Source organism: Melopsittacus undulatus, chromosome 2 (assembly GCF_012275295.1).
Source record: "Melopsittacus undulatus isolate bMelUnd1 chromosome 2, bMelUnd1.mat.Z, whole genome shotgun sequence".
Lineage (NCBI taxonomy): Eukaryota > Metazoa > Chordata > Aves > Psittaciformes > Psittaculidae > Melopsittacus > Melopsittacus undulatus.
The window spans coordinates 89,748,433-89,819,881 of NC_047528.1; the positions used below are offsets into that span (position 1 = coordinate 89,748,433).

Here is a 71,449-nt window from a genome sequence, read left to right on the forward strand (position 1 = left end):
CAAGTCTTTCAAGTAGTCTTGTGGCAGAGAGTTTTATGCAATACTCCATTAAAAGTTTGTCAGATGAGGGTTGTTTCTATATCCCGTTCTTTTCCTGAGGTCGGTGCAGTCCTAGTGTGAAAAGCCTGTTCCAACTGTCGGCCCCCTTGAGGCTGTAGAGGCAGATTGTCTCCCCAGGAGGATATCTGTCCATCAGTCAGTCTCTGGAGAACGTGGAAGATTTTCTGTGGTGAACTCTTTATATTCCATCTTTCAAACCATCCTGCAGAAGCCCTCTCTCTAACTTCATCCTTGTATGCTTTCAGTTCAGATGGTCTGGGACAAAGCCAAACAGAGGACTTGATGCAGGCAGTGTCATAGAGTCAGCAGGGCTCTTCCCTGAAATTTATGTTTTTTTTTTTATCCAGCAGCCCAGAACAAAGTAATTTGTCCTGTCCTGAGCAGGTCCTAATGGAGCAGTTCAAAGAGACTGCCAGAATAGATGAACAGCCCCAAGCTCTGAAGGTCTGAGTAAGACATGAGTCATTTGGCAGAGCTTTATGAGAGCTTTATGCTCACAGATGACATAAGCCTGCATGGACCACATGTTACAAGAAGGATGACAGGCTACCTGCCTTTCACTTTGTGGTTTTAGCTTTGTGTATACATCTAGGAGCACAATAGCATCTATAAAAATGGACACTCAGTTTCAGTGGTGTTTCACAGAACTGCTCACCTTCTGCACTGGGACACTAGATGCTGCTCAGGACAACAGGATACAAAAATTTCCTAGCTGAAAACAGTACTGTTGCTTCAGGGAGGGAGATCCTGTTTTGGAGGTATAGGTCTGACCTTTGCAGAGCTTTGTAAGGTTGCTTTCCTCTTTGGATTAACAGATCTTCCTGGATCACCGTGTGCTTGCATACGATGTCCAAGAGCAAGAGACACTATACTCTTAATAAGTACTTGCACTGTTAACCTATCCCTATTTTAGCTTATACTACATTTCACAGCAGCATAGTCCATACAGAGCCTCCTCTGCCTCAAGAGAAGCAGACTAAGCCCTCCATCCTCAGCCTGCTGGGCAGGGGTTACATGTTCCACTTACCTCTGGACAGCCTATGGCTGGGTTTATCAGGACAGTCTGCTGATGCAGATGGACAGATACAAAATCCTAACTTACTGGGCTTGCACCACAGGTCCTTCCTGGCTGTAAAGGCTAATTTGTGTGTTTATGTCCTCCAGGGACTTGGCATTGCAAATCTTTCACGAGACAAGCAGTCTAATCTCAGCCAACTGAAATAATTTTTGCTAGCCTGCTTTATTCCTTCGGAAGGGAGCATCTGAAGAAACTGTTAAAGAATTATTGCTGGTCTTTCTGGGAGCTATTTGAGTATGATGGTGAAGTGCCTCCATGCAGAAACAGTGGCACTAGCCTTCCCTGTTCACATGCAAATCTTAGAATCTCACCACAGCCAAAACCTGTTGGTTTTGCCTCGTTTGAAGCTTGACAGATAGCATGGGTGTCCCATCTAGCTAACAGTCTAGGCAAAGAGCCCTATTGCCTATAAGACCATTAGAACAGGATTGTCTCTCTCTCATGGGACAGGAGGTATGTCTTTATACTGTTTCCTGCTTCTTTTTTTTTAATTTTTAATTTATTTTTTTTTATAATTAGTGGACTTGTTCCATTTAAAATACACATGGTTGATTGAGCTAATCTGAGTGCACAGGATGCAGGATACCTTGTGGCCTCCTTGAAGTCTTTTTATAAGCGACTAACTCTGAATGTCTGAAAGTCAGTCAATGTGCTGAATGAAATGACTAAAGGGCATCTGGGCTAATTGGTCATCTTTAGCATACCTAAGGCAAAAATTCCTAGTCTTCTCAGATTGGGCTCAAACAAGTGTTGTCTTGCTAAAGTACAGGGCACTCTCCTGAATGGCTAGCTTCTGGTGCATGTAATGGTGCATGTAATTACATGCCCTTCTGATGCATGTAATGGGCTGTTAAAGGTCTGTCTCTTTTGTGGATTCTTTGCCTTAAGGTTATCTGACAGTTCCCAACACTCACGAGGTAACATCCTCTCAGAGTTCCAGCTCTAATCCCTGCAAAGATACCAGGTTAAGCATGTTTTCTGCATGGATTCCCACCATTCTTGTTTTAAATTCAGTCCAGTGTTGAAAGATCATGTATTGACCAGGCTTTTCTAACAAATCTGGCTGGTATCAAGATATATGAACAAGAACAGAATAATTTTAACAGGGTTATTTTGTACTTATAAGCCATAGGGAAAATATGTTAAAACTCTCTATATGTTATCTAACCCACCCAAGTGTTTCCATTTACCTTAGCTGTTCCAGCCGCTCTTTGAGAGATTATTGGGCTACCCAACCCACCACCTTTTGAATTTATTTCCAAGATCTGAACCTTCACATGTTTATCAATTGACCCTCACAGCTTCTGCATTGGCAGTCTTTTGATAAGCCACTATCCCCAGGAATAAGCCTGGAGAGGTCAGGAAGCAGCAGGACACAAAAGCACCAAGCTCTTGCATTAATTCTGAAGACCTTGCTCATTCCTGAGTAGCAATCTGAAAGCAGAACGCTCTCTCTCCCACTTCAGCACAGCCAGTTTAAGAAGAGGTTAACTCCTTGTTTTCATACAATAGGCACCTTGCAGCATTCCTGCTGTGTTCCAAGATATGAAAATCCTCTTTATCAGGCTGGAGTAGTTTAGTAGAACCAAGTTCACTAGAAACAGGGCAGGGGATTGTTTTGTCTTGAAGATCCAACAGGATAGAAGATAAAACAAGATAATGTTTTCACTTATTGTATAGTTGGTAACATTTGCCACATGGACATAAGCACAAACAGAAATTAAACAAAAACAGAATCATTAATAAAGCAGCAAAATAAATGAAAATTACACACTCCCCCTCATCATTAGATATTTACAATGTGTCCCCCTCCAAATCTGAATAAGGGAGGATGGTTTTGAAATAGACTTTAAAAATAAAACAAGAAATGGAAGTACAACTCCCCCAGAACAATTACACTCCAGTTGCTTCAGATTCTTGTTATCTGTGGGATTACATAGCAATGTAACAGCAAAAGAAAAAAAAGTGGCAATATTAATCCAATCCAGATACAGGAGCATGTTATCTCACAGACAATCTTTCTACACCTCAAGCAAATGTTCTTGCAATATTCCATGTGTTCCTGGGTACTTCAGTACCTGTACCTTTGCATAGACAGCTATGCAGTCAGTAGCAATACAAGCTTTATGAAGGCTGGAGCAATACATTAATGCTACTAGAGAGGGGATGCTTTGCAGTAGGACTAATTGAACAGAATCATGTGAAAAGAGGCCTATGGATATAGAAAACACTTTGAAAAAGCTTGAATAATAGAAAGAGGGAAATCTAGTCTAGCATAACAGACACATAAGCAAAATAGTAGAAAAACTCTGGGAAGATGGAAGATTGTTCCAGACAGACTTTTTTTTTAATGGGAAATGGACCAAGTAACCTAATTTTTCATGCCTATTTCTTATGTGAATAATAAGAACATGCGATCTGTAGTCTTGTTTAGTAAAACTACATAAAGAGTTCAAATAAAGCAAAACAACTGCTTACTTTTAAAATCTTCAATACAAAAATAGTACATGAAAATACTGATTGATGGGAAGCAACTAAACTTTCAAATAGCTATAGGTGCATGCAAACAACTGCAAAATAACCTGAATTTTGATTAGTAAATTATTGTAAAGATACTTACATTGTACTTTAAAAACAAAAACATAAAACAGGCAGGGAAGTTAGATTTCCAAATACTTTAAATATTTACCAGTTCCTGAATCTTTTATAGGTTTCCAAAATAATGTGGTCTAGCTACTGTGACTTTTTATATGTTATTATTTCAGTTCTAGTATTCGTACATCTCTCATGATACTAGAGGTGGAAAGAAAACCCTTAGTATAGCCACAACATGTTCATAAAGTTAACTATCAGTTGATCCACTTCTGTTACCTGCCTTCTATCTATGCTCTCTATTCTGCTTTTTATTCTTCACAACCTGTGCAGACAGACTCAAGATAATAAGCATTTTGCAAACAAATTCTATAAGTCTGTTCACGGCATTGAGTGTATGTATCACAGCCCCTGTCAGCCACAAACCTCGGGAAAGACTAAAAGATATAATGGACTATGTTGAGAGTATTGGGCAATGGAGCATGGAAACACAGGGATATAAACTTAGTAGAAGCAACTTGTCTGGTTAACAGCAGAATACCTACTAACCACCCTGGTCCTGCCCAAACTAAACTCCTACACACTGTGGGAGGAGATAAGGTCCCCGCAATGCACACGGGGAAGAGGCTGGGGAAGGTGGTGTGGATTCCTCACATAGGAATCTTCTCTCTCATAGGAAAAGGCAAACTCATTTGTATTGGTAGCTACAATGGTGTTGATAATGGTTTTTTGGCTACTGCTGAGCAGTGCTCCCACAGCATCAACACTGCCATTCTAACATCTCTTCCCCCCCATAGGCTGGAGGTGGGCAAGATCTTGGGATGTAGCCAGGGAAGCTGACCAAATTGACCAAAGGGATATTCCATACCATATGATGTCTGCTCAGCAATAAAGGCTAAGAGAAAGTGGGAGGAAGGGGGAGCATTCATTACTTATGACATTTTTCGTCAGGAGCAACCGCTACATGTACTGAAGCCCTGCCTCCTGGAAAGTAGTTAGACATTGTCTGTTGATAGGAACTAGACAGAAATCATTTGCTTTCCTTTGCTTCTGCATGTGACCTTTGCTTTTGCTTTATTAAACTGCCTTTATCTTTATCCATGAGTTTTTTTCCATCTTATTTTTTACTCAACTGTCCTGCTGAGACGTGGAGTGACAGAGCAGCTTGGTGGGCACCTGGCATCCAGCCATGGTCAACCCACCACAGTCTGACCCCACTGGTCAATTAGTAATAATGGTACAGTGTTAAGAGCTAAAACATAGATTTTTGTCAGCTTTGGATATTGATGGAAATATTAATTTCCCTGGGACATTTTCTACAGTGTACATGCAATCTAAGTGTTTTTCATTGTACCTATACTTTGAATGGCTTTAAACAAAACAGCAATGAAGATGCCAGTCCTAGCTGGTATTTGTTTCATGAGGACTATTGCTGTTCCTACCACAGAAGTATTTAAGAGGTCCATCACCAGCAGAAACTTGTATTGGCTAGCTTGTACTCCTTTCTCAGGATGAGTTCAAATTTCCTTTTGAAAATTACTCACTGGGTGGTTGTAGAGGAGTTTGATGACCTATGTGAAATCAATGACAGAGAAAAAAATACTTCCAGCTATCTTCTTTTAACTTCATGGAACCTTTGACGTGTTTCAATGTGGTTGGGATTTGATCCTAAAGGAGTTACAGAACTAATAAGAAAAAGTTTGGTAAACGAGCAGTTAAACTAAGTAAATTCAAGAATTTACTTCCTTAATGCTAAATTGGCAAGTAAAGCTAGAATTAAAGCATCAGTCTTTCACCTCTTAGAGAAAAATAGTGATGCCATAGTTCTCATTACTCACCAGAAAGGATCTGTTTTCTCATGCTACCTTCTCTAAAGATAAGAAACATTTTGGCTTTGTTTTATTTGTGCCTTCAAAAATAAGACTTCTTTACATAGGCAGCAGGCAAACAAACAGTTCTTAAAGGAATTAATTCTGAAGGATTTCTGTAGCTGCAGAACCAGAATAAACCAATGAAGAGTCAGACCTGAATTAAAAAGACGAAGTAAGATTAAAAAATGCAAACATACTTTAGTCACTGATTAAATTGATTAATAAATTGTAGCAAGCAGTAAAAGTGCTAAAAGTGTGATGTTCTACTACAGGTTAATACTTTTTATACTAAGATGTAGAGTAGTTGTAACTGTGATTCAGAAATTATTTCAGAAATCATCATTGTTTTCTACACTCCAAAATGCACCCATATTGCAAATAGGGCTTCACTGATCCACTCCAGTTACAATAAAGAAAAAAAAAAGGGTCAAGAAAAATAACCGAACATATTGGAATCAAACTGTAAAATCTTGTCTTACTCACAACCACAACGTTGCCTTGTGAAATGTTATGGACAACACATCTAGCTGCTTTTATGGATAGCACAGCTTCCTGAATGGTACAGAACTGCAAAAGTACTCATTAGAAGTATTTGTTCAGAAGTGCAATAACAGAAACTGAAATATACCATCTGCATATGCAAACAGCACTTCCTCATAATTGAAATGAAATACTTTTTTTCCCCCAAGTTAATTGCTGGCTCGCTGAAGAATACAAACAGGTGAAACTGAACTGCATATTCACTTGCTTATAGCTAGCCTGATCCAGTGAACTGGATCAGTATTTTGTTTGCAACCCATCAGTGATTTACAGCTTTCTGCCTTCATCTGCACAGGTTATCATGGAATTAAAACAATGTCCAATTGTTGATAAAAATCAAGTACTTATGCCTGATGCAGGAACAGACCATAGAAGCTTGCTTAGCTCCAGGTAAATATAAAAAGGACACTTTATTGTTACCCTTTTATAACAGGTTAATCAACAAGTCTCCAAGCACTTTTACAAATATTTGGTTAAATGTGAAAATAGCTATACTCTTCCTGATAATGCATACCAGTAATTCCCTTTAACAGAGCAGGAAATGGATGCAGATGGAAAAAAGTTCCCCAAAGTTATACAGCAAATCTGGAGCTGAACAAGGATTGAAAGTGAAAAAACCCTACCTCTCTACTATTCAAACAAAAGGCAATTCTTTTCAGATAGGATTTATCTCTGGTTATCTCATGCAGGTATTCAAAAAATTCAGCTGTTCAAAAGGATCATTTGGGAAGATCTGGCTCCACTAAATCAATGTTAATTGATTCACATTCAGATCCAAAACATCAGGTTTGGTTTCTAATTGAAAAAAAGAACTAACTCTTAATTTAAGATTTATTACAATTTGTTTTTATTTTCTCAACTGGTATTTTTCTGCATGTATCAGGGAAACCACATATCTATGATTCTAACTGCTACTGAAACACGGGTTTTTCACTAATTATTTAAATCCAATTGCATAAGAATTAAGTAATTTTCCTTTTGAAAATTCATATTAAATAAAATATTTTAAAATTTAATATTTATGTAATTCCTTTTTATAAGAAGAGTAGGATCAGTCTGCATGAGATCCCATAGTCACTGGTGCATTGTAGTTGTTTCAGGCCTGTTTGCTGGCACAAGAGTAACTATAAACCTGGTCTAACTGGCTGAGTAGTTTGGATTTATGGCTGCTTTGTGTTACAAGTGCAAAAACAAAGCTAAAATACAAGATCAGTTAAAAAAAAAAAAAAGAGTCACAGGTATCAGGAAAAGCCATACAATAAAGTTGTGTAAGTTGTCGTTAAATTTCTGTGCCACAACAGCAGCATTATTTGAATGTGGGTAGCAGGTAAAAATTGTAGGTCCAGTTCCATTCTGATGTAGGAAAGTGCAGCTGTATTTACATGGTACACCCAGGAAAATGCAACAAAGAGCAGTATTTGAATTTATAGTCTCTTGTTTTACAGTAACAAACAAGAAACCCATTGAAACAACATGCACCTAAAGGAAAGTTAAGGCCACTTATTATTTCTGACAGTTTATTCCCTCAGGGAGAAAGCAAAGAATTTCATAACTCTGTGACTTTGTCTTTACACAGGAAAGCTAAACTGGGATGGAGGGGGGGAGGAAGGGAGAACCAAGAAGATCCATGGCAATTTTCTGTTTTTCCATCTGTGTAGGGCCTAAAACTCCTGAAAAAATTTCTGACAGGCTGGGAAAGAAGTGTGAATGTTCACGGGGATACACGTATCTTTCTAACATGCAGACGTGGGGGCCCTCTCCTAGTTCCCATAACAGGGTAATTGGTTTAAGGAGTTGTAGTTTTTCAAGCATATTTAGTTAATACTGTAACAAAGGACTAGCTCCTCTTTCACAGGCACTTAACAGTTAGAAAATAAACCCAAACAAACAATTTTCCAAGATATCTGCCTGTTTTTCAAAATACCTGCAGCAGGTAAATTTCTGTGTGTGTATTCTTGGTAATATCAGCTGATGCAAATGCACTTCCAAAGTCAACATACATTTAGTTTAAGCTTAGTTATTAAATGACTAATTAAGCTCCCAGGTTTGATACTGGTTTATGGGTGAGTGAGTAACTGTAGCATATGTTGTAAAGTGTCAACCACAGAGCTCTCTCTCATAGTACAGGTGACAAAAAAAATGCATATAGAGGACTCCACCACTGTAGGGCATAAGGTGGTACCTGGTGCTTAAAGCTGAGTTGTGCAAATGAAGGAGGTGTTGAGCTGGGTGAGCCAATTCCTCATTTGAATGTTTGTGGGTTGTTTGGTGGTTTTTTTTTTTCCGGTTGTGGGCTTTAGCACTGAATTTCCCTTGAGACACCTCTAATTCTAGTCCTATTGGTGTAGTAAAAGGAAGTCTTGGGCTGTAGTTGAAGTGGCAAGGGCAAGGTCATCCTGGCATGCTTTCAGTCCGAACTCTGCAGGTTGTATTTGGAGTGACCTTATTTTTGGAGCGATCAATGACTCCCCTGGGGTTTTAAATAGACACTAGAAACACAGGAAAAACTTCAGAAGTAGGAAAGACAATGGAGCAAAGGACATGTTCAGTATTAACAAAGTAGGAAAAGAACTGCTATGACAAAGTGCTGCAGAAACAAAGTGAGTTATGATTAATGGCTAGGCAAAGCTACTTTAAAAAATAAAGCAGGTGTCATAGGAAGCCATGTACCAAGAAAGGTACCATGTAGTAGGATGTACAATGGTAGGTGATACCAGATACTTAAAAAAGATCATTTTATTTTACATGCTGAAATGCAGATGCTTAGCACGAATCTCTAGAAACATTTGCTTTTACTCCTTGTAAAAAACAAAACATCCAAACATCCTTCCTCTGCCCCCTGTGCACAAAAATATGGAGGAAGAAGTGTTTCACTGAACGTTTAACTGTTAATTTTAAGTGAGAGAAAGGTGTTTGCAGTGTGGAGATGAGCAGTGTTAGGCTGGGCCATGTTGAAGCTCTCAGACACCTGGCATTCTGGGCAGCGAACTCTGGGGTCCTCAACAAGAGAAAGTCTCTCTTCCAGAGAACTCACCTGCTGCTCCCAGTGCACGCAGCCACCCTGGAAAACTAAACCCTGGCCAGACCTCTCCTGTAAAGGTTGCTTGCAATCCGCTAGTAAAATGAACAGTGAGCACTCTGCTCTGCAAAAGCATAACGAATACACAAGAATACACGCATATAACTATTTGGGAAGAGATTTACAGGGCCACGAGCTTAGTCGTTCACTAGAAAATACAAGCTGAACAGACCTAACAGCTTCTGCTGCCAAGAGGAGGCAGTGTCCCCGTCCCCACCTCCACCTCACTGCTTCCACTGATCCAGCTTTCCTATTCCTTTGACCTTTGTTAGCAAACTGAGTTAACCTTGGGGAATATTAACCCAATCTAAAAAAAAAAAAAAAAAAAAAAGAAAAAAGCTTTTAGCACATTAGAGATCTGAGAGGCCAACACTTTGGTAACCCAGATACCAGTCCGGAGGAAGGGAGGAATTGGTGGAAAGAGGATGGGAATGCACTGCTCACTGACAGGTTCGGCCCCCTCTGAGAAGAAAAGGTGTTAACAGGGGTAATCAACGAGCTGCTGGCTGATGCCCAGATCTTCAAGTCTGTAAGTAAGTAGAGCGCCATTCTTTCTAATGGAGCTGCCCTGAATCCCCCCCACTGCAGGTCTGATATCGTTTTCTAATGCAAAAAGCAATGTGAGTCCTCTTAAAGAGTTTAAAACTTCTCTGGTAGAGGAGTACACTGTATTTCAGCACAACGTATTTGTTACCTATTATCGTGTCCTCCCCAGTTTTGTTTTTAATACCTGAATTGATGTAGTACCTTAGAAGTGGCTGCATATAGACAACATCAAGTTACAGGGGAACCAGCTTATGTATTTTAAATCTCCCTTTCTCCTTACCCGTAGCCATTGTGCAAGACATTTGGACAAATCCAAAGTAAGATCCAGAATATTCTTAAGCGCAAAAGATGAGCTTTGTCTTGAAGGAGGAGCTAGACATCATCACTACAGCACTACATAGCTTCCAAATGACTTCCAAAGAAAAAAAAAGATGTGAATTTCCAAAGTAGAGAAATATTCAGGTTCAACTGCAGAACAGAATAAATCTTGGGGGTCTCCCCTTGAGAGATGTAGTCATCTCTCCTTGTGGACATGATGCCAAGTGACAAATTTCAGGGCTGTTTCTTTCCCTTGGTAAGGAAAATGAACAAGGAAATCTTACGACTATATCGCCAGCTTCAAACCTAAAATGCTTCTAATCTCTGAAGGCCACCAACAGAGTTACTGTAGATTAAAGACAAGGACATGCCATAGAGACGGACATAGTAGAGAACTACAGAAGGTGACGCCACGGTATATTTTATTTCTGACCTGTGACAATTTTGTGTTTTGCTTCAGGTGAAATTTAGGGTCCAGTTCCTGCAACTGAATCCATACTGGAAAATTACTGAATCTCACTGATTCCTTATGGGAGAGCATGAGAAGAAATAGCCCTACAAAAAGGTTCAGCTGAAAAGCCTAAGCTAAAGTTTAAGGATGTTTCAATACTACTTATGTTTTTTATACTAAAGGGTATGAAGATACATAGAATTCTCTTTGAATAAACACATAAAGCTGGAAAAATACTGAACATACAAGCTTAGCCTCTTGCTGTACTTAATGTAACTCCCTGATATGCATTTGGAAATATAAACAAACCCCAAACACTTATCAAGCCAAACTGCATACTGTGCCTTATCTGTAGTCTCCAAACAGAGATGTTAAGATTAGCATGCAGCAATACTGTAGCTAACATGGCACTTTTATTAAAAGTGAGTGGAATTTCGTCAAACACCTATGCACCTTTCCAGTCATACTCTGAGATTTTGGGATACAAGTGGATTTTTTTTTAATTTTTTTTTTTTTTTTCCACTGGAGCTCAGCTTTGGCAGAGAAAAACCTCACTCGTGTAGATCTGCTTTACAGGGGAGTTACCGCAAGTCACTAGGGCGTTGTAAGTAACGTGACCATTGAGATTGCAGTGATTTTCCAGAGTGCCTCTTTATTAAATGGCCTAAACGGCAGAAAAAGAAGCAGTTTGCTTGAGCTGGATGTTTTATAAGTAATCTTTATCAGCTCCTGACCTGCCCTGTTCAGGGAAGCCTTGTGGCTTCTTATTTGCACACAGCACCCTGAAACCCGGGGAAGACAGGTTGATGTGAAGATCCAAAAAAGTAAAAGGCACGCCCCAGCCCCCCCTCCTCCCCCCCCCCCCCTCCCCCCCCCAGCCCGCTTAGGCTAGAGTAGAAACCGCAAAACCCGGGGCACATCAGCCCAGAGCGGGGCTCGCAAGGGGAGGCACCATCACCGAAGCGGCCCCGGGCTGCCGCGGCCAACGGGGTCTGCAGGCCCTTCTCGGGGGTCCCTTTCCTTCCATCCGGCTTGCTCGTTTTGCAGACTATGGGGCGGGGGGGAGAAGAGGAAGGAAGGGGGAAAAGGGATCCCCCGTCTATCTGCCGTCTGACTGGGAACGGCTGCCGGCCCCGACCGGGCACAAAGGGTTGTCGTACGGCTGGGCTCCCCAGGGGGCTGTTGGGCGCCGTCCTCTTGCGGGCAGTACCCTCCTCCTCCCCGGCGGTGGTAGGAAGGGGCCGGGCGACGCATCCACCTGGCGATACCTGCCCTTCCCCGCTGCTCCCCCCGCCGGGTAACTCCTCCCCGGCAGCGCCGGCTGCTCCCGGCTCGGTGCACCGGGTTCCGTCCCTCCTGGGCTTCACTCCGGCAAGGGCAGCTCCGGTAAGCGCGGTGCTCCCCGCCGTGGCCCCTTCGCCTCACACGGACTATTTCTCTGGGATCAGTCGGCTCTCACAGGCTCAGGAGCACCGTCTCCTCGTGGAGGGGGGAGGGGGGGAGATCCGGCCAGGCCGCTCCGAGTGGCGCCTGTGGTTTTTGGCTTTTGGTTGTGGAAGTTTACTTTGGAGGAGAGCGGAGGGACCCCGGGGGCACCTGAAAATCGCCGTCCTACATAGGGGCCGGGGGAAGTGGGGAGGACGGAACACGTATGTCGTCCTCTCCCGAGAGCAAGAAAAGGAGGTGCGGGTGGATAAAATCCTGGGGGCTAGTAAACTCTCCGCGGCGTTTCCCTGTGCTTTACCCAGTTGCTTCCTTTCCGTAGCTGGTTTCTCTGGTGGTAGATGAACGCGAAAAAGTTGCGGTTCTCTGCGGAGCGGTGGGCAAAGCAAGGTGGGAGCTGCGCACTAGCGCAGGAGAGGTGAACGGGTTATTGTGCAGTGAACAACGCGGTTTCAGGAGGTACGGGAGGAAAGGTGCTCGATGCTTTACTCACGCCAGCGCTGGCCCACCTCTGGCTTCTCGAGATGGAGGTTGTCCGTTTCTTGCGTCGTGGTGGAAGGAGACGAGACGCTGCGAGATTAGGCAGCTTTGTCAAGGTCACGTTGTGAGCAGTTGCCCACACAGAGAATGGACAGCATCTGGCTCTTGGGGCTCTTCATTGTGTTCCCTTGCAAAAGCACTGATTTCTGATTATCGTTGTCCCAACTTGTTAAGTAATTTTGGAGGAGTAACTTTTTTGATAGACTGCCTTCCCACAGGAGCCCTAGCATTGAAACTATTCGGCCAAAGTTTTGAAAGCTGAAATCAGCTCCACTCCTCACTTCCCCTCAGGTGGTTTTATTGACTGTCACAGCTTACCAGGACATTGAGTTTCACATTGAGATTCTGGGTGGGTGCATGACAGTGAATTTTAGAGACCATTTTCATGCTGTGCCTTTGTCCTATTACTGTTTGCCCTGATTAAAATGACACTAATGCTTTTAGTGCTTTAGGAACAGCTGAAGGAAGCAGCTTCACCTCTGAAGGCTGACTTGTATCAACTAAGACAGTGTTAGGCCAAGAACAAGATAGATGTTATATATGGTATAGGTCAATGGAACTGGGAAATGATCGCACCAGTGGCTATTACAGATATCAATGTAAAGCCAAAAGACAGTTGAACTAAGGTTAAATTTAATGTCAAAGTAGGACTTAACTTTTATTTCATTTTTCCTTTAATTCTTAAACCGTTAAAATTGTACTGATACATAGAAAAGTCTTCCTGGAGCAAATCTGTCACAGTAGTCTAGCCTGAAAACGGAAATAAGTTTAAAATACATTCCTGGATGTTGATGAAAAACCAAAGCAAAACAGTATTCTGGAATTCTGGTCAAAACGTTTATCTTGGAGTTCCTTCTCCTGAACGTATGGGCTCTTCCTTGTGTCAGGCAAGGTTTGATCCACGCCGAATAGTTTCAGTACTGCGATGGTAGCTCAGTTTCGTCCAAGCTACTGTATCCATACGTCTCCCATGTCTTTGGTGTCTGGATCCCTAAACTTGTCTCTGGCAATAGGAGCCTCCCTGGGGAGTGAATTCAGACCTCCTTCCGGCAGGCTTGCTTTTCTTTCTTCCATGTCATACAGCCCTTGGAAGTGGTTTACAGCTCCTCAGAATCACTAATTCACAAGTTGAAAACAGCTGACCCGGGGAAATACCTAAGTAAGTCTGATTTGTTAATACGGCTAGTTTTTATTTTCCTGCAGAATGGGTAGCTATTGGTACCATATTCATACAATATTCATGTTCAACTCTAATTTGGTAGACAAGTATTCTTGATAGCTTTTTTTTCCTTGCTGGAGTCTTTCAGTGCTGTAAACAGAGACTTGAATTTTATTGCCAGGTGAGGTTATTTGCTTCTGCCATGGATGGGGGAGAACAGAGGCAGAACTGGGGATCTAGCATAGGGAAAGAAAGCATCCAAGTGTCAGGCTGCCTGTTGCTGTATCCTCTAGCAACACTGTGATCGATCTGTGCACGAGGTGGTGCGTGGTGTGGGCAATTGCTGCCTTTGCAGTTGTTGCCTGACCAATAGATCCATCTCCTACCATGCCAGCAAATCTTGCTCTTCTGGGCTCTTGGTCCTTTCTATTTCAGAAATAGCTTTTCTTTTGTAGGGTATTCTGCCACTTATCATGCACTCAGCTAGGGAACACCACTTTGGCCTCCTTTCTCACCCCACCCTTCCTAAGAAAGGCATGTGATATACTCATGATAGGCTAAGTTTCATTCTAACATCTGTTCAGAAAAGACAAATAGTTGACTATCCATAGTATGACTACAGCATCCTATAACTGTTTAAAACAAGACTGCTACACTCAGAGCTTTTTCGTGTGGAAGTAGTATTAACCTTAGTTTGCTGGTGTTGGGAATACTGTTGTGGACTCTGAGTGGCTGGTAGTGCTTGTCAGGAGGCTCTGTTTTTTTTTTTGACAACTGTTTATAAGTAGTAGTACAGTTTAATGGTATTTTAGGAGTTAATCTAGAGTAGGCTCAAAGCGTTTTCTTAGGAGATCTAAGAATGCTAAAGCTCCATTTGTTGCAACCTTTCATATAACTATTTACACAGCCTCATGTATTTCTCTGCAAGATGTGTAGTATTACTGCATAGGCACACGGGTTACAGCTTATCTTTATTGAGAAGGTTAGCTGAAAGGCCAGGATATTGGAAAAACCTGATTTTGAATACTTTGAGACATTCAGTTGCTTTGTCTTTGATCCCTTCCAAAAAATAAAATTTACCCTGTGCAATAAATGTTACTCATTTTGTGAATCATCTCAATAAAAATACTCAGTACTACATCCTGAAGAAGTATCAAGGAGCTCTTGTTAATCAAATGACATGAAAAATCTGCATTAGTTCCTTATTTTGTTCTTTTTCATACATAACTGATTTTTTTTAAATCTTTCTACACTTCATTTGCAAATCACGCTAATTTTTAGTGTTGCTTGTTAAACAGGAATCTTGACCATGTTTCTTTTTTCTTGTCCAGATAGCAGAGGCAGGAATTGCCCACTGTGTGAAAAGATCATATAAATGAATCTGGAATAACCTCTTTGCTTATTCTCTCTGTCCTTATTTTTTTATTGCCCCTCCTCCCTTTTCTGCCCACCTTCATACCATGGTTATATTGTGTTTAAGATTATGCTACTGAAACTTGTAGGTGGCTATAAAACTGTTTGGAATAAAAAGGATGACGCATACTTCCTTGCTAGCGTCATCAAAAAAGCCATAATTTCTTGGCTTGTCCTTTTTAAGGTTGAGCTTTTTCACTGGAATTACTCGTTTGCTATCTTAATAAGCTTTTCCAGTTTGTTCATTTGCAAGTATTATATTTCTTTATCTGGGTAAAGGGAGCAGCTGATTTCTTGGATATGACACTGAGTTAGTATTCATGTTTTTTGGGTGCTGTTGTGTTCTGCCTTTTAGAAGCTGGATTTGACTTTATGCATTTGGCTTTTAATTGTTCTGTCCTCTCCTTCCTTACTTTGCATGTGGTTGCTTTCACATAAGTCTAACTGTGAAGAGCTAGTTTGGTGTTTTTTTTGGTTGCTGTTTTTCGGTTGTATATACCTATCATAGAGCTTAGCAAACAGCTAATGTTGTTTCTGTTTCAGGAAATACCACAAAATATGTATTGAAGTAATACATAAATTCAGGAAGTATGCTGTTGCCCATATAACTCTGGCTTCACCGGCCAAGTTGAATTCAGTGTTGCGTTAGGATATCTGATGTTAATGGCTTGATTCTAATTGACCTAGGCATGGAAACAACAGAGTGATATCTGTTTAAAGGCTTGTGGAAACTAATACAGCTAGCAGTGCTTGTGGAGCTCCATGCCTCCAAAGCATGTTACTGCTCTTAACTGACAATTACATCAGGAGTTAGCACAGAACTAGTACAGAATAGTGTACTAAGGAAGTATGATTATTATTTCTTGCATGGAGAACTAGGGTAGAAGCCAGCAATTAGCAATTCCGGTTTCATTAACAAAATCATGGTTAAATCTTTAGCATTTCTTTGCCTTTTGTTCTTTCTTTTGTCTTTTTGGGATGTTGGGCTCCTGGCTAGTGAAGGACATGCAATGTACAGGAGTCATGACCTGCTGCTGTGAGGAGGAGGTAAAAGGGGAGGTGGATGTGGCATTGAGGACCACTTACAGCAGAGCAGCATGACCCTTTGCTTGGTGGCTTTCCTGTCCAGGGGACAGTGACTGTCACTGTGGTAGGGAGGAGGACAAGCCTTTGGATGGCTAATAGTCTAGGAAGTTTATATTCAATTATGTAGTATTTTATCAAATGAAGTACAGACCAACTCTACTACAACTTTTGCTTAAATATGAAAAATTAATTTGCAGAAATCCATAGGAAAAAAAAAAAAAGCTCCAGAAGTTGTTAGCAAGCTGATCTGCAAGGCCCTGGCCTCCTGGGCCCTGTCTTCCTTACCTTCAAGTCTGTTGTGGGGGAGGGAGTTTCATCCCTGTTTCCTTGCCTGAAAATTGCTGTATACATTAATTCCACTAGCTCACTTTAAAGGACTCTTGAGGTTTGTTTCTTCAGATATACCCAGTAAAGTGCCATTATATCTCTTCAGACATCAGGAGGAATGACTGGCAGTGGGAGGGAAGGATAGGTATATGTTCCCACTAAACTCTTATGTACGAGAGTAGTTTATGATACTTTTATGTGGGATCTGTTCAGATCTGTCTGATGTATGAGGTGAGTTGGAGGCCAAAGTATTGGACTGAGATAAGATGGACCAGTCTCTTCCAGCTATATAGCTGCTGGGATGGGGAGTGTTTGACAGGTCTGTTTGTTTCTCCATGACCCAGCTTCCTTATCTGTGAAGTTGTTGCAGTATTCTTGGTGTATTTGTAAAACCTTTTGAGGGTTGTCAGTAATGTGTGTTTAGGAAAACTAGATTATATCATTATTGGATGCTATACATGGATTTTTGCCTTAAACTATTTTTGTGTACTAACGGGAGCCCAGTGGTTTTGCTTTAATCTGTTTTTAGTGCACTGGCAAAAGTATGGCAAATGTATATGTGTAATAGCATAGAAATCTGTATGTACCTATGTCGTGGTTTAAGCCCAGCTGGTAACTCAGAAAGATGAAGCTGCTCACTCACTCCCCCCCATCCCCCTCTTCCTCCTCCCGCTCAGGAAGGGATGGAGAGGAGAATGGAAAGAATGTAACTCTTACAGGTTGAGATACAAGCAGTCTGGTAACTAACGTATAGCACAAAACTACTACTGCTACCACCAATAATAATGAAGATAAGGGAAATAATAAGGGAAGAGAATACAACTGCTCACCACCTGCCAACCGATACCCAGCCCGATCCAAGCAGTGATCTAGCCCTTCTGGGGAACTCCCCCCAGTTTATACACTGGGCATGCTGTGCTATGGTTAGTTTGGGTCAGGTGTTCTGTCTCTGCTTCCTCCCTGCTTCCCCTCCCTGGCAGAGCATGAGACTCAGAAAGTCCTTGGTCAGGGTAAACATTACTGAGCAGCAACTAAAAACATCAGTGTTATCAGCATTGTTCCAAGGCTGAAAGTCAAAAAACGCAGCACTGCACCAGCTACTAAGAAGAAGGAAAATGACTGCTACTGCTGAACCTGGGACAACCTATGACTTCCCTGTGTTTTCTGGTGTGATAATGGAAAACTGTTGTTAATCAGAAGCTGGATGGGAAATAGATTTCCAAAGCCTTTCAAATGCTAATGTAAAAAATACTTACTTTTCTTTGGTCATAGTATTTCTTTTGTCACAGTACCTTAGAATCGCTACTTCTGTGTGCTATCACTGAACTTCATAATAATTCCCCCCCCTCCTTTTCAGAGAACAAGGAACAAAAATTCCTTCCTGTGACTTGTTACTTATCCTCTAAATCTGTGCAGAGCTGCACTTCCTGACTCTGCTGTGAAGAGCTGGGTAAGAATGGATGCAACATAAAGCATAAGTCCTGCAGCCTTAGTCACCAATCTGATGGACTTGCTGTAAGTAGGAATAAGGCTTGTTTTTTACCTGTCTGCCATGCAAATGAGAGTTCAACAGTGCATTATTATTTACTTTTCTTTGTTAGCACTAATAAGCAAATACCAGAGTGAGCCTTCATAAATTGTTATGAAGTATTAGCATGCTCAAGCCAAGCCACTGTCGAGATATGTACAATTCAGTTTTGGGTGAGATGATGCCTTAGCACATGTTCTGAAACATAAGCTTATACTTTGGGCTGAATTATGTTGTGTCTTAATACAACTGCTCTTTATAGTCATGGCTTTCAACAGGGGTCATGGCAGTGTGCCTGTGTGCAGGGTACTGCTTTGCAAGCTGGAGAAAGGTATTTCTAAGTGCATGACTGACGCACTTCCTAGGCTGCTTTTTCGTGTAGAGTAACATTACGAGAGGACTCAGTAGATTAAATTATTTTTTAAAATGATTGCTTATAGAGATGTGTAACTGCCTATTTTAGAACTGTAGCAAAATCATTTTGTGTTTCTTGTGTGTTTGCTAATCTGTGGTTTTACTTAATGTTAATGTTTAACTTTAAAATAAACTGCTATATGGTTGAAACATCGGATGTTGTTCCTCTCTTTTACTCTATGTGAAAAACTTCCGTATTGGTGTGGCATATTGTTTCCCTGCTGTACTTTTTTTTCCTGTCTTTGCTGTGATGGCTACAACACACAACTGAGATGACAACTGTTTGCAGTGTGGAAGAGTGAAAAAGATGTGGCCTGTGGGCTGCTAGCCGTGGCATTGTTAAATGAGTTAGTTGAATTTGTATTTCCTGATGCTTTGTTCATGTTCTCGTTTCTGTGTCATAAACCTCAGAGTGATACATGAGTAACTGTTGAGAGAGGCAGGAGGACCTGAACTTGGTACTGACACCATGTGGGTTGTTGCCAGGATATTCTTTAACTCTCATTCTGTCAGTGAGAGTGAGCACTAACTTAATCTTCTTGGTTTGTGTGGCGCTCGTGTTAATGAATAGTTGCCACTGTATAATCCTCAAGGTTGTATTGAGAGGCTATTGAGATCTGATTTCATGCTGCACCTTAATTTGGACCTTCTCTTGAAATACGTCTGTATTTTTTTCCCTGCAGATTTGGTGTTTTTCCAAAGGGAAAACTGACAAGAGATATGGCAAAGCTTCTGTTTGTGATTGTTCTCTGTTTTGTTCTTTATTTTTATATAGGTTCAGGCTTTACTTCCAAACACTTGAATTGTTTTGATATTGCTGATAAAGATGACCTCTACTGTAGTAAGTAAAATATTCAAAATATTCCTCTCTGCTTTTTTTTTCCTTAATGAGATTTTATTTGTTTACAGGTAACAGCCTGTTGAGTGGTCCTGTAGTTAATAAGTCTTTTAAACTGTGGAGTAATTGTGTTTTCTGCAAAAAAGGAAAGTGACACTGAGGCAAGAGTAAGAGTCTTGAATTAACTAGCACTTCAAATGGCCAGGTGCTCCTGGGAGAGATTTATGCTTTTAAAGCTTGTTTTTGAGGTATAGATTGAAATGGGCTCTAACTAGTTCTTAATGCTCTTTCAGGATAAATATTCCACAACCTGTTTGTAGGCCAGAATTACATTAGGTGGTGTTTTAAGACATTATGGGACAGTAAACATTCATCCTAGACCTAGACAACTGTACCCGGAAAGGCTGGTACTTGTCAGTGTTTCTTTCAATGATGGTGCTATCTAAAACTGGCCTTGATGCTTATTTCTACCCTGTCAGATGTTCTAATGCAATGGTTTGTGCAGCCAGCTGGAAAGCTGGGCTCAAGAATCTTTCTTGAGTTGCTTTGGATCAGGAGACTGATCCCTTCATATGCCTTCCAGCCTCACTCTGTTATTTTTATTATTCAAAATGCAACGTATTAGGAATGTACTGTAAATCTCTTTCTCTGTGCAAATTTGAGTGACTAGGATGTGTATGCATGCATGGTGTATTTCTGAATTGGCAGTATTACTTAGTAGGGTTCTGAATGTAAATGGCACCTGAAACTTACTTTGTCCTAATTGCTCTCTTGCCTCTTGTTTTTAATTTTCTCCTGTTTCCTTCAACTCAACATTACCATTTAGGGTCCACGGCCATACTATGAAAATTGTGGCTTTCAGCCAGAAAATGTCTGTTCTGCCAGGCAGCCAGTAGGTGCTAACCCGTATCCCCCGTACTTCACAACAAATGCTCCATCAGTGCCAAGCTATGTCCCAAAGGTTGATACCTATCAGTCAAGTAGGCCAGTAGCGCATTCATCCAGGAGAACATGTTCATCAGGTAAGTTTTGGTGTGATTTCTTCCAAATTTAGAATTAAGGTCTTCCTAAGTAAGATAATAAAAGCGATCTTCCCTTCCAGCTCTGGTACTGAAGGAGCCACCTCCCTGTGGATGAAGAAGTAATAGCTGGCTGGGATACCAGTATAACTAGACAGGAACTTGGGCAATTTGGAGGAAGGATAGTGGAATGGAGGAAAGTCTGTCTGGCAAAAAAGTGTGGGGTTTTTATGTCAAGAAAATAGATGGTGTTGGTGGTTTGAAATTACCTTATTTGTGAACATAATTTCTCTTTTTCTTCTTGCTTTCGTTTCAGGTGTAAAGAAAGCCATAATCATTATAGTAACTATTTTAATAGTAATTTGTTGTGCAGTTGCTGCTTTCTTCATTTGGTATTTTGGTAAGAATTATTTTTTTTTTGTTCTGAAAGAAAAGATGTATTAAACTTTTAAAGTTAGAAATATAAATTCTTCCATTTTATGCCAAATTTGTGACAAGAAAGCCTTCATTACCTGTCTCTTGAGAGATGACTGTAGTGATAGGACAAGGGGTAATGGGTTAAAACTTAAGCAGGGGAAGTTTAGACTGGATATAAGGAAGAAATTCTTTACTGTAAGGGTGGTGAGGTACTGGAATGGGTTGCCCAGGGAAACTGTGAATGCTTCATCCCTGGTGGTGTTCAAGGCCAGGTTGAACAAAGCCTTGGGTGATATGGTTTAGTGGGAGGTGTCCCTGCCCATGGCAGTGGGGTTGGAACTTGATGATCTTAAGGTCCTTTCCAACCCTAACTGTTCTATGATTCTATGAACTTGTATTGCTTCCTAATGGAGTTTGTGTTTTTGTTCTGTTTGGGTTCCTTCCTTCCTTCCTTTCTTCCTTCCTCCCTTCCCTTCCTCCCTCCCTCCCTCCCTCCCTTCCTCCCTCCCTCCCTTCCTTCCCTCCTTCCTTCCTTCTGAAAAATGCTGCTGTCACTTTCCTTTAACCAAGAGAATATGCTTTTGACATAAATGATGTCATCTGCTTTTTGATTCTTCTGGAGCAGCTTATTCAATTGGTATCTCTAGAAAGCTCCAGTCTGCCTGCAAAGATGGTGCAGTATAACAGTGCAGCACCATAGCTGTTAGTAAAGAGTAGCTTGAGCTCTTGCAAGGGTTTTTTGCACTGGGGGATAGCTGGCACATGGCTGTGTGTTGCCAACATGTTCTGCAGTGCATTTCATTAGGAAGTCACTGCTGTGCATCTTTTCTGAAATGTAACTGTTCTGAATTTGAACTTCATGTAAATTCAGGTGAAGGAGGAAGATTGAAGTAAGTTTGTATACCTTAACTGCAGGAGTGTAAACAGTCAAGATACCTTTTATTTTGATAAAATGGGATCTCTCTTGGAGCAGATTTATGGGATTGGAGCATCCATTATATGTTTCTGTGAGGCTTTTGCTTTGAAAGTGTGTTAATTGTGAGGCCAGCCTGTGTCACCACTGTGACCCTTACCACAAATGGTATCTTCACTTTGGAAGTCATCTGCAGCCAGGGTGACTGAACTCTGAAGCTGGGCTAGAACACTTCTGTTCAGCTTTGTCTTGTACTATCTTAATTTCCCTTTCATGAAAGCCACTTTTTGAATGAAACTAAAAAACAAATTGTTACGGTTTTAGGAGCCTCTCTATTCTGTGGAGTAAACAAAAGGAAGAGAGAAGGGTGTTAATTTAAAACTATTAGGATGAGACTCACTTTATTTATACAGGATGAATGTAATCTTGTTTTAAATGGCAGCAAAAGAAAAAGGATGTAATTGGAGTAATTGCTGTCTTCCTCCTTTTCCGTTTCTCAGTGTTATGCTTTGTCAGTGTAAAGCTGACTCCTTTTAGACAATTTAATGTTGCTTGCTTATTCACGGGAGGCAGTGGACAAAATACAATCAGCTACATGAGTGACTTAATTTGACAAGTGATGTAAAGAACAGAGCATCTTCTGTTGTGTCAGGCTAGGTCTCCTCCCATCTCTGAGTTAGGGTTAGAGCTCTTTCTGATGTTTTGCTTTATCAAAGTGGAACACTCCTTAAGAGTAAACAGTAGTCACCTAAGGCTAGGATAATTGATGTTCAGTCTAATGTCTGTGTTGCTCTCTACCTGCAGTAGAGAATCGTTGTCTTGGCTCCTTAATTGAGTGTGGATCTTCAGGAGTCTGTATACCACCCTCGCAATGGTGTGATGGAGTGAGTGACTGCCCCAGTGGGGAGGACGAAAACCGGTGTGGTGAGTGCTGGCAGTCAAGCATGGGGACCCTCAGCCAACTGTGAGAGGTTTTTGAACAGATTTTCTAGTCTAAAGCCAGCCTAAGCTACAGTGGGGCTGTTTTAGCCTAAATTATACCTCTAAAATGGTTTTAGGATGTTTGAATGCTTTGAAGGCTGTGTCTAGATATTCACTTTGTTTCCAGACCGATTGAAAAGCTGAAACAGAGTGACTGATTTCAGGGGTTTGTGATGGCTTAACTTTGAAACAGTTTTTAGAATATCACCTTTTAATTTGAATGGGATTTGTGCAAAATTGAATGTAATATTGTCTCTGGAATGAACAGTCATAGTTGATTTCGTAGTAGACCTTCAGCTGATAATATAAAGCTGGTGGTCTTCAGTCAGGCGTGTCTTTTTCCATATATTTTGCATTCTTCATTCTCCCAGTAATGCTTCAACTACTTCATAACTCCTTTGTGTAAGAAAGCCTGATCTGATCAGTTTTTTCAACTGAAAAGATGCCAAGGGAGGCTTTAGTGCAGAGCTGAAGGTGGAAACATCATCAATTTATCTGTTCCAAAGGCACGGCATCTCATTTCTAACACATGTGTTGTGCCAGTGCTACTCTAGAAAACTCTGTCTGTGCTCTTTTTTTAATGTCTCTGGGAATTTTTTTCTGCACGTCTTGTGCAAGGGAAGCATTTGCTGGCATATGCTCTAAGGCTGTTCCTCTCCATTTGGTTAAATAATGGGTTTTTGAAGAAGCCTGCTCATTCCATCCTTTTGCTTGAACTATTTTATATTAAATTAATATGCAAATAATTTTGCACATTACATATGGAATACAATGCATATGAGATACAAAACACAGTGGGATATGCAGTGTCAGAGCTAATTGCTGCTTGTCACATTCTTGCACTATAAGCACTTCTCTGAATAAATTTTATCTATTAATATCCAATAAAAATATATTACAACAGATTATATTTTGTTTATACACAATGCATGATATATTAAGAAATACATGGTTGTGTAGATGATGAGGCTATTACATTCTTTCTCTGTGGTAGAATGTGAAAGAGAATTTTGAGCTTAAAAGCTGTAATGAAAGGTGAACAGACTTGAACACTTGCATTTTTAAACAGGCAGTTCTTGAAATTTCTTTACAAAAAGTAATAAAGTCATTTCAGTATTTCTATCTACTTGGTATTTCTTCAGAAATGGAATAGAAGACAGCATTAAATTAACACCACTTCATACATACAAACAACTATTATGGGTAACAATACTTTTAAGGAGAGAGAGAGCAGTAATGTAGTGTGTGATGTTCTTGGTTTGTTTTGTTTTTTTTTTTCTTCTTCTTTTTCTGGCAGTTAGACTTTTTGGACCAAACTTTATCCTGCAAGTTTATTCACCTGTCAGCAAATCCTGGTATCCTGTTTGTCAAGATGACTGGTATGATGATTATGGGAAGACTGCATGTAAAGACATGGGCTACAGTGTGTAAGTCATTCATTAGCCTTTGCACATACACAGAAAGGTTAAAATTTCCCTCTTGCTGTTTTAAAGAATGTGTACCTGAAACAAAAAGCAGTTGGCAATCTAGTTTTTGTGAAAGAAGGTGAGTGTTATTTTAACAGTGGTAGTTGTTACAGAATCAAAATGAAATATGGCTCCAATGAGTTATGGGGTCTGACATGCATGCCGTAGTAATTCAGTGGAGTCACTTGTACCCAATACATTCACTTACAAACGTCTTCCAGAGCTTGCTTCCGATCATTATAATTGCTCAGTAACATCCAGTCTGACTTGACCAATCATCACCAGTGTTGCATAGAAAACCTTGATCTTCTGAGGACACAAGTTAACACAAGCTCACATGGAAAATCGACGTAAACATTTGAGGCCCTGCGTGCTGCCTGTGTCCTTCTCGCAGAATGCTGTAGGCTAAATTCTTCTATGGTTGAAACACTTGATGTTGCATCTTTTTGTTGCAGTTGTCAAATGCTGTCTACTGTTGTGCATGGAGTAGTGGGGTGAATTTATTGCCCAGGCAGAACTTGTGTGTGCCCACTCTGTCATGGCACTCTGAATTCAGGTCTTTGAACCAGCAATGACCCCAGCAGTTCCAACTCTAGTAAGAAAGCCCAGCAGCATGTCTTACAACATGGAGCTTGTCCTCACCTGGAAAGGCTGGCAGAACAGCACCACTTGCTACTGCTCTCATTGTGCCACAGAAATGTGGCTGTCATGACTTACTGGACCTGAACTTTGCTATGCTATGTAAATGTACTGGCAAAGGCATCTCTTCATCTTGTGCTATCTCATGAGGCTGAAGATTCCTGCTGAGTGTGCATATTAGATAAAAATAATATTTTAATCTAGGAACTGTTTGATGGGAAATTGAATTTGACAAAATTTTAAAGAATCTTGAGTCTCTGGCACTGTACAACACCCCTGGGGTACTGTGCTTAATTAAAAAAAAATCCTATTTTTGGTGTTACTTATGCGAGAAACTGTAGCTTGGCATGCTTTATTGTTTTTTGTTTGAAAACTGAACCTGGTGGGTTTCATAACGGACTTTCTGTTTTGCAGAGATACATACTACTACAGTGAAGGAGTAGCAACTGAAGATGGCTTTAAAAGCTACATGAAGCTGAATGAAAGTGCTGGGAATGTAGATTTGTACAAAAAGCTGTATTGCAGGTATCTTTGTTTAATACAATCTTACTTCCTTTTATCAGCGTCTTTCTAGCTTTGTAAGAGGTGTAGTTTCTTCCTGTAGTGTAATGCAAGCACATCTTTTAGTGGGGGTTTTTAGAAGGAAAGAGACTTTGTTTTTCATCTGATTTCAGCAACTGTTCTCCTATTTAAAACCACAGCTGTCATTTTTCCACCCTTCCTTTCTTCTTTTTTAAAAGAGATGTCCCGTCCTGTCCTCCATGCTGCCTAGGAGGCTGCCATGTCAAAGATACTTTTCTAAGGCTCTTTAGCCATCAACAGGAGTTTCTATATGGTGTCAATAGCTACCAGCAGATGGTACAGCTTTGGGTTTGTTTTTTTTAGTCATATGAACACACAAAATGGATCTTTCACTGTGGAAAGTATTTTTATTCTCATTAAACAACTCTGAGGTGTCTGGTTCCTAAACCTGTAGACTGCTGTGCCTGCGAAGTTCCTGTGGCTTCCTTGTTTAGATTCTTCTACAGCTACTTCATAATTCAGCTCAACTTTTTCCTCACGCTGTTCTTCATATTGCTTCTCAACAGGCTCACAGACCTTTTGTGCAAGAAATGGTGGAGGCCAGATGATTGCTGGAAGGGTAGCTGGCAAGGGAAAATAAAAGTGGGAACTCTGGGCAGGAAAATGAAAGTGAGGGCAGGGCATATAGCTGGAAAGGGTAGAAGCAGCTGGAGGGTGATCTTTGCCCACCATTTGCTTCACTGTATACCTAAAAACCTGTTTCTTTAAAATTTCTATTGCAGTGATTCCTGTGCATCAGGAAAGGTGGTTTCTCTGCGCTGCATACGTAAGTGACTGTTGCTCAGGCTTCTGCTTATTCATGCTTTGAAATACCCTGACTGGGAAATCCTTTCAAATATGCATAAGTAATTGCTATCTTTTGATGGGCAGATGATTTAACTCTGGTTTCCAAGTTTCAGATGGTAAAAGGTGAGAGCCGGAAGGGAGAGGAGATGAGGATGTTGGACTCCCAGTTGCTTTTGTCTTTGCTGCCACCAGCTCCTTTAAATTTACTTGCCTGCAGTGAAGCTTTGTAGCCTTTACCCAGTAGTTGTGGTGGGACATCTATGGCACATCTGCTTTCCAGTGCACAGACGCTGGAAGGGCAGTGTGTTTCTGATGGTGATGGCTGTCATGAGGCAAAATTCCTGGCTGTTGTCTGTTTTGTGGCGCAGCACAGCACTGTGTCTGTGTGGCTCGCCAGAGATGCTTGAATACCACATTCAGGGGTGTAAAGAACCACTGGTTTGTGGTAAACTGAGGACAGCAGCTACCAAATACTCATCTTGATGTTTACAGTGTGAAGGGAGTATAGGCTATGGGAGACTCACTATTTTGGTGTGCAAAGCAGGGGTGCAAGCTAAGGCAAATTGAAGGCCAGCAGCGCAGAGGTCAGACAGAGTCTGTGCTCCTCTCTGCTAGGGAAGCCTTGAGTTGCAGAAGCCATCTTCCAGACCAGCTCGCTCTTTAATGCCTCTGTGTGTGTAACTGACTCTTTAGAGTGCGGCCTCTCCACTAAAAGCGTCAACATCATGAACAGAATTGTGGGTGGCAGCGGGGCAGTGCTGGGGCAGTGGCCATGGCAGGTCAGCCTCCACGTGCAGGGCACCCACATCTGCGGGGGCTCCATCATCACGCCTCAGTGGATAGTGACGGCTGCACACTGCGTGGAAGGGTAAGTTTCTGTCCCTTGTCTCTTGGGTGGTGATTTTTCTTGCTCCATGGTGAAATACACTAATTTGCTTAAGCCTCACAACTTTTTCCTTTAAAACTGAATGAAATACCATTCCTCCTCTCCCCCCTGCCTTTAATGCAGGTGCTAGGTATGGTATTTTGTCTATGTAGCAATATGATTTTCAATTGTTAAGGGAAAATTTGGTCTGGAGGAGGCTGGCTGTAGATCATCTATTTTCTACAGGAAGAAAATCTTTCTAGTTAAAGGTGGAAATTAAGTTGGATGGTGGTGTAGGGCACAAGTACCCACCCAACTGAAGATGTAAACTCAAGGCACAAAACTGAATACCAGACAGTACAATGGTTTCATGAAGATGTTAAATTGCAGTGTGAGGAAAAACAGAAAAGGGGGGGAAAAAAATGGGGGGGGGGGGGGAGCAAGCCAAACCCTCAAATATCACACAGCTGTAGACATGATCAATTTGAAGATGATTGTACCACTTATTTCCTCATATCTTCATGCTACATGGTAGTGAAGCCCAAGTCCGTATTAAATGTTAGTTTATACCTGTCCAAGAAGCACTATAAATTGGCATAAACAAGGAAAATGACTGGTACTTGGTACATTTTTAACAGGTAAAGGAGTGTTGAGGGTGTTGTGGTACCTATGTACAGTGGCAGAATATATTTAAAAGGTGGCCACTTCTGTTGGAGGAAAAAGTCACTAAGGAAAAACATTTTCAATGGTTGGTTGACTGGATCACAATTGAGTCTAAGCCAAGAAAAAATAACTTTGTCCTTAACCTTGAGAAAGGAATGCAAGTGTGTGTTCTTATGTGATGATCTTATCCCTCCTTTGTTTTCTGATTTGAGCTCTGTAAGATGCAAAAGCTTTAGGAACAGCAATCAGGCCATAGCTGGTACAAAGCTGCTTTTCAGTCTTCTTGTGGTGGGATTGGAGTTGTTTGTTGGTTCTTAGGTTTGAGTTGTTTGTTTTGTTTTGTTTTTTTTGTGGGGGTGTGTGTGTGTGTTTGTTTTTATTTTGTTTTGTTTTGTTTTGTTTTTGAGAGAGGGACAGCTGTTGCAACCACTACTGCCTTGGCATTTCTTGTGGAAGGAGTTCTAACATGTGCAGGAAGTTTTCTAGTTATCAAACTATGCTGGAGCACAAGACTACTTAAATTGCATCTAGCAAACATGCTCAACATTTAAAGCCACCAAAACCACACAACAAAAAGCCTGACAAATCTGGCATTTTCAAGATAGTGAAATTCCTTCATATTTTTACTACTTCTGACTTTTATGGCTTGTGCGCTTTGGATAGATAGTACACAAGTGATACCGCAAACATGTGAGACCTCAAAAATAAATTGCTTGATCCCTCAGCCATGGAAATCAATAGGCTTCAGTATTGCAGACTCAGACTGTAATTCTCTGTGCTCAGTAACTAAGGGGACAGACAGTGATACTTACTCCATTTCAAATATATTTTTTTCATTTGTTTTCATTTTTAATATATTTATGAAATAAGAGTCAAGCTTTCCCGAAGTGAGAGGTCTTGCAATTTGTTTACCTTGTTCTTTGGAAATGGTAGTCAAATGCATGTGCATTCTTGGTCACACATGCATTTGACTACTGTTTCTGAAGACTGTTTTTTGAAGGTCATAATCTGTGACTCATTACCAGAGAAGCAAACCTTCTAATCTTTGTTTTTCCTCTAGACAATTTTCTGAAGCGCACAGCTGGAGGGTTTATGCTGGGATTCTGAATCAGAATGAGATGATCATCAAAAATGGATACAAAGTGCAACAAATAATTTCCCATCCAGATTATGATACAGATTCTAAAGACAATGATGTCGCCCTTATGAAGTTAGAGACATCGTTGAGTTTTACTGGTATGTATCCTGCTCTTAGGGAAAAAATCTGATCGCAATGAGCATGTCCTTTAAAACTTCTGAAGTTCATGAAGAAATCCTTGTAGATATTTATATGGGAATAACGTGGGTAAAGACGCGTTAGAGACAGAGGCAGGGTAGAGGTAGAAGCAGAGGGCCCACCTTCCAATTTTCTAAGTAGAATTTATTTAAATTTAGTACATGGTAAAGGAGTTTGGGCTTATTTCAATAACTTACTTTTACCCCAGAATGTTGTGCAGTGCTTACATGTTGCCACTCCTATATATACAGGCTCAGGACACAGAGGTGGGAAACTGACTAAACCCCAAACCGACTTGTATCAAATAACAATTGGAAAATCAAAAGAACAGCCCCAAAACTAAGTGTTCCAAGAAGTGTCTGTCTTAAAAGTAGATGTAGGTTCTTTGTAAGCAACCAGTATAAAACAGAGAACAAACCATTATTTAAACTTGAAGTGCTTTTTATGTACAGGTCCTTTGTATTTCAGTTCATCACTTTGAAGTTCTGCTGGAAGTAAACTGGAGGAGCTCTTCTGCTGCTGCTACTCTCTGTTTATCACGTTTTTGTGTTTCATGCTTCTCATATGTAGCCATTGAATCCTGCTTGCTTTGTAATTATTTTCAGCAGGGTTTTACAAAGAGAATGCAGAACGTAAAGTACAGGTAAAATGCATGGTGTGTATGTATTGAAGTGGTGGTCGATTATGGTTATGCATTTATTTCGAATTATATCTGGACATCTGGGATTACAGATGTAACTGTGTTTCTTTTGTAGATACTGTACAGCCAGTTTGTCTGCCTAACCCAGGAATGATGTTTGAGCCTGATCAAGAGTGCTGGATATCTGGATGGGGAGCAGAGAGCCAAGGAGGTAAAGAGTGGCTCTGGAATGCTTCAGTCTTCTGCATAAACCACAGCAACTGTAGGGAGGTGTTCTTTGCCCCTTGCAGATTTCATGTGCTTTTAGTAGCCCTGTAGATAACACAGTTGATTTGGGGTTGGAGTAGGCAGGTAGGTGGCATGTTCTCTTGCTTTACAGTTCACTGACAGCAAAGCAGGGTAACTCACTGAACTCTTGCGAGGGAGTTTTAATGTCACATTATCTGTGTGGTGGACCATATACCTTAAGTGTCCATCCCAATGTTTCTAGTATGTTTAATCTTGAACAGTGCTAGCAGAAGAGATTTATAATAGTGACATAATGTGATGCTTGTTATAATTTTGTCTTTGTATGTGTGGTTTTGTGTATGTTTCATTTTTAGGTAAAACATCAAATAACTTGAATTATGTTAGGGTGTCCTTAATAGAACAGTCTACGTGTAATTCTATCTTTGTCTATAATGGTGCGATTTTGCCCACAATGATCTGTGCTGGATATCTAGAAGGAGGAATTGATTCCTGTCAGGTTAGTATTCCTCATTACCACCTAATAATCATCTGATTATTTTTGTGGTCTCACTAGTAGGCTTTTGTAATAATCTATTAATTACAAACAGATGGGGGGGTAGGGGGGTGTGATGGGGGGAAAGGTAACATTTTGATAGAGTTTCTAGCTCCTTTGATGGTGCATCCCTTAAAAAGGGCAAGATTTTGTTTCATCTTCTGAATGGCTGCCAGTTCTGAGTTGTCACTAAAGAACCAAAGAGGGTGAGGCAGTCCTTTTGAATGCTTCAAGGATGTTTTGTTATCTGGTATTTAAAGTTCAATGAATGGTCTTCATAACCACAGTGATAGCCTACCATTATGTCGGTGAACAAGAAAGTCAGTAATGCCTGTATCATTTAGTGTGTTGGGCAAACAATTTTCATCATTATTGCAAGCAGTCGTTATTTAATATTGTAATTGCCATCACGTTTTGTTTTAGCGACTTCCTTACAATGGTGGTTAGCTTTTTTTTGAAACTTAACCTGTATTCCTGAAGTGAAATGGATTGTGTCTTTTCTGGTGGCCAGGTTGATAATAATACATTTGCATTTTGTGCAGGGTGACAGTGGAGGTCCTCTAGTAACTAACAAAAACTCCTTGTGGTGGCTGGTTGGAGATACTAGCTGGGGATCTGGCTGTGCTACACCCAATAGGCCAGGAGTGTATGGGAATATGACTGTGTTTACAGATTGGATTTATAAAAATATGCAGGTAAAGTATTTGGGTGGTTTTAATAATTGAAAATGTCCAAAATTCTAAACCTTGATTTTTTTTTTTAAAATAAATAAATAAATAAATGTGACTTGTCTGCTAATGGGGCTGTTCTGTTATGATGCATCTAAGTAATTGATAAGATAGTCAGTCAGCTGTCAACAGAACTTGAACCTTTGTTGGTTTGGTTTTCCTACACAGGCAAACCGATGACAATGCTGGCTGTCCTCCTTGCTGATCGATGTTTCTGAGAACAAGAATAAATGAAGCCATGGGTGCCTGGGATATTTATTCACTTTGCAAATGATTTTTTTTCCTCTTTGAATTATTTTAAAAAATAACATGAAGGATTGCACACTCGGTTCTGTGCTGGCTACAGTGACTGATCTTAATCAATGAAGGATTATCACAATGATCACATTTCTTCTTGTGGTGGTCTTGTGCCTGGCGGAAACTGTTCTGTCACCTGCTTGATGAAATGTCTCTCTTTAGTTGAATAACTCTGACTTGATAATCAGGTACAGGCTTATAATGGCAATTTTAATCAAAATCTAAGATTTTTGTATCAGGATGATGAGACAGTTGGTTTAGTAGTGTTTTAAATTAAATGTTAAGTAATGTGAATGTTGACTCTCTGAGCTGCTGGTTGGCAATTTAAAAATAAAGAAATGTTTTTTTGGTATAGAATCACAGAATGGTTTGGGTTGGAAGGGACCTTAAGGACCATTTGGTTCCAATCCCCCTGCTATGGGCAGGGACACCTTCTGCTAGACCAGGTTGCTCAAAGCCCAGTCTAACCTGGCCTTGAGCACTGCAAGGGATGGGGTATCCACATTTCTCTGTGGATAGCTCTTCCAGTGCCTCACCACCCTCATAGTACAGAATTTCTTCTTAATAACCTAATTCTATCCTCTTTCAGCCTGAAGCCATCCCCCTTTGTTCTGTCCCCCCCTTGCAAAAAGTCCCTCTCCAGCTTTTCTGTAGGCCCCCTTTGGGTGTTGGAAGGCTGCTGTGAGGTGGTCCCTGAGCTTTCTCCAGGCTGAATAAGCCCAACTCTCTCAGCCTGTCTTCACAGCACAGGTGCTCCTGCCCTCTGAGCATCCTTGTGGCCCCTTCTGGACTTGCTCCAACAACTTCATGTCCTTCTTATGTTGGGGGCCCCAGAGCTGAACGCAGTACTGCAGGTCAGGTTTCACGAGAACAGAGTAGAAGGAGAGGAGTATATGCATGAAGGGAAGTTTTCATGCATTATGGTAGACGCACAAAAAACCCCCAACCAACTGTGTATTCAGATAATTAAAAGCCCTCAGTATCTCAGCACAGCAGTTGTCCAAGTCAGATTGTTTGAAGTGAGACCAGTCGGATTGTGCTGTTCTGCCTTAAGATTCTCTGAACCCAAAAAGGCAAAACCTGCTGTCACTCTTGATGCAGGCTATGCTCCAGAGCTGTAGCAGGAAGCAGTGAATTAAGTGTCCCAAAGGAGAGGTTCCTGGCTGCGCACATGGAGGTTGAGTCTTGAACTCTCTCTGCTGAGAAAGGCAATAGGCAAAACTTTTCAGTAAGGCTGTGTTGCAAGTGATAGACCTCTGATTGCAGACACATGTACAGAGGCTGGATATTTTATACAAAGAAACACATATTTGCATTTCTGTGTAACCAGATGAGCTACCTCATTTATAAAATTTGGCTTTTAATTCCTTACAGCTCTCCTTTTATGTATCTGCATGTATTTTTTTAGCAAAATGTAATTAATGTCAAGAGTGCCACCTCAAGTACGATTTTGAAAATCATTTATATTCATAGTGCAAAGGATCAAAAAGCCATAACAAGTCTATTTTAAGACTGATAAATCTTTTGAATGAAATGACTCCACTAGTCTTGTTTTCTCCTTTAGTACTGAAGTGCAATTATCTTGCATGTAAACACTGCACCAAATAAATTCTTTTTTTATGAATCTTTTTCCTTAGTAGTGGTTTGTATTTTTTTTGCTTCGTGTTTGGATTTGGTTTTGGGTTTTTTTAATTCTTTTTTTGGAGGTAGTTGCTGCATTCAGTGTCTGAAGTGCTTTGAGAATCCAATTAGAAAACCCCTCAAATACAAAACAAATTAAAACAACACAAGAGGGTGATCCAAGAGGCTTTTTTTTTTTTAAGGTCTTTGAACAATCCCAAGGCAAGAGAGCTTGATGTCCATGAATGCTGCATGTGTTTTAGTGTCTGGGTCTAATGAAATCACTGTGGCTTGTGAAATCGAATTAAATAAGCAAGTTTAGCCTAAAGGAAGTGGGTCGATGGAGTCACACCCTATTTTGTTATTACATCTCATGCTGCCTGAAGCAATGTGTGCCTGCCTGTCTTCTTAAGATGTGAGACAGGGTGTTTTCAATAGCACATGAGCATCAAGTGTGCCTTGGGGGATACCATGAAGTAGTCAACAAGTTGAAAGTACATTCAAAATAGAGATTAAGTAAGTTATTGTGGTATCAGGCTTCTTTATGGCTTCTGACCTGCAGCATTACAAGTCAATAGTAGCAAAGCATTATACTGAAATATGGAAAACTGGCTGTAGTGCTAAACAGAGTTTTAAAAATTGTACACTGTACTGGGGTGAAAGCTGTGCCACAGAAGTCAGCCCTTTACTGCTGCTGTTTCATGCCAGAGGGCTGTACACCTACCATTTCTAGCCTGAAGAGGCGGCTTCTCTGGTAAGCATCTTCTAAATTACTGCATGACATGTTGGCATAAGCACTTTTTTCTTAGCTGAATGCAGACATTACTCTTGCTACATAAAGCACACCTTTGCCTGTTAAAATAAATCCTGCATATGAAAGGTGTTGTGAGTACAGCATGCATTGTTATATTTTGCACTGGCCCTCATGAAATGAAAGAGCTTTAGGAAAGCTTCTCCTTTCCTTGGGGAGGGGCACCCTTCTAATGTTTAACATCCTGGATGGTTTAATCTCTTGGACATCCAAATCCTGCCATCTGTTGAATTACCCATCAGTCCCAAAATTTCAGGTGATGCTCCAGGCTTCTAAAAGAAATAGCCTCTTAGCCTTTCTCTACTAATCAGAGAACTGACAAAGGAGGAACAGAGCCAACAGCATCCTGTAGATGTTCTGATAAGATGTAATTCACTTTTTTTCCCCTCTAGGCTTTGTTTCATTCACTCTAGGAATTGGTTCATACCCACTGTGTACACTCTCTCTACCTACTGGGCTGGGACAGTGGCAATAGCTTGCAGAGTTGTTTTTCAGGCCATGGCAGGAAAGATATCAATCACTGTGAGGCAAAAACACAAAGAGAAGTGTGGGATTGCTAAGATTGTGCACTAAGCTTCACCTAGAAAAGTTAGTTAGGTAGTGTGATTTGTACAGTTCGTGAGTTATACAGCTGAAAGCCCTCATCCTCATCAAACAAATGAAACACCACAACCCTCAAGAGCTCTAGCTTTTTAATACTTATTTTAATGGTTATACAAAGTTTATAAAGCAAATGATTAGAAATTGGACAGCATTTATTCAATCACAACTCCCACAAAAGAACACTTAACATAGGGTAAGTGTTGGTGTGTAACATGATTATGGAAAATAAAGCAAACAACACTAGACATGAGTGCTGATGTTACATTTTCAGGGGATTTTATGAAGTTCTTCAATAATGCTAGAAAACTAGTAGACTGAAAAATTAAGAAATCTGCAGTGAGGTGAAGTTTTGCAGGTACTGGCGGGCTTTGGTGAGACGATCAGCTCGTTCACTGAGGTAGTTCTTATGCTTACTAGCTTCACTGTCCTCCTGAAAGAGATGGCTTAACTTGTTTTTTTCTTGCAAAAGATGCAACATTGTGGTCTGTAAGCTATCTCCGAAGTCATGAAAGGCAGAAGACAGGATGATCAGAGGTATCTGATTAGAGAGGCGTTTATTTGCTCCCTGCAAAAAGGGGGAAAAAGGCAGAAGACTTATTTCCCTGAAAGAACTAAAAAAGGAAGGGGCTATAGGCAGTATGGGAAGAAATGACAGCATATTTTTAAAATGTTAAGCACCGAGTTGCTGGGCAAGAAAGGAGTGCTTCTATGAACCAAAAAAATGTTTGCCATTAGTCTTTTTTGTACCTAAAGGTCTAAAAACTAAGAGTTATGGGAATGTCAACTGTTGGTTTTTTCTCTCAGTGAACTAAACCCAAGGCAGGCTGTTCACCACTTGGCTCTGCCGGCTATTGTTGGTAAGAGCTTATCCGAGGACATACCTGATGAATAGTACTTTTGAACAATTTCTGGCATCAAATGTGTATTCTCTGAATGTTACCAATCCATTATGGTACAGGAAATCAAAGAGTGATTTTTACTAAACATGCTAAGTTTATGTATTTAGATGATACTTCTAAATACATAATGTGTATTTAGACAGATGTGGCTGTCCTTTTAAGTGTGAGACAACTTTGGAGTAAGCATTAGGTTTAAGGGAAAATGCCTTCATCAGTAGTGAGGCTTTGTTTTGCCTACATTACATCTATTGATATCTCAATGAGATAATTTTCTGCTAAGCTGACAAACTGGTCTTCTATTTATATATGCAAATTGAAACATTGACCTAGAAGATCTTGCTTTCTCGGGAGACATCTGCAGGCCCTAGGGGCTTAGCTGGTGCTCTTGGACAATGGGAGGTTGGAAACCTCCAATTCTGTGAGGGAGCTGCCTCCAGCCCTCCTAGTGATAGGTGAGCACTTACTCCTGAGTGACTGACTGCGATTAAGAAACGTGCTGTCTTCCTTTCTTCTTACAGCACCTGACTTGAAAATGGCAGTGGGAAGACCTTGAAGAGGCATATTTGATTTGTCCTATAGGGTTTGGGCAGCCTGTTTCCAGAGAAGTCTAAGGTGTTTCTGGCTCTAAATACATCTGGAGCTCAGTGGGTGCAAATACTCCATGTACAAAGGTGGGGTTGAACTCAAGCTGAAAAATACCTAAGACTAGATGTTTAGTTTTTCTTTCTGTTTTGCAGAGATCTAGTCAATAGCAAGCAATTCGGCTGAGTCAGCTAAAGCACTTACTGAGCCTATGCTTCACTAGGCACTACTGACTCTGGTAGAAGGAAGCCTACATGCTTTAAATATAGGTGTTTTTTTGGAGCCAAACTCCACCCAGCATCTTGACAATCTTGCAGTAGGTGATGCAGAATCACGCATGCCGTTTTCAGAGGCCGTGGACACTTACAAGCTTCCATTGCATTCAAAATGTTTTGACCTTGTGTAAGTCCCATGGAGATATGATGCTCTGGTATTTGTTATTGTTGAAAATGGCTCTTAGGGCATTTACAAAAATGTATAACTAACTTCTGAGACATTTGTGCTATAGCAGAGAGAATAGTGAGGTGGCAGGGAAGAGTTTACGCAGTTTTGCCTTTGTGTCATTCTCTAAAAGCTGATGGTTTTCTCTCCCTCCATCAGCCTGAGCAGCCTGAACATTTAATGCAGGAATTTGTCAAAATCTTGCTATTGGAATTCAAGGTGAGCTGTTGCCTTCCTACTGCATTATTAATATTGAACTTGTTGCTTTCTGGGAGAGTTTTACAAAACAAAGATCAAAGGCAAATACTGATACTGCATGTTCTCTTTGCTGTCTTTCTTCAACCCATTGTTTTGTTAAAACATCCCATTTGTCTTCAGAGACTTAACTTCTATGAGCTCTCTGCAATGCAGCATACACACTGTGATCTCTACAGATAGCTGAATCCATTTTAACTTAACATTTTACTATCACTCCTCCTGTCACATTAGTTTAGGCTTTGACTGCAAGCCCCTGACATGGCTTTCTGCTGGCAGAAGGAATATGCAGAAGGGCTTAAGGCTGACCTGAGCTGACCTAAGCTCTCAGATGCCATGCCAAATGCTGAAGTGCTGTACATAATGTTAAGCTCATGGAAACTAGTGTTAATTGAATAATGTGATACAAACTTGCAGTGGGGAAAGCTATCCTAGGCCTGTTGCTTCCTTTGCTGTAGAGGCGAGCTTGCCATCAACTGAGTATCAGTAACTTGTAGTTATGGGGCCGAGGGCTCTTCCTCATCCTATCCTCTCCTCCGTCCTGGTAAGTGATTGAGAGAACATTGTACTGGCATGGGGCTGTGTAGTCAGCAGGAGCCACTCCCTTCACTGTGAAAAGCTAGAAAAGAGGGTTCACTTGCCCATAGTGTATTCCCTGAGCAAGGAGCATCAGGGAACCATGCCAGGCTGGGAGGCAGTTAACACGTGCTTTAGGAACCAACTGTCATTTTAAGAAATTGCAGGCTTCTCTAATCACTGTATCTGGCACTGTGCAACTACTTATCCCTAGAAACTGTGCTGAAACAGCCTTCTGACCAGCTTTGTCCTGGCATTTTCACCACTGGTCAGAAGCTCTGATTAGTTCATACAGAAGCTATGCATATACTTGGACAAGACACTTATACCCTCTGGCTACTATTTCCTGCATAGCAGTAGAATGAAAGGCTCAATATGTTAACTACAGTGAGATCTGCACAGCGAGTATATAGCATTCAAAGTACAGAACAACTGCTGTATGGTCATCTGTAAACTCACGTAGAAGTAAGCCTTTGTATGAGAAACCAGTTGCTGGACAAAATAGGGCTCTTGTTGCAAACCAGATCCAGCCTGCGATTCTTTCCCATTGCTGACTTTCTTAAAGTATTCTCCAGTAACAGATTTTAAATCGTTTAGGTAAAGGTTATCCTGGCAGTATACAATTCCCTCCATTTTAAACTGGGTCCGGATACGATTTTGAGCCTCCTCTGCTTGTTTCTCTCTAACGTCTTCAATTCTGGTCTAGAAAAGAAAAGAACAAGTTCTCAGACATTTGCTTTTTTTGCAAAGGTGTCTGTGCATGGCAGCAAAGTTCCCTCAGTCATCCTCAAAATCCCTTAACACTCTTTCTTAGCACTCTTAAGAAAGCATCTCATCTTTTTTTCATCTTCAGTGTTTACCAGAACTTCTTCCCTTTGCATCTCTCTCACTGTGTTATGCCTAAAGGCCCTCCCTAAATACTTCTGTGTTTGGCTGAAATAGTTTATTACCTTGGTATCTGGTTGGTCTGGGAGCTCAGTAGGGTTTGGCCATGCAAGTAAAATAGAAAACCATCTATTTCACTCACATTTGCATTCGAGTTTCCTTTCTAAGCAGTACCCTGTGAGTGGACACTGCTTCCTTGCTGTCCAGCATTGCTTCTCATCTCTTCCTCAAAGATCTTTCTGTGAGAAAGGCTGAATGACATCCATATCATTTAACTCTACCCCAAACCGTGAACAGTCATCTTCTAACTCTCATGTGAAATGATTTTTAGCTTGCCTGCTCTTGCTTCCTTTTATTGAAAATGAGATTCCTGCACTGGCTAACAACATGGCTTGCCTTTCAGAGAGGGGAAAGCACTGTTTAGTACTCTTAGGCTACCCAGCTACCCACATGCTTACAAATCATTGCAGGACTTAAATTTAAATTAATTATAAACTCTTCAAGGCTCTCATATTGTGTTTTCTTTGCATTGTGGTGTATGCATCAACAATGTGACCAGAATGAATGAGGAATGTATGTTTTATATCCTGTCAAAGTTGTACCAAAAGGCAAAAGGCACTTTCATTAGTCCCATTGTAAAGGTGCTATCATTTTCATGTTCTTCCTTATTTTATAAAAAACATAGGCTTGAAAGAAATTCAGTGGTTGCATAAGGATAATGCAATGGGATAGGTACTCTAAGCGGTATTTACAAATGCTGTCTTTACAAATGGCTGTATTTACAAAGGCCATTCTGTCATGCTCTTGTCTTAGGTTATAGGTAATGTCTCACCTTAACAGCTCTCTTTAGATTGTGGAAATTACCAAAATGCCTTATAGTGAGTTCCGTAAACTTCTCTTCAACCAGTCCTAACAGACAGACAGAAGAACAGACAGACAAAATAATGTCAAGTAATCAAGTGAGGTTTTTAAGCTATTGTTAATATGAGACTTGGGAAAACTACCAATTTTCATTCAGAAATAGCTGGGCAGCTGTACTGATGCACTGTGCCTTTATGACCAATACAAACAAGTAGGAATTTAGATTTCTAGGTCCAAGAGTGTGAGACATTAAAGACCTGCTGTAATCGCTTAACACCTGAGAGATTGAATATCCCTGAGATTTCTTTTATAAAACAATTTCTGTGCTTACAGCTGTATTTGAAAACATGTGCCATCACTTGGCCATGTAAGCACACCTGCATCTCACCCCCTGAGTTGCCCCTGCAGGGAGAGGGGCTAGCCACATATAGGACAGATCACTGAGTCTAGCACAGACACCATAGCTGCCTTCTAAGGCAAGCATAGGAGAGGATCATGACATTCTTTTTCTTTGGGTGGTTTTTACTGGATGAACTATGAACTCTTCCCCCCAGTCTCAGCAGTCACTGTATGATACAAAGTACAATACAATGTACAACAGCATGCAAAGAACTGGCAAAGATGCTGGGCTCCCCGTTCAGGTTTGTGAATGCCACTCCTTGGGTTTGGGAATATCAAGCTGCTGGGCTGTAACCAGGTGCTTCTACTGTACTATTACTTTACGCTGTTTTTTACTATAGTTACATTCTAACTTTCTTCCACCAGCCACTGGGAAAAGTATTAATAAATGCTGGAGACCACATGTAGAAGTTGGAGGCTCTAGAGAAGAAGTAAGACTCCAGGTTGAATCAAATTCACTTCCCCCCTCTGAAGAATCCTGGCTGGAGCTCTTGCTCCAGCAGTGAGAATATTTGCTCATCCCGAAAGAAAAAAGAGTTAGGCGCATGAGTATCTCCCATGCAACAGCCTCACATGAGGCCTGTGAGACATACCAATCACTCTGTTCAGTATCTCAATGGCTGGCTCCTCCAGTTCCATGATCTGCTCTCTTATAATATCCTCAAATGTCCTGTAATTGGTAAAACCTGGGAACTCTCTTCCACGATACTGTTCTTCATATTTCCATGCTTTACCGGGCACAGTTTCATTAACTGCAATATTAACATAACATTGCTTTACAACTAATCACTCAATTTATGAATTTCAGATTTATGGGGGAGGTCTGTTTCTCCTCTTTAAAATGCTCTTGAGAAGAGCAACTACTGAGATGATCTTTCAAGCAAAACCATTACTACAGAACTGTGCTAACACATTATTGCTCAGTTAATGACACAGTGGAACAACCACCTACATGACAGGAAGCAACCCAGAAACCATGATGTGGCTCAAAAATACTGGTTCTTGGAATTGCTACTCTCATGGAACAAACAATACCCCAAACTCCCTAAACTGTCTTATTCCATGAAATCTACTGTTGACTATTTTTATTTAAGATCACGGTCAATATTTCTTTGTTAACATTATATGAATTTGTCATCTGAAATGGGGTATATCTCTTTGAACTGTTTTACATATGCAGGCAAAGACAGGTCTCTGAGTGTTTCGAAAGTTTTCAATATGGCCCTGTTTGGGGGTCAAATTTGTGAATCATATGCAGATGTGGAAGTAGAAGTCAAGCTATAAAGGCTTTCAGCTCTAACATTCAGATACACGAATCCATAGTTGGATAATTAAAAAGAAAAAAAATAGATGGAAAAAACTCCACAAAAACCCCAGAAGTAGATGCAGAGAATCTGTTTCAGAGTCTGAGAACCAACCTGTACAGTTAAGGTAGTACAAAGTTGTAACATGGCCACCAGAACGTCTATCAGCTTTGCAACAGAAAGTTAAAGGCTTCAAATATCAAAAGTGTCTACTACTCTTAGTACTTTCATTCATCGTAAGAAAGATCAAACAGTGTCATCTGACATGCGATATGTACCTTCAGAAATCCTAGAGGTGACTGATAATAGTGCTTTTTGCTGAGGAAGAGCTCGCTAAAGCTACCTCTAGTTTTCAAGCTATGTAAGCGAACTTAATCTGCTGCACATGTAAATACTTTATCTGAGCATATATATGCATGAGTTTGGGGTAGCATATTGTCAGCAAGAGCTATGCTGTTGTAAGAGCTGCTGTGTGCTGCTACCTGATCCTATTGAGAAGTTAGATGTATTAGTTTAAAACAATGGGGATAACCTGGAAGTGCCCAGAGGGTTTCCCACTGTGGTTCAGCAGCCTTAGAATGCCTTGTAATGTAACTCAGTTGTTCTTGTCCTCTGAAGAAGCTGCATCCTTCTGCTAGTGCTTTCTGCTTTTATGTCTATTTCGTCATGCCTTCATTATCTTACTCTTTTATACCTCTCCATAAAATCATGTTGATTGGCTTGATATTTCATGGATGTGACATAAGAGATGTTAACATACACTAATATCTGTCTGTCTTCACATATATGCATATATATATATATGTTTGTCTCTGGTTGATGTCATTCTTGCGGTACCTATCATTTTAGAGTGACTAGTAATGCTGACATAGATGTGCATAGAACTTCCTTCAAGAGCTGCTGCTTGTCTGATAGCTGATGCTGTTTCATCTCTAAGAGCAAGTGATGGGGTCTCTGAAAGATGAAGGAGATGCTGCAAAAGATGTTGAGTGTACGGCAGAGTTCAGCTTGCATGCATCACCCTATGCCTCAGTTTAGATCTAAGTTCAGTTAAGCAATTAGAAAAGTGGGAAATGCAAAGAAAGGTGTGCTCTTTACAAGGTGTGGTGATTTCAGGCTCAGAATTGCTTTCTCCACGTATTAAACCAGAGCTAAAGTAGAACAAAAAAGATCAAAATTGCAAAATGTTCCTAATAATAGTAATAATCAAAATAGTAATAGAATTATAGTAGATTCATTATATAGTTTAAAATAATGATGATGATGATGATATGTTTGTTTTATTGTTATTATTTAGAAGAATGGTTCAGATACCAACCAATTTTGTGCCAGGGCCCATACTCTTGATTTTACTGCTTTGCTGGGAGAAGAGAGACATTCACTGATCTCTCCATAATGACAGCATTTAACACAAGCTCCATCTTTTTCCTCAAGAACTGAAGCATAACTTGCCTAACACTACAACAGATGCATGCTCCCAGCTTCTTGTTTTTACTTTCTTGGAACAGCCCACTGACAATGCTGTGTCTTGATTTAAAAGCAAGGGAATGAAATCTCAGGTCAGCTGCAAACAATGGTTTTCTATGCTTACCCTTTGCAGCACACTGTAGGAGAACCCCTTCCCATGTTTGGAACTCGTTGCGGATTTTTGTAAACAGCCTGCTTTCATTTCCAACCAACTGCTCCTCTCCACGTGTTGTCTGAGCAACATCTTGATTAAAGAGTTTGATCAACTGTAGTGAATTAAAGAACAAGCAAGAATGTAGTAAAGTTTAATTTCTTCAGACTGACTTGCATCCGTAAAACAAATCTGCAATCTTTTGATGTTAAAGCAGGAACACGGTTAATTGAAAACACCCCTTCCTTACATCTCTTATGCTTGTAACTCCTGTTGTTTTGTTTGGTTTTTTGTTTGGCTGTCCCCAAGCCAGCACAGGGGGAGGAGAACAAACTTGATACTTTTTTTGTTTTTCCTTTCCTGTGGACTCGTAAAACCATTTAGCAAATTCTATTTGACCAGACTTGTATGAAACCTTTGAAGGTTGATGAGCCTTCATATGTGCCCTTGCTGGCTTCCCAAAAGCTTTCTGTGAGGGATTAGTTCCCCAAGATAGGATACTTAGATGGATTAGTAAACCGTATTTTGATATCAAGAATGCATTGATTTTATGAGTGCTGTAAACAATATAAACCCTTCAAAATGCTGGGTGGGCAGGAGTGTAATTTTTCCATCTGTGAGATGAGTTTGACCTTTCAACCGAGTTGTTGTTCAGTTCTCATCGCATAATCACATGAAAAATATTGCTAGAAGGGACCATGATCTCCTGTGGTCCATTATTTTTGCAGCTATGATGTATTCCTGCCAAAGGTTTGTCTGTGTTGCTCTTGAAACACTTCGATGACAGATACCACAAGCTTCCTGGTGCTCCATGACAATGGTTTCCTAACTTTAAGTGATTTCTTTTTCTCCCACGTTTACCTCTTCATTCTGCTTTGTGACAAAATCAATACTGATACTCACATCGGTGAGGACAGCCAGCTTCTCAGACTCTGTTGTGGGTGAGACACTTCTGTACTTTTGTAGATCCTGTAAAGTTTTTCGGAGTGCCTCATGAATTTGGTTCTCCAGTGTTGGCAAAGTGTTCTGGTGGGTAGACAGTGAAGAAAGATATTTAGGTAAGTTGAACATGTCTGGTTTTGGGAGGAAAATAAAATCACTCTAAGAATGACCTATACCTGGACAAGATCTTTGCTGCTCTTTGAAGTCTAAGAGCTTGCTGTCCTTGCATCCCACACATGACAGTGGGATACCATGGAAATGCAAATATGGCCTTCATTGAGAGAAGGCAGGGGGCTAAGACCTCTCTGAGATGTCAAGCTGGACCTCACTGTGAGGTAGGGCAAAGTAGCTACAGTCCCTAGGCAACCTAGCAATAGTCCCTAGCAACATTTCATCTATAGTGAGCCAAAAACTATGTCCTCACAGGTTGTGCCAGGGAGGTGGTGATGTGGGGAATGCACTGACCCTTCCATTCCTGATAAATACCTGATTGAATACAGCTGTTTAGTTGCATCAGGGTATGTGAATGATTGTTTTTTCTCCTTCAGTATTGAATTTAGAGGTTCCCTGTATTTTAGCATTTTCCCTTAATGGAATAAGATATATTACTTACAGATACATGTCTGTAAAATTAAAACTCCAATATAATTACATTAGTATAATAATATAATAAAAAAATTACATCTTGAATTTTTAAGACATTTTCAGTTAAATAGAAATTATTGTGTTTTAGTAAGCTCATAGCAGTAACTTGTCACCCAGTCTTATCAACACAAAAAGAAATAACATGTCTGTCATTGAAAAGGCAGGAGTTATGAGTCACAAATAAAATTATTTGCCTGTTGTTAACGTTCAGTTTAAGATTAACAGAGCACAGTTTTTTTCACCTTTAACTCTCAGTGCAATTTGTCCTCAGATTGCCAGACTGAAGGATAATTAGAGAGCTCTCCATGCATATAAAGATGCAATCCAATTGCAATCAATTGTAACCAAAGGTTAAAGGGCTGAACTTATTTCTAGATTGTAACTAACACAAACAGCTTAGTATAGCACTTCTGTTACTTACAATAATATGTCCCACAAGTTCATTTGTGAGCTTTTCTGCCAGATAAGGGATAGTAGCTCTTCTTTCTTCCAGCAGAATGCTGCAAAAAAGAGGAAAAGATGTTTTTGGGTAGACTGCATGGGCAGGGAAAGGAGGTAGCACAGATGCTTTGGTCTGTTTTCACTAGTTGTACACAATTTGAGTAAATACACAAATTGAGTAAAAGAAGGGCTGTCAGGGCAGTGCAAGCACAGATGCAACAGCAGCCCAGGACTCCGGGCTTTTTATGAAAGAGTTGTTTGGCAGCTACTGCTACTGGCTAAGCAAACAGAAACAGGGAAGAACCTGAAAATAGCAAATTGTAACAGCAGATTAATGTGCTGCTGTGTTATTTCTGCATGTGTGAAGTACAGTGATTCCAAACCCTTTTCACCTGCCATTCTCTATATTATGATTGATTTGCTGCTGAGTCATCTTCTGGGGAAATCTGTGCCCTTAGCACAGGCAGTAACCATTCTCATACTGAGTTTAACCATGTTTCCCAGTGCATAGAAATACTTCAGTGCTTGGCTTGAAGTGCTCAAGCACTTAGGATGATTAAATTAGATTTTTTGAGACTATTCTGAACTTTTGAAGATCACTGCACTTCTCCCAGGGTTAAGGGGAAATATATATATCAAACTTGCATCCAAAATGCATTTTAAAGTTTTATTTGACGTGTAAAGTTCTTCTGGCTCCCTGGAATGTAACACTACATGGGCAATGAGAAATAGTGAGTATCATTAATACCTGTTTCTAACCCTAATTTAAATCTCAGCAAGTCAATGGGAAGCTTTGAAGTGACTTTAATATATTTTTTATTAGGTCCTTGCTGTGAGAAGTACCTGAAATGTTTGTGAGTCTGGAAGAATTTTCTCTCCTGCTGGATAGCAGTCTCTAAGGACAGTTTGTTGTGGATGTCCTGCTGTCCCCGACACTTCACAATCATGTACCCTTTTTTGAGGGGGATGACCTTGTTTTGCATTATCTTAATGACAGACTCTTCAGTTCCTCTATCCACCAGGTCAGGTTTTGTGAGGATCCCTGGAAAATTACCCAAAGAGAAAGCTCAGAGGTTAAAGGTGGGAGAGGTGTAGCAGGCACACCCAGAGCAGGAATACTCTGTACCATATTTTATAAAGCAACTTCTCTTCATTTGTTTTTTTTTTTTTCTCCTCTAGAGAGCTCTCAGCTCTTGGGCTTTGCACTGTAAAACTTGCTCCACAGTTGGCCTCCCACCCTCTTTTTGTCTTGCAAATCCTTTTTTAACAGGCAGCAGCAAAGCTTTTCCGAAATTATAACATGTATGCCAGCAAGACTCAAAGTGGAGGGATTCCTTGAGCTACTGGATCATCTCAAGCTTTGTAAATAGTTCATCTAGGCTGTTTTCTTTTTTCCTTCTTCTAGTAGCTAATTCTACAGATCTAGCATGGAACACAGAACATCAGACCTTCATGGAAACAAGATTCACATTTCTCTTCAATTTGTAGATTAAAAATTGTCTCACCTAGTGTCCTTTCTCCACTGGGATCCACCTCTTGAGCCATTTTCAACGCTTCTGTTGTTGCAATATCCACATTACATGGCACCACTACCAAATTCAGTGTTTCTTTGAAGCGAATCGTTTTTTTAAGTAGTATTTTGATCTGGAATGCAATACAGCATTAACAAAATTTGGTGAAATTAGATACTTCCATGTAAGATGTGACTATTTCTAGCAATAGGAGCCACTGTCTAATGGCATTAAATATCACATTTACTGAGGATAGTATGACATACTAAAGGATAGCATGGAAATGGGTTGGCAGTAAAATGCAGCCTCTTTTTCTATGTCAAGATTAATCCAAACATCTAGCATGTTTGGATGTTATACCTGTCCTGAGAGCTATGTGCAGTTTAACTTCTCATGCATATAATCTGTCATGGAAATATTGAAGATATTTTGCAAATAATTGCGTGTGAGAAAAACAAGTTCTAATACAGAGGTACACACAGAAAGAAAGCAAGATAGATCATGTTGATAAATCTCAAATTTGTATCTCTGAAATGAGAGAAAATGTCTTTGTCTTATATTTCAGTGGTGTATTTGTGGAAAAAAAAAGAAACCCAAAACCTCAAACCAAAACCAACCAACCAAAAAACCCAAGTCACACAAGTCATCCACTTGGTGTTGCTTCTATGTTTCAATGCCAAAGTAAAAGAGTTTGTCATAGTTTGTATTGTATTACAAAAGGTTTACACACCTCTATTGTGCTTATACTAAAGTAAGTTTATTCTTTTCTCCTGAGTTTTGGTAAAGGTGCCTCTCTTTTCTACTTCACAACCATCCCAATTTCTAACATGCTACAATGCTATAGCCTCTGTCTATGAGGCATGCAGGCTGAAAATGTGTGGAATATGTCATAGCTGCTGCTTTCTTCCGAATACAATAGAAAGATTACTATCTAAGTGTGAAACAAAATTACTCTTCTCTCCCAGGGAATTAAGCTCAGATAATCCAATCTTGTCTCAGTTTTGTTGATATATCTAGGTCAGTTTGGGCTACTCTTATTCCAAATTCCAGTTTAAAGGTATTTAGGAGAAACAGTACACCCAGCTCCTGCACATCATCCTTACAGATGGCCTTGTCCAACTAAGAGCTTTATCTGCATTCCCCAGCATTTCTTCTAAAAGCAGCCAGAAGAAGAGCAGAGATCCCTTCCAATTTAGTGCATATTCTGTTTACTTGAAAAAGGGTCTGCTGGGACCCCTTAAGGGGTGAGTAAAACCAGGATGGGTCTGATTCTGATGAGCTCCATAAGTAAGGGATGACAGAGCAAAAAACCTGTAAGAGGGACAATTTGCTGCCTTGTTCCAGGAGAGCTTTCAAGAGCTCAGATCTATTGACCTTTGCCAAATGCATCCAAAAAGCTGGTAAGAGAACTCATTTTGGGTTATATCTATCTTCCAGAATGCAATCTAGCCAAGGGACAGAGGGGCAACACTGTGTTCAGGGTCCATATGGGTGGCTTATTGCATGCTCCCATGGGTAGGCTGTGTCAGAGCCCCTGATGTGGCTCCTTCACAGCTAGTGTGGGCAACTCCCTCTGGCACAACAGGGCAAGACAAAAGACCCTGGGCTTCACTGTTCCTGTAATTCCTTGCCTGAAAAACAGGCCTGTTTGTCAGTGTAGCTTTATTGCTGGCTCAGAAGCCCTGCATAATAACTTCAGTATCCTACACCAAAAGCTTGTATATGAGGCAGGTTGCAGAAGTGACCCTGTGAATAGACTGGCGTATGAGGAGACTGAGTTTTACCTGTTCCCCAATGTCTTTTGGCTGGTCACCCACAGCCACTCTGGCAATTCCAGGAAGATCAATTAATGTCAGATCTGGTACATCTGGCGATGAAATTTCTAGGGAAATTAGTTCTCCACTAATGGCACCTTTAGTACCAGCCACAACATTCTGGGCTGAAGAAGAAAAGAATGAGGCAATGAATAGAAGCTTCAAATAACGCATGAAAGTCAAGTTGAGCACAATGACTTTGAAAAATATCTGCTACCAACTAAAATACTTTTAGGCTTGGCTTTTCTAGACATGGCATCCAGCCATGCACATAAATTCATTAATGTAAAAATATATATAAATTACTATGCAATTTGTGGATACATGAAGTCCTTTCTCCGTGTGAACTTTAATATTTTACAGAGCATATACTTATGAACTTTCATATATGCAAAGTACATGTAGGTAAACCACAACAAAAGTGACTGGACAAAATACTAATCAGTTTTTGAAATTAGATTTCTCAATGTTTAGACACTTTGTAGGTGTTAATTAATCCTTGGCTGCCTTGAAAGTTAATAACATTCTATATTCTTCACATTTTGATAGGCTGAGAGATCAAGTGATTTTTCCCAAACCTTGTAAGGCGATAATGCTTGAACTGTGACCAGTACAGACAAGCAAGGAAACGCGGTAGTCATTCTCATGAGGAATTTTCAGTTCTGTAATCAATTCATACCATTTACTTGCCCAGTTTTGGAAGGATATATTGAAAATACCAAAATAATATATTGAAAAGCTAATGGAAAGACATTAGGACAATTAACAATGTTGCAGAGCAGTGCTTGTCAAAGAAATAAGAACAATCCAATTCTCACAAAGTCCTTATCATCCTTTGGGCAAGAAAAATGTTTCCTTACACAGCATAAAATACCGTAAAATCAAAGCTGTGACATAAAAAGAGCAGTGATTGAGGCTATAGTCACACTAGCTGGCAGAAGCTCATTATGCTTTCTAGTCTACCTTCTTTCAATTTTCTCCAAAATCGTAAGATTTACAGCCACAGACACCTCAAACTTTCTTCGAATGAGCCGATGACAGGAACCAGTTAGGGCTTTGTATTTGACTGACAACTGTCCTAAACCAGGCAGACAGCATCCAGCTGAGGACACAGCCTGGCCTTTTACTGGGCATCATAGGTCATCCTCACTATTGATGGTACAACTTTCATAAGAGAGTTATTTCATGCTTCCCCACCGTCTTCTGCTCTAAATCCAGCTCTTGGTGTTACTGCTGGCTACAGTCACTGCATTGATGTGCAATCACTACAGTCTGGGGACTGCTGCTTAGCCTAAGAAAAGATGAGAAAGGATTCAGAGGAGATTGAGAAAGCCATATCAGAGGGGAATACATTGCAGCTCACCTTGTCTTATTGCATTATCCACCTCAGAGGCATTGTGGAGCTCTATGTTCAAGTTGCGGTAACAAATTTTCCCTTTCCATTCCTGGGTGGCAGGTGTTCTTTTCAGTTTGAGTTCCAAGGGACATCGAGTAACAATACCTGCAGCAGTTCCAAAGACAGAGGTAACTGTCTCAGGAGCTGTTATGCATGATACACAGCTATGGACTGCATGGTGTACATAGGGTTGCCTAATACTTTACACAGAGACACAAATGTTTTAGAAAACTTTGACAAAGGGCTGTCATCTGACTTGTCATTCAGAGTAGGACTGTCATTGGCACTAATGAGGTCTGTCATGTCTCTGTCCAGCCATGGTTTCTCTTGCAAACCTCCAAGGATTGAGATTTGCACTTCTCTGAGTGACTTGTTTCAGTGCTGCGCATACATCCTATGAGAACCTTTTCCTCAAGTCCATCTTGAAAGACTAGATGGCACTGTCAACTCACACAGAAATTGCAGACCTTATGTTTGTGTATATACACACACAGAGAACTGGAAGGCAAATCTTCTTGAGCAGCAAAGTCTTCCAACAATCTTCTCTGACTTACGTAACATTGAAGACACATATTTATTAATAGAGATCTTTGTACATTTTTTCCATACAAAAAAAGAATAGGTATCTGTAAAAAAATCTTGTTTAAAAAAACCCACAAACCAACTTCAAAAGCAAATTTCAAAACTAGTGTTCTATGTGAAACCGATACTCTACTGTGCTACTCTCTGCTAGGAAACATACAGAATCAGCTGATGATACCTTTCAATCTGGCCACATCTGAGGACAAGTACATTACACTATACTTTTCTTACTCCTCGTCTCTTGACCACCCAGGAAGTGTGCCTTGTTGAAGTTACCCTGTGCTGCTTGACCTGCACATCCATTTCTTCTGCTGGAGACCAGAGCTGAGAAGGCCCCTGGAATCTCACAATTTAGATACAGTCTCAGTCATAGAGTTATCCAATTCTAGAAAATAAAATAATAAAAATCCTTTCTACAAAGTGAAATTCAGGTGAGTTCTGAGAAAGTGAATCCTTACCATTGCCTCTAGGAAGAGCAATACCAGACAGAGCTTCTAGGACAGAGCTTTTCCCAGAGCTCTGGTCTCCAATCACTGCAATTGCAGGCAAAGCCATGTCTTTTTCTATTCCAAGAGCTCTTAGGCTATCGATGAGATTAATGCAGGGTCGGATTTTTTCTTCATATTGGTTATACAAGGTACGTTCTGCTGCCTGTTAGAGTTAAACTTACAATTAATTTTGAATTATTTTAAAGGAAGTTGTTTCCACATAAAGCCATCCCACTTTTAGGCATCTTTTCTGGCTCATCATTCCCAAGTAAACCTTATGTACTGGTCAGGCTGTAGTTCATACCACTATGTATCCTTGCACCTCCATGTTATACACAGCTGTCTGTAAACAGGACAAAATCAGTTGAGGTTGGCTCAATGATTATCCTTAGTTAAAATATCAAGCTTAGTAAGCTATTGTGAGAAGGTAAAGAGTAAAGGGAGACTCATTACTAAATGTGCTTTGTTAATTTACTTTTGTGGTTTTTTTAATAAAAAATAACTACCGTTTTCTTCCACTCATCTACAGTTGTACCGGATTATGTGTATGCCCTGAAATCTAATCCCAGTAGTAAGATAATTTAGTACACAATAGCTTATTAAATGTTTGTTTTGAAGTTTGATGGTTCAATTTTTACACAGACACCAAAAGTGTTCTGATCTAGCATCCTTAATAGGTGGCTAAGATCTTTTAGTTCACCATGGCTCTTCTTTCTTTGCCTCATTTTAGGCTAGGGTAAAGCATGAATGATTTGTTTTAAATGAAAGATTATTATTATCTTTTTTGTTTTGATACATATGCCAGGTATGAACAAAGTCTCTTCATTTTCACAAAAACAAACCAAAAAGTTTCCAGCCCTTTACAAAACTGGTCCACCTGCTGTTAAATATGGTCAGCTAAAGTTAGTTCAGCTTGGTTTCTTCTCCCTATTCCTGTCTCCATATTCCTGTCCGGCTGCTGCATTTAAAAGTGTAATTCTGATAACACCAGTATCTTACAAACTCTAATGGGTCAGGCACATTCATACCTAATTTCTTGCAAAGAAAACCAGGAATTTCCCACCTTTGCCTTTGTCTAAGAAAACCACCGCTGAAAATACGTCTATCAATTGTATATAATCAAACAGAGCAGCTTTTTTTCTTTCAAGATAAGAAAGATATCACACATTACTGGGGCAGGTATTTTAAAACCTTATTGGTAAGGTTCTTCATTATGCTATTTACTAGCTGGTGAGTCCTAACCATTTCAAGGAACTTCGTTAATTATGACACAGATTGAAAACCAAACAGTGTCAAATATTCAACACAGATAATGATCAATCTTTCTTCATATTTCTACTGAAGGTAGAAGAGCCTCAAGTAAAAAAAAAAAAATCCCCAAAAGGATTTCTATTCAACATTTGCTAATTGTTACCAATGAAACAGATATATGTTGCACATTAAATTGGCTGCTAGGCTGCTGCCATCCTATTTTTTACACCTGCATTTTTTATGCTTGCAGATTAATTGCTGGTACTTATCTTCCTAGTTACACAAGGGACTTCTTGGCCCTAATCCCAAAAATACTCCTCTGTTTAGGCCTAACAAGATCAGATTGCCCAAAGAGACAACAAAATTCATTTTGGAGTACAAAGTGAAACAAAGGAATAACAATGGGGAGCATCTATGCCACCTTCTCGTATCTGCCTTACTTTGTCCTCTTCTCCATAATATTGTTTCTTCAGCTCCTTTTGGTCACAGTTAGGCATTCTCTCCATCGCGTTATCCGTCATCATATCTTCGTCTTCTAAGTCTGGTGGAAGAGGTACTGCAAAAGCTTTGAAAGATGGTTATAAGGAATTAGATGCAAAACCATCTTTCATTAGGGCAAATTTTGTTCCATTAAAAGGTTGGTTGAATACTACCCTCTTACTGTCCATGGCCTGCTGATTTTTTGGCTTACCTGGTAGACTGTCCCTCAGTGCTTTACTAGTCATTGCTATTTGATCCAATCACTCCTTTATATAGCTCCTGAAATCAAACGTAGGACACTGAGTGACTCAAGCTTATAACAGTTATCATAGCAGAGAAAATCAAACACCTATTTACTGATTCAAACCCTCAGTAGATATCAACTGCCACAGCTCTTTTCAAATCACTAAAATTGCTCTCCAGAGGATAGACCTGAAACACTTCTCCTTACCTCTTTTATGATTTCTTTGTGGTTTCAAAAAAAGGATTTGTCAAAAAGTAAAAAAGAATGTTAAAAAACCAAAACAACAACAAAATTACACTTGTTTTTGCAAAAAGGCAGTTTTTCTCAATGAAATATTATGCTGAAAGGTGTTTTGAGGACCTCAGTCAGTTTAGCAGCTGTTGGGCATGGTTGGAGAAAGTGTGCAAATGCTTAACTTCAGTCACCTGGGGTCAGGAGTATAGGGCTGTGTCGCTGCACAAAGAGGGTCTTACATGGGTGGGCCAATGGCAGTGCGAGTAGGACACATCAAGCCATAGTCTTCTGTGAGGCCAACTCACCTCTCTTGCAGTAGAACACTTGGCAGAGGCAAGTCTTACACCTATTTTAGAAGTTCAGTGTCTTAGTCCCACTCTTCTATAAATTAAAACCCACTCCAAAAAGCAAACTTTGCTTGATATGATGTTACAGAAGGGACAACTAGGAGACTCTTTTTTCTTCTTTTTCAGCTTTCCATTTTATTAAAGTTTATTAATATATTTTCTATGGGTAACTGAAGAAACCAGAGGCCTTTGATGGGACATTTGCAGAGGAAGTGGTTTCCAGTGAGAATGATTTAAAGAGAAAAACACAGAATTATTTCTTCAAAGACAGATTTTTTTTTTTTAATCTTTCCCTGCCAAAACCTCCCTTCCCTGTTTGAATCAAATACTTGGGAAAATGAATTTGGAGGAACATATTTTTTTCTCAAAAATACTTTCTGGTTTTAAAATTTTTTTGGTTGAAATAGATTTACAGATTTTCTAATTTGAGCAGGTGTCAAAACAGGATGATCAGACCCAAGTTAAACTTTCAGTGTAAAACAAGTTTAGAAAAAAGAAAAGATTAATTCCACATTTGCTATTTGGTCTTTCTTTTAAATAAAGCAATATTTTTTAGCAGATATTCCTGTTCCCTTTAAAAAACAAAACAAAACAAAATCCCAAAAAACAGCCTATGGGAAAACTTAATCATTTTTGGCCAGCAATAAAAGATAACTGAACTACTTTCATTTCTTTGTAATTACTTATTTTACACTTCATCTTTCTCCACACTTCCCCTTTTTTAAATATTTCAGTATGAACCTTTTTCTATTAATGAATTCAAAGATTCTTCTTCTGTGAATCAGGTCTCAGTGCTTCATCTGCAACAAACATACATTCCACATTCACTGGCCACCAAACTCTTTAGTGATTTGCTATTGCTACAGTAAATAATTTACTGGTAATAATTTTTCTAACGGTATTCCCTTTTACTACTTTTCCTATTCCCCATTCCCTACCTATGTTTCAATTTAGTGGACCAAACACTTCCTATGAATTACTAATCTAATGTAAATATTATCTGAGAACAATTTTCTATCGTTTTTACAATATTATTTGTATTCATTGGGCTGAGTTATTAGTGTACTCATTTTAGCATATGGCCTCCTAAACATGGATGTGTTTCCTTCAGAAAGAGGTTATATAGCCATCTTTAGATATCCTTGTAATTAATAGGATAAAATGCAAAAATGGTGCAGTAAGGCCACCAGGAAAAATAAAACCAGAAAGATCTTCCAAGGTAAACTTGTAATATCTGGGAAACTGAGATTTAAGTAGTATGACAAAGGAAGTGCCAACTTTGAAATGTTTTAGTGCAAGAACTGTATCTTAACCCTATACCTGGGTTTTTAGCTAAGTCTACAGTACAGACCACAGCATGCACACACAGATACATAGGCTAACAAAGATACCTACAGTAAGCAATGCTTTATCTACAGTAATCAGCAAGTATGGGGCTACACATCTGTTCTTCATCTGGACCTAAAAAATGCTAGTTAGGTTGGTGTGATCCCTCACTGTGCCATACAGACATACTAATTTCTTTGTGTGCTGTGCCTTGACAGCATCATATGAAAAAAGAGATAGAAGGAGAGGAAAAAAAGAGCTTCAATTTTAAAGTGCCTTTCTGAAACTGGCCAGAATCTATACATGAAACATGACACCTGAATGACGTATGGCTACTGAAAGTCTGATAACACTCCTCTTTCCCAGAGCTGCTTCTGTCTCCATTATCGGGACAGTATTGGTTTCCTTGAACCTTACCTTTAGAGGTCTGTCTGCCTGTGTGTCACGAATATCCTCTGACACAACACAAAACACTGAGCTATGCAACCACATCAGCATGAAGCATGAACTTGCTGATGGTCTTGAAGACGAGTTGCCTCATTCTTCTCTGACAACCCCAGCTTTGCATCTTGAGGGGTAATAACAAAACTAGCTATCAAACCCAAAGTGCAAAGCTGTGGCACTGAACCCACACAGATCTTGCATTTATTCACTCTTTGTCCAGCTAGAGCAGCACATGGACTTCTGCCTGATGTATCCTGTAACTTCAGGATATTTGGGTAAACTACATGGTCTCTGAGTTGTACATTTATTAATTCAAGCTGTCTTCACAGAAAAAGAATGAAGCAATTCAAAGCTTATGATGCTACATATGAATACTGCCAGCTAGACCATGTTGCTGAACACTGCTCCCACATAGTAGATACTTTAAAAAATGTGTTCTAATTTAAATGCTGTCTCTCAGTGTTCACCCTTTAAAGAGGAAATACTAATGTCTTTTTCCTCACCCCAAGAAACAACAAATCCTACTTCTGGCTGTCTTATTTAACCACACTAACTTTAGAACCTTATGCAGCATTCTCACATTCTCACATATTGAAAAGAATAAAGATAACAGTCAAAACCTGCATGACTATTTTTGAAGAAGGAAAAGAGAAACTTCTACCTGTGTAGCGTCCTGTAGTAAGGAGAAGCAGTAACTTCTTTTCAACTTCTTCTGGTGCTTTTATATTTCCAGGCTCCACCTACACACTGTGATGAAAATCAGGAGAAATGAAACCAGTTGCAACATGAAAACAGGTTCACTTCATGGTACCTCTGGAAATAATAGTGCCATGTGTTGGTTTTTTATTTCCTTATACATCAGCTGACTTTCCTCCTGTTGTTTAGTGGATGACAGAAATGACACTCCTCATGACACAGCTGGCTGCCTCCTCACTTGGCTGTACTGCATGGCAGGGTGACAGGGGCAAACGGTGGAGGTACTTGGAAATATTGCCCATGAGCATCCTCTTTCCTCCTCCAAAAAGTAATCTCACCGAGTCAGCTCTCTTGTATGTGGGGTGAAACCAAACAGGATGAGCAGAGACCAGGCAAGCTGCTGAGCCCTGCTCCCATGAGTGCTGCTGGCTAGGGATGCTGACACTGCACCATCTGAAGGACCTTTTCGGGCTCCTCATCCGTTCATGCAAAAAGCAAGTGGGTGAGGGTCTCCTCCACAGGAGAAGGAGAATTTTTTTCCAACCCACGGCAAGACTTTTTAGCCTTGCCAGAGTGGCAAGCTGTGCCACTGCTCCCATGGACTGCACCTTTGCTCTCAGAGGCTGCAGGGTACAACTGAGGTTGTTAGACGGTGGCAAAGTGACACAGTGTGATTTATCAGCATTATGCGTACTTTGGGGCAGTCAAGGTCTTGAGCTTTCTTAGGTCCTTGTACTGCTTTTTTGATGTTACTGGGTCAGAATGATTCCTCTCCTGCTCTCTGCTCTTCTGCCCCCATTTTTTTATGTTTTTTGTGGACTCAAAGCTGTTTTGCAAAATCAGCTTGCTTTGTTCTGGCAGGGGCTTTGCAACTCTGATGCAGGATCAGCCCTTACTTCTCACTCCCTCTGGTGTTGACTGCTACCTCTATCAGCTGCTCTCAGTTTCTGGCAGTTTTGGTTTGTTTCAAACTGACGTGCTCACTACTGTGCGCCTTACCAAACAGCAGTCACAGTGATCACTTAAGCCAGACCTTCTTCCTACTTCCTTGTCTATCCGTGACTCAGATGGCTTGTTTCTGAGCTCTGGTTGTGGGTGCATGGCAGGGAGTGACAAAGATCCAGCACTGCATGGGAACCAACATGGCCCAGCATGGGCCACTGCAGGGGACTGCACCTTCAAGCTCTCCTGGCTTCCTCCACCATCCCTCTTCTGGCCTTCTCCATCATCTGTCTTCTTGCACTCAAGCATAAAGGAGACTTATCTGAGTGGAAATGGGCTTCTAAGTCACACTACTGATCAGCTTACTAGCTTTCAGCAGTTCCTTTGTTACGTGATTGTTTTGAATACATGGCTTTCTTTAATCATAGAACTACCCCTTCAAAAAACAACCCCCACCTAAATTAATAAATAAAAGTCCTACAGACACACCAGAACAAACCTAAACACCAGCAGTAAAGAAGCAAACCCTATAAACAACTATTTTGTGAAAGAGCACCACCCCCCAAACCATACAACAAACATCCTGCCAAAATAAATAACCCCCAAATAGAAGCTACCAAAAATAAGGGGAAAGAAGAAAAAAAAATAAGAAAAATATTGAAACTGGTGTAAAACAAAAAGGAAAACCAAACCCCTAAACTGCCGAAAAATTGTTCAACTTGGGAATCTAACTATAACCTGGCAAGGGAAGGGTGCTCATTTCAAGTCTCTTGCACCATCTCTTGAGCTCCAGCCACACAGAAGCAGGGTGAAGCAGGTAGTAATGGCATTTTTATATGAAAAAGAGAAGTTGATTGGGGCATTGTTCCAGACACATCTAGTAGGAAAGTCAGCACTTTCATCCCACAGACCTGCCCAGTAGCTCCTGTAAAACTGCACAACTGTAGTTCTGCTCCTGCAAAAGCATACTTTTGGTAGTCACAGCTGTGTTGGCTGCACATTCAGTGCATAGCACAGATTTGTGCTGTCAGGGAATTGTGTGGGGGTTTGGTGCTTACTGCACCCCTATTCTGAGCAGTGTGAGCCTAGAGTAGAAAACTCTGTCAGTCCTCACAGAGTGGCTTGAGCAATGAGCAGATGATGTACATTCAAAGTCTTTGGCATTAATATCAAGCTTGTGGAAACATATTAGAGGTTATGTAAATTTCTCCAAAGATGTCGCCACAAGGCAGGGTGCCTAAGAAGTGAAACTGTGTTATCTAGGGTGTTGTCTAGATACATTCTTTCGATTCTCGTCCACATCCTGCTGAAGCAGGGAACAGAAGAAGGGGAGGAGTGAGCAAATGGCTGTGTGGCACTGAGTTACCAGCTGGGCTCAAATCTCAACAAGTATTGGACCTACTTATTCCAGGGATATTGGAATCTGTTAATGGTCATTGTGATGATGGCCAAGAGATAACAGATCCTGACATCTAGATATTTACAAGTGGTGATATTTTTCCCTAAGCTTTTTTTGCTGCTTTCCTAGCTTCTGCCAATGAGAAAGGAATAGAAGAGCAGTATCTGTTACAGGTAGAGCAAATAAAGTCAGTTCCTCACAGCTGTTTAGCCCTTTAGTGTTACAATTTGGGGTGGAGGAAATCTGAAGCCTAAAACACTTCAGGTAGTCTGTATGCTTGCCCATGGACTGCTCAGATGCAACTAGCTTTTCACATGCTTACTCTGCTTCTGTTCCTTTAGTCTTGTTACACTAAAAATTACTAAAATGAGATCCTAATTTCGTGTAAATTAGCACTTGCAGTGGGAAAATAAATGGTAGCAGAGAATCTGGCAGAATAGCATTGGAGAATTTTTATTGTACTTCTTGCAGCTAATGAAACATACATTTGTGCTTAAATATTTATTATATATTACATATTTGTGCAAAAATATTTAATGAACAACGCATTGAGCAGAGTTCTCCCACTAGAAGTGGAAGGAACGGTTGTGCAAGGACTACACAAATATGTGCCACAGGCTGATTCCTTACACTTGCACCTATACCCACCATGCAAGTACCCCATGGTCCATCCCTCCAGCACCATCTCTGCTGTCCAAAGGTGCATCATTGCATCCCTGCTACAACACAGTGCTGTGGCATTTCTTATCTCGTCACCTAGTGAAACTTCACTCCCTCATAGGGAGCAGTCCTGTCTCTGGCAGCCCTGCTTCCAGTCAGGGTAACCCTTTCTTGCCCCCCATGCCAGGCTTCATCTTGGTCATGAATGACCATTGCTGAACAGTTACAGTTGAATTTTCCCTTCTGTGGCATGCCAGCAAAACAGGTTATGAACTAAATTAATGCTCTCTCTTTGCTATGAAATCTGTCTGTAGCTCAAGCTGTTTGAGCTTCACTCAAGCAAAACAAATGAAGGTGCAGACCCAAGCAATGGTTTGGGAAAGGAGAATGCTTTCACCACATCTTGGGAATAAACTTTGGTTCTATGGCTTAAGGAAAACTGCAGGGCCAGTTTCATGTCTGAATTGCATCAGGTATGGTTTGCAAATGTTAAATACTGCAGAAACCGCTTTTTTGTAAAAAACAATGGAATCCTTGATTGATGCATATATAGCTCACTGAAGTTTTGTGGCTAAATTGTACATATGTGAAAAAATACCTTAATTTATAAACTCTATATGCAGATTCCTCTGTGAAAAATCCCTGGGATATTACACATTAGTTTCAGCAGCATCAGAAAACGTCTACATATAAAACTATATAAATGACTATACATAAACAAGAAGTCTCTTATGCTCTGCTGGGCAGTGTGAGGAAGCCACTTTTTCCTTAGCTTTACTACATCCCTAACGGAACTAGAGCCAACTCCGTGTTGTATCCCTACCAAGGTGCCCTGCAAGAAAAATGAGGGAAATTATATCACAGAAAACCCTTGAGTTCTCATTTTTAGTACAGTGCTATAAAAGTGTAAAGAGAACAACAGCAAAATAAAACTTCCCTTTTATGTCCATGGGGTTGTTAGCCAAGGGAGGGGAGGAGCAACATACACTGTGTGTGTGGACATGGGTTTTGTGACAGGGAGGTACACCTGGACCTGACTTTTCTGTGCTCATGTACAATTTCTCTGAGATGACATGAAGCAGGATCCCAGGATCCTATCCTAGAGAAGAGAGATCAAAATGCTCTCACAGTTTGTTCATATGAGCAGTCAGAGATGGGACTGTCAGTAGAGATCACTCTAAAGCAGTTGCTGGGTGCTGCAGAGGTGCCCTTAGGCTAGCTTTGTGGCTGTTGAAGTGTGAAGTCCTGGCAAATCTGAGGTCCAAACACTTTAAAAATCGCCTGTTTATTTGTGCAGAAAAAACTTGGAGTGTACAGGACTTTTCAGCTGATGAAATCACCACACATGCCTGACTGAGTTTTTGCAACCCTCTTGTGATGACTAGAGAGCAGTACAGATTGTGTACTTGATATAAAAAGCTAGCTTAAAGAGTAAACAATAACAAACACTCAGGAGGAACTCCTCATTCAGCATAGGTATGACTCCTGCAAGTGGTCCTTTTTTCTTCTGCAATAGGGAACCTTTCAACATGCTTGAGAGATAAACAGATCAGCCCTAATTTCAGATCAAATGCGCTCAGGGAAATGGCCCTCAGAAAAAGCCCTGCAGTAGAACCCTTTTTGGCCCCAACTGGAAACATTGCCTGCTTCTACAGGTCTGAGCCATCACTTCTTTGCACTGTGTATCGAATATGCTGATCTTCTCCTTTATGATACACTGGAGTGTGTCTGAGAGGAAGTGCCAATGGTAATGATGCCTTACTAGTCCAGAATTACAAATGTGGTATTGAGCTATAATAGCTGTTTTGCCAAATAACTCCTTTTTAGCCAACACTGTGGTGGCAGTCCCTGCACGTAGGGAGACTAGCCACTGAACACACAGCAGTTAAGCTTCCGTTGTTGTCAATAAGGGAATATATATAAATATATATTTATATCAGAAACCAGATGTTATTTTGGGTGTTTGCCCTGGGTTCAGCAGTAGCAGTCATTTTTCTCCTTCTTAGTAGCTGGTGCAGCGCTGTGTTTTCGCCTTCAGTATGAGAACAATGCTGATCACACCAATGATTTTAATTGTTGCTAAGTTTACCCTGATCAAGGACTTGTTCAGTCTCATGCTCTGCGAGTGAGGCAGGGCATGGGAAGCTGAGAGGAAGCAGAGACAGAACACCTGACACAAACGAGCCAAAGGGGTATTTCATACTACAGCATATCATGCCCAGTACAGAAACTGGGGGGAAGGCCCAGATCACTGCTCAGGTAGGGCTGGATATCAGTCAGTGGGTGGTGAGCAATTGTATTGTGCATCACTTGTGCTTATTGTTTTCTTTTCCTTTTCCCTTTTTAGTCTCACATTCTCTCCCCTTGTTATTTCCCTTATCATTATTACGATTGGTGGTAGCAGCAGTGGTTTGTGTTATACCTTAGTTACTGGACTGTTCTTATCTCAACCCATGGGAGTTACATTCTTTCAATTCTTGTCCCCATCCCTCGGGGAGCAGGAGGTTTTTTTGGAGGGGGAAAAGAAAGTGGGAAGTGAGCAAGCAGCTTCATGGTTCTGAGTTACTGTCTGGGCTTAAACCACAGCAGTGCTGAATGAAAGGAAAAGGCCTGGCCCTGCACTGAAATCACTGACAGCTTGAGAACGCTCAGAGCAGAAGAGGGCTTGGCTTTGCCAGCAGTTGCATGGCTGTCGGGTAAAGGTCAATCCTAAAAGTCCTATCTGCAGAGGCTGCAGTAAGAGTTCACCATATCAGCTTTCCATCCTAAGTCTCCTGCAGTACCAAAGCATGCAGAGGCAGTACTGTTTTGCACAAGGGTGCTTTTTGCTTCAGCTCACTAACTTTTCACTTGCTTCTAAAGCAAATCTTGTGACCATCCCCAGCTACAGCCTCATGTCAGAGAGGAGACTCGGGGCCTCCATACCATATTGTTTCTAGATGGGAGGAAGCCAGCAGGTCTGCTCCAGGAGTGCACCTAACACACCTCAGTCACTTTCAGGTGTACAGTCCCTGACAGCCAACAAAATGCTGTCCAAAGCAACCTCCTCCTCCTCTCCCAGGAGCTGTAGTTCATAAAGTCTGGGGCCTTGGCAGCGAGTATTTTGCCCCACAGATTTGCTGATCCATGCTGAAGGAGCCAGACAGTGCCCAAATGGGCTGGAGGGGAAGCAGGGCAGTATCTGTGACCCCAGGAACAGGTAAAACTGAATGGGGTTCTCAGCTGTGCCAGCCTGTGAGTAGCTGTGCCCCCCAACCCTGTCTGTCAGACCTAGCTACCAGCTTGAATGACAGGTCTAAAACTATTATGTACCTTCACATGCACATATATTATAGTAAAAATCACTGTGTTTTAACTGAAGGGGTTTAAAGGCCTGATCAGGAAATCCTGTGTCAGGTGAAAGCACCATGACAAGTGTTTGTTTCCTTGACCTTCAACACTAGGCAACTGCAGAACAATTATGGGTGGTGTCTTTGGTTATAAAAGACAGACTCCTGAAGAGTCACATATCTGTGGCCTTTAGAGGCAAACATTTGGTTTTCACTTTTTCCGTGTGAGGGAGTTGCTCTTGTTTTGCCTTGAATACATCAGCTACAGTGGTATACAGTCACCACAGGCAAGGTGAGCAAGAGGTTATTTTTCTCTCCTGACTTTTTTCTACCTCTTCTGAATAAACACACCTGTGAATACACTGAGCATCGGGTCTCCTGTCTCTAGACCTAGATTTAATGGCTGTTAGTGTAAAGTGTATTTAGACAAGCATGACCCACCATTGAAAGCAGGTTCCTTCACATCTTAGATGCTCAGGACTGTGAAATCAGCCGTGGAAGATCAGCCACAAGTTGCTGAATCTAGAGAGAGCTGTAAAGGGCTGGGAAGTTGGTTTATTTATAAAAGTTAGTGTCCTGGTTTTTGAAAAGATTTTCTGTGCATGGGAGGTGTTTCCTGTAGAGCTGCAATTCTCCCCAGAGAACCACAGAGAGCAAGCAAATGAGGGCTGTGAAGTTAGCATGGAGAAAGACCGCTGTGTGCTGTCATCTCTGAGTGGAGGTGAAACAACTTAATTCTGTAGACAGGGTTGTTATTCTCAGAAGAAGGAGACTTTGATTAGGATTGTGTGAAAGGATTTTATTCTAAACACAGGTCTGGGTTTTGTAGCCCCAGGAGGCTTTTTTGGGCTTGCTCTGTGCTTTTTGTCTATTTAACCCCTTAAACTTTTCATATTCCCTATTCCTCCCATGTTGTTCTAAAAAGGAACAGCAGAGATTGCATTTTTGCTTGTAGTATCCCAGGGAAGCTGCCATCATCAGGCGGAGGCCTCTGATCACTGACAGAGTCCTGGGTTCTTGCCAGGTACATGACAGAGCAAGGGAGAAGCCTGACTCCTCTGACACAGAGTGACAATTTACACCAAAGCTGAGCTCTGAGCAAGCAGGGGCCAAGGCGCCAGGCATACCCATTTCAGGAACAGTCTGCTCTCTCTTCCCTTTTACCACTTCTCTGTCTCCTGCTCAATGGAGTTCATTTTCCTCAGCATTGCTTCCACATTCATGCTTGGAAAAACCCTAAGGCAACGTAAATACGGCATAGATCAGTGAAGTTTAGTTGTATGCAAGACCCTGTTAAGCCCATTTGCTATTCCTAAATGATTCACATATTGGAAAATGCTGGAAAACCTATGGCATTACTGACTATCGTTGCAGAACAAAAGAACTTGGATAAAGAGGGTTACAGACCATCCTACCATATTACATATTTGTGGGAGGAATGAGGAAGAATCTATGCTGTTACATACTGGCATATGGGCTGACACAATTACTCTCAAGGCCACACTGCAATTATTTTCTTCAGGAAAACAAAGGGTTGTGAGGAAGGTGAGAAGTGAAGGGATTCCCAGACAGCCTCTCAATGGCACTAGCCAAGTCATATCTCTAAATAAATCAGTGGGTAACATCCCCATTTGAACATGGAGAAGATGTATTTTTGGGAATGCATTTTGACACGCATATACATCTGTAATCCTGAGAGTAATAACATTATACAGACAGAGACACCCTTTATAACATACGGTGCTTCTGAGTCTGTAGAAAATAATCTTATATGGCTCCAGCTTTGAAGGAAGGCAAATACCTGTTTGTACATCCTCATGTTCTGCTGTGATAGCTTACCTGAAGAATAAGACAGATTTTGTCATAGGTTAGGGGCTTCGCTCACTGAAAAAGCAGTGAGAGGAATACCTCAGTTGGAAAGGGAAAGGGAGACACAATAAAACAGTCTGAGAACTTGTCTCTTGCAGCTTTTAGCTGGTAGTAGAGGAGGCACAAACTTCTACTCTTGCTTGGTCACCAGGGAGAAAGTGCACCGCAAGCAAGAGCTGGAAAACTCTTACATTGAAGTTCTTGTTTACGGGCAAAAAAGAAGAGCACCGTGTGTGTGTGTATAAAGCCATCAGTGATTGTTAGTATAATGGACATCTTAACAGACTCACTCAAGAATCATTATTACATGAGCCAATTATTACTGAGAAATGGAACAATAATGCAGGTAGGGTGCTTATATACAGAAAAAGTCACAATAATAACAATGATAGAATCAAAACTGTAAGATAGCTCATTCCTCCACTGTTTCTCTGGGTTCTAAGGTCAGTGGTTGCATGCTGGTGCTTTTGGTAGTGGGATATTACAGCAAGTTGTCAGAACCTGGAGTCCTTCACAGGGAGGAACGCAATGTTTGTGTTGATTCATTGTTGGGTGGGTTTTTTTTCTTTTTTCTTTTTTTTTTTCTCCTTTAATTTTTCTTTTCTTTTCTTTTTTCTTATTTTATTTTTTTTTTTTTTTTTTTTTTTTTTTTTTAATTTGCCTCTCCCCCTTCCTCTACTTAGGGCCATATATATATGTTTGCTAACACATATTTACACCTTTCTTTTTCTTCACTGGTCTGCAGCTCCAGGCTACATCTGAATTTATTATATACAGTGTCATTTACACATTAGATATAATTTCCTTGCTCTCTTTGCTCCCCCCAAAACCAGTTCTGTCCAGCTCCAGGTCTGCAGGTTGGGATTATTTATGTATTTTAACGGTTTGGCTGGGGACATGTTTGTGTTTGCCACCTCTGCTACAGGGCTAGGCACGCTTAGCAGAGGGTACAGTGGTAGTGGGTACGAATGGTGGGGTTGTTGGCAATTTTCTTAAAACCTCAACTATTTGCAAATAACCTGGAAAAAATTAATTATGGTATTAATCAAAGCACAGTGAAAGATGTGAAGAGCTGTAGGAAAAAATCAGGAAAACTGAAGGCATAAAATAAAATGCCATGGCCTTTAGTAAACAGTACAGTTCAGGTCTCAGAGGATCTAGATAAATATTACCTTTTATATCACTATACCATTTCCTGGAGCAGATGATAATCATGGCTAATACTTGTCCCAGCTGCACATAAGAGTGCTTCTTTATGCCTAAATGGTTTTTCAGATGGAGTAATATTAGGGGTAATATTTTTCCAATATTTCCTTTTTTAAAAATGACAGCATAATTATAAGCACAAAAAGAAAACAAGAGGAAAGGACTAAAATTATGATCCACGAACAGTCTAAGAAGAGATTATTTGCTGCTAGGACAATGCCTAAGAAAAACTAGTGAAATAAATGAGGGAAAAGCCTCTTATTTTTTTGTTCTCAAGTGCTGTGATTCTCCAGGATTGATGGAAGATCAAGTCCTCCAGTAAATTGCACAGTTAATTGCATGGTGCTGTGGTAAGTGTTATTGCTCTGCTGCAGCTCCAGAAAGAGCTAGCAGATGAGAAAGTTCAAGGGTCGACTTGAAACCAGCTTTGCCAGCAGCTGAGCTAGTGCACCATGAGGTACTGAAGTACTGCCTACATTAGATTGCAGAGCTCCATCCTGCTATGGCTAGTTTCTGTGACCTACCCACATTGGCTAATATAGAGCTGAAACTAAATGTAGTTTATCTTTGTTAATTCTGCTTCTATATCTCCACCCAATGGCTTCAAAAGTTTCTCAGTGGAAATTGATTTGTGAATTGTACATTCCCTTTTCTTATATATCCCTTTCCTTTTACTTAAAAATTACTTTTTTTTTAATTTCCATCTCAAGAGAATTACTGAGGCTCCAGCAGAGTGGGCGAGAATTTACTGAAGAAAGGACTTACCCTTAGGGCGTATGGTTTATTGTGGAAGGACCAAATCCAGTCAAGCAACATTATAGAATCATAGAATAGTTAGGGTTGGAAAGGATCTTAAAATCATCTAGTTCCAACCACCCTGCCACTGGCAGGGACACTTCACACTAAACCATGTCACCCAAGGCTATGTCCAACCTGGTCTTCAACACTGCCAGGGATGGAACGTTCACAACCTCCCTGGGCAACCCATTCCAGTGCCTCACCACCATCACAGTAAAGAACTTCTTCCTTATATCCAATCTAAACTTCCCCTGTTTAAGTTTCAACCCGTTACCCCTTGTCCTATCACTACAGTCCCTAATGAATAGTCCCTCACCAGCATCCTTATAGCCCCCCTTCAGATACTGGAAGGCTGCTATGAGGTCTCCACGCAGCCTTCCCTTTGCTAGGCTGAACAGCCCCAACTTTCTCAGCCTGTCTTCATATGGGAGGTGCTCCAGTCCCCTGATCATCCTCATGGCCCTCCTCTGGACTTGTTCTAACAGTTCCATGTCCTTTTTATGTTGAGGACACCAGAACTGCACACAGTACTCCAAGTGAGGTCTCACAAGAGCAGAGTAGAGGGGCAGGATCACCTCCTTTGAGCTGCTGGTCATGCTCCTCTTGATGCAGCCCAGGATACGGTTGGCTTTCTGGACTGTAAGCGCACACTGAAGCTGGGTCATGTTCACTTTCTCCTCCAGCAACACCCCCAAGTCCTCCTCCGCAGGGCTGCTCTGAATCTGTTCTCTGCCCAACCTGTAGCTGTGCCTGGGATTGCTCCCACCCAGGCATAGGACCTTGCACTTGTCATGGTTAAACTTCATGAGGTTGGCATCAGCCCACCTCACAAGCGTGTCAAGGTCCCTCTGGATGGCATTCCTTCCCTCTAGCGTATCAACAGAACCACACAGCTTGGTGTCATCGGCAAACTTGCTGAGGGCACACTCAATTCCACTGTCCAAGTCAGCAACAAAGATGTTGAACAAGACCGGTCCCAACACCAATCCCTGAGGGGCACCACTCGTTACTGGTCTCCAGCTGGACATTGAACCGTTGACCACAGCTCTTTGCGTGCAGCCATCCAGCCAGTTCTTTATCCACTGAGTGGTCCACCTATCAAATTGATGACACTCCAATTTAGAGACAAGGATGTCATGTGGGACAGTGTCAAATGCTTTGCACAAGTCCAGGTAGATGACATCAACTGCTCCACCCCTGTCCATCACTTCTGTAGCTCCATCACAGAAGGCCACCAAATTGGTCAGGCAGAATTTCCCCCTAGTAAAGCCATGCTGGCTGTCACCAAGCACCTTGTTTTTCATGTGCCCTAGCATGCCTTCCAGGGGAATCTGCTCCCAGATTTTGCCAGGAACAGAGGTGAGACTGACTGGTCTGTAATTCCCCAGGTCACCCATTTTCCCCTTCTTGAAAATGGGGGTTATATTTCCCTTTATCCAGTCCTCAGGAACTTCACCTGTCTGCCATGATTTTTCAAATATGATGGCCAGTGGCTTTGCAACTTCATTCGCCAGCTCCTTCAGGACCCGTGGATGGATTTCATCAGGGCCCATGGACTTGTGTACATTCAGGTTCTTAAGATGGTCTTGAACGAGATCCTCACCTACAGTAGGCCAAGGTCTAGGTTTTCACAGTCCCTGCGTCCGCCTTCCAAGACTTGGGTGCTGCGGTCAGAGCCTTTGCCAGTGAAGACTGAGGCAAAGAAGTCGTTCAGAACCTCAGCCTTCTCCAAGTCCTGTGTAGCCAGTTCTCCTGAAAGCTTCCGGAGGGGGCCTACATTGTCTTTAGTCTAGTTTTTATTTGCTACATACCTGTAGAATCCCTTCCTGTTATCCTTAACATCCCTAGCCATCCTTGTATCTCCAGCAGACAGGAATACCTTACATTGCACAGAAATCTCCCTCATGAATGTTGAGGAGGTGAGAATGGAGGAGGAGTGGTCTTTCTCTTCCATTCTTCTTACAATGGGGATTTTCAACAATCAGCAGTCTTTTGACTGTTGATTTGGGACTGTTGAGCTCCTGTTTATCTGCTGCAAGGAATGTCTGCTTAGCTGGTGAGCCAAAGTGTGGCAAGTAGAGACTTCAGCAATTAACTAACCGTCCAGAGAGGTGGAGCACTGTGATGGATACAAGTGTCACAGAAAGCAGACCTCTGCTACTGGGCTCCAGTTCTATTCTGTAAGTTATCTGAAGAAAAATCAGAAGCTGATGTTTTCTGTTCTGGCTGCAAAATGCAGATATAATCATGGTCTAATTCTTCTAAATCCAGTCCTTGCAGGCAATAAAATATGTTCAGATAGAACAGTGGGACAAAACTGGAATTTCTCCTTAGATGTGACCTCATAGCATCAATAACCCTTTGGAAAGTCTTAACTCAAGACCTCAGTCATCTTTCCCAAGTCCTGGTTGTCACAGACCTCCTGGCCCTGGGGGAGAAGGTAGAAGTTCAGTCTCATTCCCAAGAACTCTCATAGGGAATGCCTAGGAGATAGAAAGTAGCTAAACAAAGTATAACCACTTAAGATTTATACAGGAAGTACAAGGCTGGAATGCACATTGCTTTTGGCTGAAACATAACTACTTATTCCTTTTTTTTTTTTTTTTTAATTAGACCTGCAGTGGGGACTGGGACGGGCCAAAGCATCTGTCTCTATGCTCTCATCTTTGGAGGAAGGAAAAAGTAACGTTAGAGCTGCTAGTGTAAAGTTTGTATTTGAAGGGGGAGAATTTATGTTTTCTATGCTGCTGAAAATCTCCCCTGGAAAGAGAGAAAAAAAAACCTCACATAACCCTTGCACCCCCCAAAAAACCCAAACCCAAATAAATATTCCCCCCCCCCCCCAAACAAACAAACAAACAAAACCACATCGGAGAAGAGAAATCAAAACTTCAGAGTCCCAGGAAATGAGGAATTGCTGTCACTTAAACATAATTAAAAACACCCATCTTAATCTCCTGAATTCTAGCAATTGTTCAGCATTTCACTTGCAGCTAAGAAGAGATCAGAAATATGACACTTATATGTTATTTCCCACCAGGCATTATGCATAAGTAAAAGCATCAGCTCCTTTTTGCTCTTCTGAGTGGATTGCAGTCAGTGGGAGTTTTGCTTTAAGCACAGCCTGCATGCAAAAGGGCATCTTTCGCTGAAGAACTTTTCCCTTCTTGTATTTTTTCTTTTGAATATAGTGGAAACTTCCCATTTTGAGGCAGACAGCATTACAAAAGAACCTAAAAGAAACAGTTATCACTGAGAAACTGAAAATATTGCCTGCTATTTGATTAGTATTTCCTACTGCTGCCATCCAACTGAACTGCTAGGAATCCAGGGATTTTGAAGAGACCTGTCAAGACCCTGAGATGCTGCTCATTCTCTTGAATGGAGAGATAAAAAAATGGCAGCTGTCCATGTACTTCATTTTTTATGGGACGGGTTGTCATATTCACACTGGAGGGAATAATTGGAATGATAGCTGCTTTTTCTATTTGCTTCTATCTGAAATGTCTACCTAAATGTGAGCAATACTGACCAGCTGGCTGATGCTGGCTGGGGATATTTGAAACAGGAGCCTGCCACTGACAAAGTGCAGGACAGGAAGGTCCGGCATGTTAGAAGCAAAGCTACTGGCTTGCCTCCCAGCCGCAAGCAAAAGGCAGGGTGACCCAGACCTGTATCTGTGGTTTCCAGTGTCTCTGCAGGACAGGTAACCGCAGAGAGGTCGGGTACTTCCCCGTACATGCAGCGCCTCTGGAAAGACACTGCTGCCACCTGCTGTGCTACTTTGATTTTGAATACACAAACCCAAGCCCTGAGTAATACTGATACGAAAGCTCATGTTTTCCCATTACCCATGATTTGCCTACTAGGGTTAGAAAAAGATTAATTGCTTTAGAGGGTTTAACCTGATTTCCTTGTAGTGGTTCTGCATTCTGCACTAACCACACAAAAGTAGTTCACAAGGCATGGTAAAGACCACAGCACCTTTCTGGCGCATGAGAGCACAATCGTTTCCTACCCATTGCTTGTGGTTGGCAGTGTCACCCTGCTTCGACAGCATTGACCTCCACCACTGGGGTTTACCTGTGGTCTAGAGCACATGACAGAGAAGGTAAGGATGCAGGACATCTGTATTAGGGATCCTACACCCTATGGCCTTGCCTACAAATAAAATCAAATGTTTAACTTCATGTTCTATTAATTATTTTTAAGTCCAAAGCTATTTAACTTTTCCCCACATTACTGTGAGGGTGGTGAGGCACTGGAACAGGTTGTCCAAGGAAGCTGTGTATGCCCCATTCCTGGCAGTGTTCATGGCCAGGTTGGATGGAGCTTTGAGCAACCTGGTCTAGTGGAAGATGTTCCTGCCATGGCAGGCGGGTTGAAATTAGGTGATCTTCAGGGTCCTTTCCAACCCAAACCATTCAGTGATTATATGATTAGATTTTCAGAATTACAGTTCTGTGAAAAAGCTTTTCACTCCTCTACAGATGGCGGTTCATTCAGAAGTGTTCAAATTGTGTTCAAATTGTGTTGAACACCTACTTTCAAACCAACTCTCTGTAAGACTGTTACTAATCTGAAGTGTCTGAAAAAGTGGCTCTTTTTTTTTTCTCAAGTGACCAGTTTTCCATGATTTCTTGAGATCAGAGTTATCAAAGTACTGGAAGCTCCTCTGCCTACCATATTTAAACATTGTGGTATGAGCAAAGCAAAACAAAACTTGTGGCAGCCATTCAGCACTGCAGATTATTAACACTCTTGCCTAGATGATTTGAATGATCTCTGAAAATGTGAAAACATGATAGTTAAAGAACATTCTGTAGGGACTTGTGCTGTGAAAGATTCTTGGGTGGTTTGATCATTGATTCAGATTATGGGTATGCACCTTTTACTGTGGACCATCTGTAAAGAACGTAATACTTGCACAGAGTGTGAAGAACAGAGCAAGTGAATTTAAAGAATGGAGTACTTGCAGAGAATGGAGAACTTGGAGTACTTGCACGCTTCATGGTAACTACTGAACAGAAACTGGTGTAAAATCTAGCTGCAACTGAAAGATTAATTGTGGCCTGGAGTAGAAGGCAGTAACTGTCAGACTGCACAGAATTTGAGGACTGTCTGAGAGCTTGGCATTTTGGGAATTGTCATATATTAGTACTGTAATTATGTTATTTTTATAATTCAGGCATGTAACAAAGGGTGATTACAATGTAAAGAAATAAATGTTCTGCCAGTAACATGAACACTGCCTGAATAAATTATTATTATTATAAAAGAATTACTTAGATGTGGAAAAATATTGAAACAGCTATTTAAGCACTCAATTTGTAACCACCTCATCAGTAGCAAGGTGATAAGGAGCAACCATTGTGAGTCTGCCAAAATCAAACTGAGTCAAACTAATTTAACTGCTTTCTTTGGCAGAGTCCCTGCATTACAGAGCAGTTTGCAAACTGGTACCAGGGAAACATAGCTTTAGGGGCTGGTGTAGAAATGTGGTATCAGAAAGCTTCTGGGAGCACAGCAGTGACTACAAGTAGGTGATGGCAGCTGTGACAGTGGTGGAGGTTTGAAGCACAATGAGAGGGCTTCAATCAGACAGTGGAGAGCAGGAGCGGACTGAATCTGGCTGTTGGCAGCCACCCTCTCAGGTCACTGCTCCTTATTTTCTCCTGCCTGAAGTCTAGAGTGCAGGACAGTCATAAGTAGCTGCATAGAGTGCTGTGACCCATTTGGAGCACAGCACATTAAGAAACTTGCTGCAAAACAAACCTTTCAATGTTGAGAAAAATGTAAAGAAAGATTTAAATATACTGGGTAGCTTCAGTCTAGGGAGGAGAGATTATGAGGAAAGTCAGATCCATAATAAACTGACATAAAAAGAATGATGATGACTTACTCTCCATATAACTGGCTTGGTCCTTTTAGGTTAATTCAGTACGTTTGGGGAATGACTACTATAACAGTGAAATGCTACAGGAAGCAGCTTAAGCTTTGGTATCTACGATATGGGAGGCTTCTGAACAACAGGGGGACAAACATCAGTTAAGAAGGGTCCAGACATACTTGATGTGCTTCAGAAAAAGGGAGATTGAGTAAATGGCTTCTACAGTTTCTTTACAATCATGTGTTTGATTCTACAGTTACAAGAATAACACTTAAGCTTGCACGAAGTCACTACATTTTTTTAAGTAGGTAAGTTAAACTTACAG

At 40.8% G+C, this 71,449-nt stretch overlaps 2 protein-coding genes across 2 annotated transcripts; one reads left to right on the top strand and one right to left on the bottom strand.

The window, feature by feature from the left end:
• Positions 1 to 11,883: 11,883 nt before the first annotated feature.
• Positions 11,884 to 31,651, top strand: TMPRSS2 (transmembrane serine protease 2). Its single transcript, XM_031051328.2, has 15 exons — positions 11,884 to 11,921; positions 17,861 to 18,018; positions 19,221 to 19,286; positions 20,110 to 20,305; positions 20,619 to 20,702; positions 22,437 to 22,556; positions 23,911 to 24,040; positions 25,133 to 25,243; positions 26,023 to 26,066; positions 26,780 to 26,954; positions 28,675 to 28,850; positions 29,646 to 29,741; positions 30,133 to 30,275; positions 30,854 to 31,006; positions 31,208 to 31,651. The coding sequence occupies exons 3-15, from the start codon at positions 19,272 to 19,274 to the stop codon at positions 31,217 to 31,219; spliced, it is 1,455 nt and encodes a 484-aa protein (XP_030907188.2). The 5' UTR covers positions 11,884 to 11,921; positions 17,861 to 18,018; positions 19,221 to 19,271; the 3' UTR covers positions 31,220 to 31,651.
• Positions 31,652 to 34,457: 2,806 nt separating this feature from the next.
• Positions 34,458 to 55,047, bottom strand: LOC101869670 (interferon-induced GTP-binding protein Mx-like). Its single transcript, XM_005151807.3, has 15 exons — positions 54,997 to 55,047; positions 51,952 to 52,019; positions 51,701 to 51,825; positions 49,980 to 50,172; positions 48,907 to 49,044; positions 47,514 to 47,668; positions 45,724 to 45,862; positions 45,062 to 45,260; positions 44,199 to 44,277; positions 43,094 to 43,216; positions 42,164 to 42,305; positions 39,862 to 40,020; positions 38,841 to 38,917; positions 37,583 to 37,825; positions 34,458 to 34,935 (listed from the first exon to the last, which is right to left on the bottom strand). The coding sequence occupies exons 2-15, from the start codon at positions 51,983 to 51,985 to the stop codon at positions 34,693 to 34,695; spliced, it is 2,049 nt and encodes a 682-aa protein (XP_005151864.3). The 5' UTR covers positions 51,986 to 52,019; positions 54,997 to 55,047; the 3' UTR covers positions 34,458 to 34,692.
• Positions 55,048 to 71,449: the final 16,402 nt, after the last annotated feature.

Coding starts and splice junctions, on each gene's coding strand:
- TMPRSS2 (XM_031051328.2), top strand. Junction 24,041..25,132: donor AAAGACATGGGCTACAGTGT/GTAAGTCATTCA, acceptor TCTGTTTTGCAG/AGATACATACTACTACAGTG. Junction 30,276..30,853: donor GAGGAATTGATTCCTGTCAG/GTTAGTATTCCT, acceptor CATTTTGTGCAG/GGTGACAGTGGAGGTCCTCT.
- LOC101869670 (XM_005151807.3), bottom strand. CDS start 51,985: ATGACTAGTAAAGCACTGAGGGACAGTCTACCAG. Junction 50,173..51,700: donor ATTATGGAGAAGAGGACAAA/GTAAGGCAGATA, acceptor TAACTCTAACAG/GCAGCAGAACGTACCTTGTA. Junction 38,918..39,861: donor GATACTGAACAGAGTGATTG/GTATGTCTCACA, acceptor TCTGTCTGTTAG/GACTGGTTGAAGAGAAGTTT.